At 35.5% G+C, this 72089-nt stretch overlaps 4 protein-coding genes and 1 long non-coding RNA gene across 8 annotated transcripts in view; 2 read left to right on the plus strand and 3 right to left on the minus strand.

The window, feature by feature from the left end:
- Window positions 1–336, plus strand: part of LOC147481409 (putative methyltransferase PMT11) — a 10107-nt gene extending 9771 nt beyond the window's left edge. The window contains exon 9 of the mRNA XM_086577369.1: window positions 1–336. This exon is cut by the window's left edge and continues 182 nt beyond it. Within this exon, the coding sequence (XP_086433495.1) occupies window positions 1–26 (26 nt within the window). The 3' untranslated portion in view covers window positions 27–336.
- Window positions 337–13328: 12992 nt separating this feature from the next.
- On the minus strand, window positions 13329–31667 carry HESO1 (Nucleotidyltransferase family protein). Of its 4 annotated transcripts, none has more exons than XM_086575429.1 (9): window positions 31488–31667; window positions 31280–31418; window positions 24078–24242; window positions 21257–21435; window positions 21078–21173; window positions 18304–18373; window positions 17961–18091; window positions 14262–14369; window positions 13329–14139 (listed from the first exon to the last, which is right to left on the minus strand). In XM_086575429.1, the coding sequence occupies exons 2-9, from the start codon at window positions 31407–31409 to the stop codon at window positions 13582–13584; spliced, it is 1437 nt and encodes a 478-aa protein (XP_086431555.1). In that variant the 5' UTR covers window positions 31410–31418; window positions 31488–31667; the 3' UTR covers window positions 13329–13581. The 4 variants fall into 4 exon arrangements, with proteins under 4 accessions (XP_086431555.1, XP_086431554.1, XP_086431557.1 ...); XM_086575428.1 differs by having other exon boundaries at window positions 14259–14369; window positions 31488–31666; XM_086575431.1 differs by lacking the exon at window positions 31488–31667 and adding an exon at window positions 24590–24655 and having other exon boundaries at window positions 14259–14369.
- A 769-nt stretch (window positions 31668–32436) lies between these two features.
- On the minus strand, window positions 32437–36730 carry LOC147481411 (tropinone reductase homolog At5g06060-like). The gene is made up of 5 exons (XM_086575432.1): window positions 36450–36730; window positions 36152–36359; window positions 35868–36084; window positions 35665–35771; window positions 32437–32817 (listed from the first exon to the last, which is right to left on the minus strand). Exons 1-5 carry the CDS (start codon window positions 36524–36526, stop codon window positions 32629–32631), a joined length of 798 nt encoding a protein of 265 aa, XP_086431558.1. The 5' UTR covers window positions 36527–36730; the 3' UTR covers window positions 32437–32628.
- Window positions 36731–46480: 9750 nt separating this feature from the next.
- Window positions 46481–49908, minus strand: LOC147481412 (tropinone reductase homolog At5g06060-like). Its single transcript, XM_086576963.1, has 5 exons — window positions 49667–49908; window positions 49373–49580; window positions 49073–49289; window positions 48892–48998; window positions 46481–46816 (listed from the first exon to the last, which is right to left on the minus strand). The coding sequence occupies exons 1-5, from the start codon at window positions 49762–49764 to the stop codon at window positions 46628–46630; spliced, it is 819 nt and encodes a 272-aa protein (XP_086433089.1). The 5' UTR covers window positions 49765–49908; the 3' UTR covers window positions 46481–46627.
- On the plus strand, window positions 49828–53048 carry LOC147481413 (uncharacterized). The gene is made up of 4 exons (XR_015204282.1): window positions 49828–50325; window positions 51093–51156; window positions 51978–52603; window positions 52694–53048. It is a non-coding gene; the product is annotated as an uncharacterized LOC147481413 (long non-coding RNA).
- The last annotated feature ends 19041 nt before the right edge of the window (window positions 53049–72089 follow it).

Consider the following 72089-nt stretch of genomic DNA (forward strand, 5'->3'; position numbering starts at 1 on the left):
GTGAGAAAAGATTATTACATACTTAAAAGTCACCAATAAAAAACCAGATTTAGATTTTACTACTCACGCGCCCAAAAGAGAACAGAGCTGAAGGAAAGTGATTTTCATTCACACAAACCACACGTAAAGCCTCTTGAAGAGAAATTGTTTGATTCAAAGTCTGTTACATCTGATGTTGTAGTGTTGAATCTAATTTGCTTCTTGTTCTTGTATAGTCCGCTTCATTCTTTGATGTAATTAATTTGTTGAAATATAGAGGGATTATCTATGGTTAGCTTTGTTGCATTTTTCACACGAAATGTTTGTTATGATGTAAATATGTATAAATCGTTAACACGACGGTGTATTTTTCTTTCTTTTGACGTACGAAAAATGTTAGGCCTGTGATATATGGGCTTCTGCTTGCTAGAAAACCGTTCTTTGCTTATGAATAGGCCGCTTTCGGAACTCCAGGAAAAACAGTGGAAGCCTCGACAAGATATATCCTTCCAGCTGGACAAAGGTAAGATGATGCAGGAACATGTCTTCTTCATTGTTGCAGGAAATTGCAGAGATCTCGATACCCTGGCAAGTTTGGTCTCTGAAATAGGTCTTCAAACCAGCCTAAATGAACGGAAACATTGGACCATTAAGAGCATTCCCAATGCAATGTAAGCAGTTTTGAGAGGAAATAGCAATTTGTCACTCTTATAAGCCAAAAACAATGGCCCAATACAAGAGTGACAATGAGGGTAGTTTTTCACTAAATTGTAATGAGGGTAGCACTTACTATTGACATAGTTGCCGACTTGTGATTTTCAGACCGAAACGTGTTTTTTCGATTTTTTTTTTTTTTTTCAAACGGGCATTTTTTTTTTTTTGATATTTTTTTATTTTAAAGTCACATTTACATTGGACAACCCCTAGTAGCTTCTCACCAATAAAATAACTATGAGAGGAAATAGTCTTATGTGAGTTTATGTGGGAGTAACAAGTTGTTGTTTGTATTGGGAATACTCTTAGGTTTCTCTGACAATGTGTTAATTGGACGGACCAATCGACCCCTTTGTTCGATTCTCTAACCTCCTACCCTTAATCTTCTAATTTTGTAATGTGTAAGTAAAAATTGTCCGCATTTCTTCTAACTGCCAAAAGAGATCTGTCACAACTCACGCCACCTTTACTTTGCCTGCCAATCTTTGATTCTTTTCAAGGACACTACTGTAGAAATTCAGCACTCAGTACATACATTTCCTTCCGCGGCATATAGTGGTCTATGCCATGTCCCCCAAGCCCTAGCAACATCCCCTGTGGTGATTCCGTGATTCATACTGAGGCCTACCTCCTTTAGTTGCGTAATGCGTATACGCAATCCATTTCAGTTCTTGTGCAATCAAACTTTATCCCAAATGAAATCCTTCTTCCCGTTGTGCAATCTGCAAACTCAAAGTCCCATTGGGCGCATTTCCATCAATTCACTCACTGTCAACATAAAATTTGTGAAGGTCACCTCACAGTCAACCCAACTTTGAGGGAGGCCATAAACAAAATAGGGTTTTTAAGACATACCCACCCCCACCGGTTGAGTGCCTTCATTGGTTTATGCTTGTTAAATTTACGAAATAGAACTTATTGAGGGCATATTTAACATTTCATACCGGAGTTTTATTTTTTTTATTGGAAGAAAATAGAAAACCTTGACTAACGGTCAATGAGAGTCAAATCTAGTTTACCGGCATAAGGGGAGACACATCTAAAGAAAATTAGAGTGTGGCTGGGCCAACGAATACGTCGTAATGTGTTGGGTCAAAAGCTAAATAACCCTAATTTTAACATAGGAAAGGAGATAAACTCGACATAGTGTGGCCTAAAAATTTAGCATAAACCCAAATAACGAAAGATTGGTTCAACTTTATTTACGCTAATACACAACACTAAATCTTTAGCTTCTTTAGGTCTTTAATGATTCGGGCTCCCACCTACAGTACTCAATAGTACTTTAATATTTTTTTATGTGTGACTATTAGTCTATTTTTTGTGACAATTTTACTATTGTTTTGCTCTGATCTTCTTTTATATTGACGATTTAGCCCCTGTTATTTATTGATTTTTTTGCCCCTACTCTTTTTAATATATAGATAATTTCACCCCTAACTTTTTTATGACTGTTTTGCTCTACAGTATTCAATAATACTTTAATATTTTTTTATGCGTGACTATTGGTCTATTTTTTGTGACGGTTTTGCCCATCACTTTTTTTTTTTATGATTGTTTTGCCCTAATCTTCTTTTATATTGACGATTTAGCCCATGCTCTTTGATGACTTTTTTGCCCCTATTCTTTTTATTATATAGACAATTTTACCTCTAATTTTTTTATGGCTGTTTTGCTCCTGTTATTTGATGACTTTTTTTGCCCCTCAATCATTAAATTTCATAGGAGAATGTTTAACCCAGATGTGTGTAGCACGTGTATGATACAAATTTTAGGGTTATATTGACATACCCCAGTTGCAATTAGGATTAACCCCACCCCCCTCCAAATAACTAAAATTAGGATTTTCCCTCCAAATTGACAATCAATTAACTTTTCTGTCCTTTGACCAAAAAAAAAAAAACACACACACACACACACATGAAATGACATTAATATCTTTTTACTCTCTAATATATTTTTTTTTTCTTTTTATTATTCTGTGAGCCCCACAAAAAAAAAAAAAACGAACAAAAAAAAATGTCCTCAATTTATTTTAATAAGTGAATAAAAAATAAAGTAGAGACCAGTCAAGGCACATGAAATGACATTAATACTTTTTTACTCTCTCATATTTTTTTTTTATTATTCTTTGAGCCCCACAAAACAAAAAAACACCTCATACTTAGAAAATACTTACATCTTACAAATAAAAAATAATAATTTTTCTAAAAAAATGTGGATCCCACAAACACTAATTCCCCACTTTATTTTTTATTCACTTATTAAAATAAATTGAGGACATTTTTTTTTTTTTTTTATTATTCTGTAGACCCCACAAAATAAAAAAAATATATAGAAAATTAGTATTTGTGGGACCCACATTTTTTTATATTTTTTTTTTTAATTTGTGAGATGTAAGTCTACTATCTACTATCTATATACTAAAGTAGAGACCTTTAAAAGAATATTTTCTCTCTCATATGTGGCACTCTAATATGAGAGTTAGCATTTTCTCTATCCTATGTGGCAATATGAAAGATAGTATCTTCTAATAGCCTACAATTCCACGTACATGGAATCTCTTTAGAGAGTTTGAGTATATTTCTAATTCTTATATTTGGAGAGTTTGAGTGTATTTCCAATTCTTATATATTTGATCAATAAAAAAAATTACTAAAAAATAAATGATTTGTAGAAAATAATTTTCTATTACGAATCAAACACTTTTAGTGTTCAAATTCTTATATATTTGATCAAATAAAAAAAATTGCTAAAAAATAGGTGATTTGTAAAAACTAATTCCCTATTACAAATCATACAATTTCAAATATATCCTTAACACAGCATCAAAACATAGTTAAAAACAATTATACAAAAAATAACATCACAAAATATATAATAGAAAATGAAAATAATAATAATAATAACGGCAAAACAATAATGACAAATATTTTAAAATATGTATAATACTGAATAAAACTAACATCAAAAAACAATTAATGGGGAACTGAAAACTGGATGCAAATGTATCGAACTAATCTCAAATAATATTTAACGGAAAATCGGAAACTAAATGTAAATACAATCATTAAACAAATCTTAAAAAGTAATTAATAGAAAATTGAAATATGGATACAACTGCATTAAACTAACCTCAAATAATAATTAATATAAAATCAAAACTTGGATGCAAATACATCAAACTAACATCAAAAAATAATTTTCGGAAAATCGAAAACTGGATGCAAATGCATTGAGCTAACCCTCAAAGATTAAATTAACGAGAAATCGGAAATTAGATGCAACTGCATTAAACTAATCTCAAAGAAAAATTAATTATAAATTGGAAACATAATGCAAATGCGTGGAACTAATCTTAAAAAATAATTAACGAGAAATCGGAAACCGGATACAATTGCATTGAACTAATCTCAAAAAATACACTGGATGCAAAACCTCAATAAATAATTAACGGGAAATCGGAAACTGGTTGCAAATTCATTGAACTAACCTCAAACAATAATTAACAGGAAATCAGAAACTATATGCAAATGCAACTTTATCAAATAATAAACGAAAAATTGGAAACTGGATGCAAATGCATTAAACTAATCTCCTGAGAATAATTAATCTGAAAAAATCGAAACTGGATGCAAATGCATTGAACTGACCTCAAAGAACAATTAACAGGAAATTGGATGCTAATGTATTGAACTAACCGAAAAGAATAATTAACGAGAAATCAAAAACTGGATGCAACTGCATTGAACTGATCTCAAAAAATAAATAACGGGAATAGAAAATTGGATGCAACTGCATTGAACTAACCTCAAAATATAAATAACGGAAAATCAGAAATTGTATGCAAATGCATTGAACTAACCTCAAAATATAGTTGGGTTATATATTATGGGAATGTCTCGATAAGTATAGTTTTGCATTTAAAATGATATTTATATTATATCTTTCCGTATGATTGAGAACTCCTTGCTATTCGAGTAGCTTCAATATATATGAACTTCTTCTTATTAGGCAATCTCATAAAACTTCAATCAAACTTCTATTATTAAACAACAAAATAAAGTTGAAGGGTTTTATCAAAGGCGAGTTATGTTTTTTTTAATGGAGAGTGAGATTTTCACGTTATAAAAAATTTGGTTCAGTGATCAATATAATATCAACATATAATAGTTTTACATATTTGCAAATATTTTTCAGAATAATTAATATAATAGCACCCGTTCGTAGATAATCTTTGAAGATTTCACATAATGAGTCATGCATAATTTAAAGAATAATTAATGAGAAATCGAACTGGATAATCTTCGATGATCCCACATAGTAAATTAAACATAATTTATTTTTTATGTCATATTTGCAAGGACACTACAGATAGATCAGTAGAAGTTTATATTACACACCACATTGGATAATTATAAGAAAATCGAAAACTGGATTCAAATACATAACTGAGTTCAATGAGTAATTAATGGGAAATCGGAAACTTTATGCAAATTGGATTAAACTAATGACAGAGAATAACTAACGGGAAATTATAAATTGGATGCAAATCTTTGAAAAATATTTAACGGAAAATCGGAAACGGTATGCAAATACATCAAACAAACCTCAAATAATAATTAATGGGAAACCGAAAACTGGATGCAAATGCATTGAACTTAACTCAAAAAATAATTAACATAAAATCAAAAACCGAATGCAACTGCATTGAACTAACCTCATAGAATAATTGGTGAGAAATCGGAAACTAAATGCAAATGCATTGAAATAACTTTAAAGAATAGTTAGCGGGAAATCAGAAACCGGATATAATTGTATCGAACTAACCTCAAAGCATAAATAATTAGAAACTAGATGTAGATGTATTGGACTAACCTTAAAGAGTTATTAACAGGAAATCGGAAACTAGATCTAAATGCAATGAAGTAATCTCAAAGACTAATTAATGAAACATTGAAAAATAGATGAAACTGCACTGAACTAACCTAAATGAATAATTAACGGTAAATTATAAATTTGATGTAACTGCATTGAACTAACCTCAAAAAATAATTAACGAGAAATCAAAAACTTGATACAAATGCATTGAACTAACCTCAAAGAACAATTAACATAAAATCAGAAATTGGATGCAACTGCATTGAACTAACCTCAAAGAATAATTAACGGAAAACCAAAAACTGGATGCAACTGCATTAAACTAAAATCATAAATTAACTAACGGGAAATCAGAAATTGGATGGAAATGCATTGAAATAATCTAAAAAAATAGTTAACTAGAAATCGGAATTCGGATGTAACTGCATCGCACTTACCTCAAAGCATAAATGTCCACTTTTTTAGCATTCTCACATTAGTAATTACGAGTAATTAGGAACCCAAAACGAAAGTGAGTTTATAAAAATAGACTCTTACATGTATGCAAACAAATTATAAACTATCGAACTAACCTAGAAAAGCAATTAACGGAAATCAGAAACTGGATGCATATGTATTGAACTAACCTCAAAGAGTAATTAACGGGAGATTGGAACCTGGATGCAAATGCAATGAACTAATCTCAAAGACTAATTAACGAAACATCGAAAACTTGATGCAACTGTATTGAATTAACCTTAATGGATAACTAACGGGAAATCATAAATAAGTGGATGCAATTGCACTAAACTAACCTCAAATAATAATTAACGGGAAATTGAAAACTTGATGCAATTGCATTAAACTAACCTCAAAGAATAATTAATGAGAAATTGAAAACTGGATGCAACGTACTACATTAAACTAACCTCAAAGAATAATTAATGGAAAATAAAAAGCTTGATGCAAATGCATTGAACTAATAATCCTAAAACATATTTGTATTATATGTAGGGGGAATAAATGTCTCAACAAATATAGTTTTGCATTTTAAATAGTGTTTATTATAATTCTTTTATTGTAATTGAGAATGTCTTGCTATTCAAGTAGCTTCAATATTATCTTCGTCATATTGGGCATTCTCACAAAGCTTCAATCAAACTTCTATTATTAAACCTAACAATAAAAAGAAGTCGATGAGTTTTATCAAGGCTTGGTGCTTCCTTTTTATAGAGAGTGGTCAATAAATTTAAATGAGTAATTAGTATAATTTTCATATCTCATAGCTATGCATAGTTGCTAATATTTTTTAGAATAATTTAATATAATGACACCCGTTCGTAGGACACGTTCATGTGAAAAATCTTTTCAAGTGGGAGTAGTGTATTCTTTGAGGATATGGAAACAATCAATCTGTTTTAGTGATTTGTACACATTACGTAAGCCGAATGGTGATGATTTACCGCTAAATCACCATAAATCTAATAAAACTATTATACAAGCTAGATCGAGTTTAAGATAATTTTATTTGAAAATTACGGATTAGTATTCTAAACCATAATGTGAAGAGGCTATCTCAATTTGATCCCTTAGTTTCCAAGTACTTATACACTATAATCGTTGCTCATTAACGTATTTCGGTTTATTTTCAATAAAAATATATTCTTATTCAAAAATTTGCCGCTAAATCACCATAAATCTAAGAAAACTATTATACAAGCTAGATAGAGTTTAAGATAATTCTATTTGAAAATTATGGATTAATATCCTAAACAACAAAGTGAAGAGGCTATCTCAATTTGATCCCTTAGTTTCCAAGTACTTATGCACCATAATCGCTGGTCATTAACGTATTTCTATTTATTTTTAATAAAAATATATTTTGATTCGAAAATTTGTGTGAGACATTTTGTAAAGTCTTTTCAGCACATAAAATATTTAATAGATCCCGAGCGTATGCCCGGGTCCAAAATCTAATCTATATACTAAAGCAGAGACCTCTAATAGAGGATTTTCTCTCTCCTATGTGGCACTCTAATATGAGAGTTAGTTTTTTTTCTATATACTAAAGCAGAGACCTCTAATAGAGGATTTTCTCTCTCCTATGTGGCACTCTAATATGAGAGTTAGTTTTTTTTTTCTCTCTTGTGAAACTCTAATATGAAAGATAATCTTTTCTAATAGCCTACACTCTTATGTACATAGAATCTCTTTGGAGAGTTTTAGTGTATTTCTAATTCTTATATTTGGAGAGTTGGAGTGTATTTCCACTTCTTATATATTTGATCAGATAAACAAAATTGCTAAAAAATATGCGATTTATAAAAGGTTATGAATCAAACATTTTTAGTGTTCCAATTCTTATATATTTGATCATATAAAAAAATTTGCTAAAAATATGTGATTTGTAGAAACTAATTCCCTATTACAAATCATACAATTTTAATAAAGCACCGACTTATTTCGAATATATTCTTAACACGGCCTCAGAACATACTTAAAAACAATTATACAAAAAATAACATCACAAAATATATAATAGAAAATTAAAAAAAAAATAACGGCAAAGCAATAATGACAAATATTTAAAAAAAAATATATAATAATGAATGAAACGAACAAAAAAACAATTAATGGGGAACCGAAAACTGGATGCAAATGCATCAAACTATAACCTCAAATAATATTTAATGTAAAAATCGAAACTGAATGCAAATGCAAGTATTAAACTAATCTTAAAAAGTAATATATAGAAAATTGGAATATGGATACAACTGCATTAAACTAACCTCAAAGAATAATTAACGGAAAATCAAAACTTTGATACAAATACATCAAACTAACATAAAAAAATAATTGTCAGAAAATCGGAAACTAGATGCAAATGCATTGAGCTAACCCTCAAAGATTAAATTAACGGGAAATCGAAAACTTGATGCAAATGCATTGAACTAACCTCGAAGAAAAATTAATTATAAATTAGAAACATGATGCAAATGCGTGAAACTAATATTAAAAATTAATTAACGGAAAATCGAAAACCGGATGCAACTGCACTGAACTAATCTCAAAAAAATAAACTGGATGCAAAAGCATTGAACTAACCTCAAGAAATAATTAACGGGAAATCGAAAATTGGATGCAAATTCATTGAACTAACCTCAAACAATAATTAACGGGAAATCGAAAACTAGATGCAAATGCAATTTTATCAAATAATAAGCGATAAATCAAAAACTTGATGAAATGCATTAAACTAATCTCACGAAATAATTAATGGGAAATCAGAAACTGGATGCAAATGCATTGAACTGACCTCAAAGAACAATTAACAAGAAATTGAAAAATTGATGCAAATGTATTGAACTAATCGAAAAGAATAATTAACAAGAAATCAGAAACTGGATGCAACTACATTGAACTGATCTCAAAAAATAAATAACAGGAATTGAAAATTGGATGCAACTGCATTGAACTAACCTCAAAATATAAATAACGAAAAATCAAAAACTATATGCAAATGTATTGAACTAACCTCAAAACATAGTTGGGTTATATTGTGGTAATATCTCGATAAGTATAGTTTTGCATTTAAAATGATGTTTATCTTATCTCTTTTCCGTATGATTGGAAACTCCTTTCTATTCAAGTAGTTTCAATATATATAAACTTCACCTTATTAGACAATCTCACAAAACTTCAATCAAACTTCTATTATTAAACAACAAAATAAAGTTGAAGGGTTTTATCAAATGTGAGTTTTTTTTTTTTAATGGAGAGTGAGGTTTTCATGTTATAAGAAATTTGGTTGAGTGATTAATATAATATTAATATATAATAGTTATGCATATTTGCAAATATTTTTCAGAATAATTAATATAACAACACCTGTTCATAGATAATCTTTGAATATTCCACATAGTGAGAACACCCGTTCATAAATAATCTTTGAATATTCCACATAGTGAGTCATGCATAATTTAAATAATAATTAATGGAAAATCGGGAACTAGATAATCTTTGATGATCCCACATAGTAAATCAAGCATAATTTACTTTTTATGTCATGTTTGCAAAGACACTACAGATGAATCAGTAGAAGTTGGTATTACACACCACATTGAATAATTAAAAGGAAATTGGAAACTGGATTCAAATACATAATAGAGCTCAAAGAGTGATTAACGGGAAATCGGAAACTTTATGCAAATGCAATAAACTAAACTCAAAAAGTAATTAACTAGAAATCGGAAACTGTGTGCAATTGCATTAAACTGACGTCAGATAATAGCTAACGGGAAATTAGAAATTGGATGCAAATCCCTGAAAAATAATTAACGGGAAATCAGAAACAGTATACAAATACATCAAACAAACCTCATATAATAATTAATGGGAAATCGAAAACTGGATGCAATTCAAATGCATTGAATTAAACTCAAAAAATAATTAACAGAAAATCAAAAACCGAATACAACTGTATTGAACTAACCTCATAGAATAATTTGTGAGAAATCGGAAACTAAATGCAAATACATTAAAATAATCTCAAAGAATAATTAATGGAAAATCAGAAACAAGATATAATTGCATCGAACTAACCTCAAAGCATAAATAATCAGAAACTAAATGCAAATGCATTGAACTAACCTTAAAGAGTTATTAACGGAAAATCGGAAACTGAATCCAAATGCAATGAACTAATCTCAAAGACTAATTAATGAAACATTGAAAAATGGATGAAACTGCACTGAACTAATCTAAATGAATAATTAATGGAAAATTATAAATTTGATGTAACTACATTGAACTAACCTTAAAAAATAATTAACGGGAAATTGGAAACTTGATGCAAATGCATTGAACTAACCTCAAAGAACAATTAACATAAAATCGAAAATTGGATGCAACTGCATTGAACTAACCTCAAAGAATAATTAATGGAAAACTAAAAATTGGATGCAACTGCATAAAACCAAAATCAAAGATTAATTAATAGGAAATCATAAATTGGATACAAATGCATTGAAATAGCCTAAAAAATAGTTAACTGGAAATCAGGAGTCGAATGTAACTGCATCGTGCTGACCTCAAAGCATAAATGTCTGCTTTTTTAGCCTTCTCACATGAGTAATTAGGAACCCAAAACGAAAGTGAGTTTATAAAAATAAAGTCTTACATGTATGCAAAATGTATAGAAATTGTAAACTATCGAACTAACCTAGAAAAACAATTAACGGGAAATCAGAAACTGGATGCAGATGCATTGAACTAACCTCAAAGAGTAATCAATGGGAGATTGGAACCTGGATGCAAATGTAATGAACTAATCTCAAATACTAATTAACGAAACATCGAAAACTAGATACAATTGTACTGAATTAACCTTAATGAATAACTAACGGGAAATCATAAAGTGGATGCAATTGTATTGAACTAACCTCAAATAATAATTAACGGGAAATCGAAAACTTGATGCAACTGCATTGAACTAACCTCAAAGAATAATTAATGGAAAATCAGAAACTTGATGCAAATGCATTGAACTAATAACCCTAAAACATATTTGTATTATATGTAGGAGGAATAAATATATCCACAAATATAGTTTTACAATTTAAGTAGTGTTTATCATAATTCTTTTATTGTGATTGGGAATGTCTTGCTATTCAAGTAGCTTCAATATTATCTTCGCCACATTAGGCATTCTTACAAAACTTCAATCAAACTTCTATTGTTAAACCTAACAATAAAAAAAATCGATGAGTTTTATCAAGGTTTGATGCTTCATTTTTATAGAGCTATGCATAGTGGTGCAAGAAATTTAAATGAGTAATTAATATAATTTTCATATCTTATAGCTATGCATAGTTGCTAATATTTTTTAGAATAATTTAATATAACGGTACCCGTTCGTATGACACGTTCATGTGACAAATCTTTTCAAGTGGGAGTAGTGTATTCTTTGAGGATATGGAAACAATCAATCTGTTTTAGTGATTTGTACACATTAGTACGTAAGCTGAGCGGTGATGATTTACTGCTAAATCACTATAAATCTAATAAAACTACTATACAAGCTAGATCGAGTTTAAGATAATTCCATTTAAAAATTACAAATTAATATCCTAAACCACAAAGTGAAGATGCTATCTCAATTTGATCTCTTAGTTTCCAAATACTTATGCACCATAATCACTGCTCATTAACGTATTTCGGTTTATTTTTAATAAAAATATATTGTGATTCAAAAATTTGCCGCTAAATCACCATAAATCTAATAAAACTATTATACAAACTAGATCGAGTTTAAGATAATTCTATTTAAAAATTACGGATTAATATCCTAAACCACAAAGTGAAGTGACTATCTTAATTTGATCCCTTAGTTTCCAAGTACTTATGCACCATTATCGCTGCTCATTAATGTATTTCGGTTTATTTTCAATAAAAATATATTCTGATTCGAAAATTTGCTGCTAAATCACCATAAATCTAAAAAAACTATTATACAAGCTAGACCGAATTTAAGATAATTATATTTGAAAATTATGGATTAATATCATAAACCACAAACTGAAGAGGCTATCTCAATTTGATCCCTTAGTTTTCAAGTATTTATGCACCATAATCGCTGCTCATTAACTTCTTTCGGTTTCTTTTCAATAAAAATATATTCTGATTCGAAAATTTGTGTAAAACATTTTGTAAAAACCTTTTCAGCACACAAAATATTTAATAGATCCCGGGCGTATGCTCGGGTCCAAAATCTAGTATTATCTAAGTATAAGTTTTTTTTTGTTTTGTAGGACCCATAGAATAATAAAAATAAATAAATAAATATGAGTGAATAAAAAAGTATTAATGTCATTTCATTTTTATTTTTATTTTTATTTTTTTCATGTGTTTTGACTGGTCAAAGGACAGAAAAGTTAGTTTACCGTCAATTTTGAGAGGAAGGGGGAATCCTAATTTCAGTTATTTTAGAGGGTAATCCTAATTGCAACTACTGGTAGGGAGTATGTCAGTATAACCCTAAATTTTATGTCAAGAGATTAGAAACAGTGACTTGTTAACTTAGAAGTTTAGCTCCTCAAAGTGAAGGAGGATTAAACTTAACAAAATCTAATTTAAGGAATTTAACTCTACGTCTCTATAAATACTAAAATACGGCTTTTGGAGCTTAAAGTCAAAACCTTATGGTGAAATTATTACGTCAAGAATCTATGTAGAGCTATTGAAATCACTATAAGTTTACAAGTATGGCAATACCGGTTTTTTTAAGTCTTCAAACACATCGCCTCGAACATCTCTTACCTATTAGAAATTCAGAATATAGAAGAACATTGTAGTCTAATTTTACATAGTTTTAAAATCGGGAGAACCCAACCCTGAAATCATTTCACTGGTACATATTACATAGACTAGAACCAGTGCACAAGTAATCACAAAGCAATGAAGAGCTTATATAGCACACTTTTTCTTTTCAAAGTTCTGTCAGTGCAAAACCTCGTGTTGGCTTCTTTAGTACATAGTCGAGAACTGTGCGAAAATCCTAAAAGCAATTAGTAGCATAGCACACTTTTTTCTTTCTGAATTTTTTTAAGTGCATGGCCTTGTGATATTAGGTCTAATATCGATCTTTGGGTCTAATTTTCAGAGGACAAGCTCCATCTCGAGGAAGCTTTCCTACAAAAAGCCAGTTAGGTTGACATTCATGACGGGCCAAAAATCTTTACCCTAAAGAAGCAGCTTAAGGGCAGTACACTGACAAGCACGGGAAACACATTCCACTCGTTTGATTTCAAGGAAAGGAAATTGAGATGACTAGATGAGTACATGGGATAACATCCACCTGGCTTTTGTAATACAAAGGATTAACATCAGCACCTGTTTGTGTTTCTAATGACACGAAACTTTAGCATATCAGAGTTCAGCAAAACTATTGGAACCCACCCAAACTGCCTGTGGCTAGCTTTTTCCTCTGAAAGTAAAATAAAGCAGATAAAGTATTTCAGCTCACATCTATCATCTCTCAGAGTGCCTTGGCCTCCAGACTTGTTGACCTTGACCATGAACTGCCTGTCCTTGTCTTGGGAGGTAGACATTCGGCAAGGATGGAGATTCCATTTGCCTATTCTCGTAATGATTTTGTATTGGGCGCACTGTACTGTAAGATAGATGCCTTTGTGATGAGACAACAGGTGAAGGATGCAGAGTTGATTGCCAGTTTTGAAATCGATTCTCAATTGGATGCACTGGGCTGCGAAATTGTTGCCGTTGTGAATATACAGGAGAAGAGTAACTATCCAATGGCATGCCCTGGTATTGGCCTCGAACTGGACGTGTTGTACTGGATACATCTGCACGATGTCCAAAACCTCCACTCCGGAAAGTAGAATTCCCTTTATTTGGAGAAAATTGTGATCTGATTTGGGGCCTTACGAGACTGGTAACCAAAAAGCTTTGTTCCTGATTACCTAAGAGCATACAAGAGGTTTCGTTGAATGCTTCAGATATCATAATAAGTTCTTTCTTGCCTACAGCTCTTGCAGCATTTTCAGCTTGTTCAAATGGATCTCCAATCTACACAGCAAAAAATCAGCACGCGGGTTCATGGTGAATAATATCAAGAAATTTAATTTTGTTTTCTATCTACATATATAGATCCAAAAAGAGAGAGAGAGAGAGAGAGAGTATATTACAACCAAAGGGTGTGATTTGGCCATCCAACTCTCTTTGCTCGTTATAGGTTCCCATTGCCCGGTATACGTGCAAATTGCATATTTTGATGCCATTGTGTTGATTCTAGAAAACTGCAAAGCATACAAAATACAAATTAACAAGATGTCATACTCCCTGTTATGGAGATACAAACACAAATTAAGAATAGGGAAATACAAATTAAGACCACCACTAACGCACTAAATTTGATGGAATTACGCATGGCAAGAAAGAATTCAAAGAAACAACATTTCAACCAATAAACCAATAATATTGAATAAGCTAAAAAGCTTGCTTGGAAGCAATCAAAAGACAAACTTGAACAAAAATAATTATTATTTGCTGGTGAACTTTTTTCCACTTACCCTTTTAACTTGTAGATATTACCAGATTTCAAGAAACCATCTTATACATTTTAAGAAGGAAAAGCTAAACAACTACTTCTGAAGAATTTCCTTATAGCGTTTTCTTAGTTAAAATCAAGTAAGAAAAGCACTTCTAAATGGGACAAGTAGAACCACCTACTACTAAAAATAAATATATGGTACATGTCACTATTCTAATTTAGGTATGCGCGAGAATGAGTTTATTTTGATCGTAATCTGGCGCTATCTCATAAACTTTTCAACAAAAATTCAAGCATTCACTTTCAAAGATTCGTACAGATTATAATTCTGTTTATATATCTACAATATCCGTGTAAAACCATGTTACATGGACACTCCATATTTCAAAATATTCTGTGTTGGATACATATCAACACACACGACAGATATTGTATGTGATATACCTCCATTTTTATATTTTGCCGTGTCAGACACTTCGTACGTATCCATGTCAATGTAACTTAGACATAAAATTAAGACCCCTAGACCACCCTATTTTTTTGCAACATTTATTAAAGAAGTAAACATTATAAAGTGTAGAAATTGTTTGAAATAATAAAGTTCCAAAAAAGATGAGGAAAGAACACATGGAAGACCCTACATTAGATCAACTAACACTTGATCCACATACTTAAAAAGTGCCTCGTAAAAGCATAACTAAAATACAACTATCAAACAGTACTCTAAGAATAACATTGGACTGGGCTAAAGACTCCTATTCTGGTCCAAATCCTTGTAAGGGAGCCATGTGAAGAAGTAACCATTTCCTAGTTCCTCCTTTTAAATAGCCAATCCGGTCCGGTCCCACCATGTGTCTAGTGTTTTTGGGGGTTGTTTGGCAAATAATAAGGGGATTCCGATCAATTTATGCATCACTATGCAACTTTAGAAATGTCGTGACATGAGGTGACATGCACCATCCACCATTTCTGGACGAAATTCATACGTTAGTTGTTTTTATGTTGTCAAATTGTCAAATTCTCCATAAGCTTGAACTTGTAGAGTGTGCAAATTCTATGAATACGGAGAGGAGGTACAGGGATAGCTATGTTACATGACACACCATGTTTCAAAAATAATCCGTGTCAGATAAGCATCCACGTGTCCGTGTCGGGAAAACATGGACACATTGTAATTTATCTCAAATTTTCATATTTCACCGTGTTAGACACTTTGTATCCGTGTGACACACGTGTCCGCGCCAATGTAACTTGGGGGGATAGACATAAATATAAGGGTTTTTTAGACTTTGGTCCTATGCATAGTTGGTTTATTAGACTTTGGTCCAGAAAAACTTGAATATTAGACTTTAGTCCTAGTTCTGTTTATTGACTGTCAGACGTATGTAAGAAAATTGACCACGTTGACAAGTTGACAAACAGAACTATGACTAAAGTCTAATATTCAAGTTTTTCTGGACCAAAGTCTAATAAACCAACTATGCGTATGACCAAAGTCTAAAAAACCCTATTATGGGGTGAAATAATCTCAACACTCCCCCTCAGCAGGACACATTGGAAATAAACACACAAGTAGTCACTAGTTTTAATTTTTGTGCAAATGCACGTGGAAAGACTTGCACCCGAGACATCTTATAATCCGAAAACTGAGTTTTTACAAGTCATTTAGATTTTCTTCTCCTTTCTAAGCCATCTTAGGTTTTAGTTGATAAACAATCCTAATTCAAAGCAATCTTTACTTATTCAACTAAGAACTAAGGCTTACTTTTGTGCAACTGTAGATGTAATTTGGAAAGAGAGGAATGCTCGTGGGTTCAGAAACAACCAGAACAATGCAGATTTGATTTTACAAAAGATCAAGAGAGATATGAAAAACTATTTACAGGTAAAGATATCTGAGATTCCTGATTCTCAATTAGCTAGATCTCTATGCCATAGAATTGGTCTGTAAGTTCTTTTCTCAGGTCAAAATACAAGGCCATGCAATTGGTGGCCACCTATTAGTTCAAATATCAAGTTGAATGCAGATGGTGCATTGTCTTCGGATGGTACAGGGTATGGGGGTCTGACAAGGGATTGCAATGGTGAGGTTCTCATGACATATACTGGAAATGAGGGTCTCAAATCTGTGCTGTTTCAGGAGCTCAAGGCTATTGAAACTGGACTGATCAATTGCTTACAAATGGATCATAAATAAGTGGAAGTAAATTCTGATTCACTCAGGGCGGTACAAGTTATAAATAAGATTGAAGCTCCATCGTGGTATTGTGTGGATTTGGTCACATCAATCCAAACTTTGAGTAGGTCTTTTACTTTTGTTTCATTTTCACATGTATATAGGCAGTCAAATAGAGCAACAGATTATTTGGCTAGCCTATGTTTGGTAGAATGTAATTGTCTAAGATTTGTTGGTCCTCTCTTAGAGAAGGGTTTATATGACATTGTAAAGGAGGACGCAGCAGGTATAATCTATGTAAGAACTTGATGGTAATATACAGGTGGGGGTCTGCCAAACCTCAGATTATTTCTAAAAAAAAACTAAGAACTAAGAACTGGCGTAGTGCTTTATGTATTATAAAGATTTGGGCACAATGGTTGAAAATGATGGAATTTTTTTACCATACATTAATAATATACTAATATTGTACATTATAAACTATATTTATGTATATTCGTGGATGAAACTTACATACACATGCAGAAACTCACATAAAACTATAGAATATTTATTTTAATCATATCATACAATTCGATATAATAAAAAAGAAAAATGATATATGACAGGATATATGATTTGATGACTATGGTTCTGATGGTGTGGTGGCATTTGCATTTGTATAGATGGTAGTGAGTACCTAGTATAGACACCCCATGGCATGGGTTTGTGGCGAATTTGTGGAACATAAAAGGAATAACCAATTTTGTTATAGCATTGACTGGAAAGGGGAGCCTTTCCACTCCCCAAAATAAAAATCTTAGTATATACGACATACCTAACAATAAAGTTAGTTTAGGATGACAGTATTCAGTAGCAACATGGCACTTTACATGGAGGTGCATCATGCAACTCTTCAAAACAGGTTGCTTATTGCATACATTAAATAAAAAGACTGTCATCCTTTGTTGTCAAAAGTCAAAACTATGTTTAGAAGATTTTCCTAAAACTATTCCGACTAAAGTTTAGATAGACCAGGCCGCTGCCACTTTGGGGATCCTTATAATGGTAAAATAGTAATTCCTGTGGGGGCATTATACCAATACAACAGACAAATTCAAAGCTTTAAAAAGTGTTACATTACTTAAAGAAAAAGTCCAAATCAACATTATAAGATGTTACCTTATTGAAAAAAGAAATAAAAAGCTCCGAAAGAGTGCTTCTATTTATGTTTCCCATTTTGTTTGTCCTGAACCTTGCTATATTTGTAAGACATATATCCTGGATCTGTCTTTCAGCAGTGACCCTAACACCTACAGAAAAGAGATACACTGTCAAAAAATGTATCACATATAGTGCATGATAAATAAAAGATCATTTCCATATGAAAAGATAATATATATATATATGGACATCTTTCCCAAGGTCGTAATTTGCACGAAAAATGGAGTTCTACAAAGCACCATGGAGGATAAAGAATCTAGAACCCATTCCATGAGCTAATGAAGCTTAAGATTGCATGCACCTGTAAGATCATGAGCGATATTCCCAGCATAGAGTTCCTGAAGTGGAGGTAAAATTGCAGGTTCACAAGTCTGAAGCAAGCAGAAACAGAAGTAGAATATCAATAACAGAATAATAAATGATTGAAGAAGAAACTAAATGGTTACATAAAATTAGACCACTTCTAGCTTAATCACCAAGATACATATACAACCACATAAACATATACAACCACATAAAAACTACGAAGAAAATAAAGAATAGTCAAAAAATAAATGGCTGGTATTCAGAGGCATGCATGAGGTAATTAGGGATGTGGGGGCATAAGAGTCATTTTATATTATATAAAATCCCTGTCTTTCAGTCTTCTACTTCATTTTACTTACCTACAAGAACAATAGGTAAGAAAACAGAAAACTAGCTATACACAAATGGGCAGTCTGCTGTAGTTCGATTGACGCCGCTTAGATCCCTATTACTACAGCCTCGTCAACTCCTCAAGGAGAATCTAGCACACAATCTACTAGAGAAACAATCACCAAAACCTTTTTAGGCATGCATTATTGCTCCTCAAATGCCTCCAACACCAGTGATCTGTAACTTGACTTACCAATTGCTCTTTGGAAAGGTACCCTTAACTGCATGAACTCCCTCTACTAGATCTTTTGCTTTATCCCTGTCTACTATTTCAGCTCTTTCAGAAAAAGGTCTTACTCTTCTGCTGGTGGTGGTATCATTCCGAGCTTCAGAAGTAAAAGTCATCACCATTCACCATCCAGGTTTGTAGGTCTTACTCTTCTGCTGGTGGTGGTATTATTCTGAGCTTTGGAAGTAACAGTTATCACCATCACCATCCAGTTTTATCTATCACAGCTGTCAAACCTGGATGGTGAATGGTGATAACTTTTACTTCCCAAGCTCGGGATGATACTAGTCATACCACCATCAACAGAAGAGTAAGACCTTTTTCTGAACGAGCTGAAATAGTAGACAGATGTGACTAGATACATGGAGTGGGCTCAGTCTACTTGTATGCACATCAATGGTCGAGGGAAGATTGACCATATTAATGGAATTATTAAAGAGGTGGGCGAATGAGTGAGTCCACATAATATATGAAAGGTGGAGAATGTTGATATTGAAATTTCTGTTAAATTTTTTCCCATTGATAGTAGTGTTGATAAAATAACCTAAAACATACTAAAAAATCCTAACAATAAGAATTCCGATTTCAGGCATACATTAACTGGAAACCCTAGATGGAATCACATACATACTGTCTCATTGTTACTTACATTTTAACTAATCAATCACGGAGAAAGTAAAAAGCTAAGCACCTCAGCTGTTACAGGAGACCAACTAAACTCCCCTTGCTGCTTACAACGGACATTGACACGTGACACGGATATGACCAACAAGGACATGCGGATATGGCACTTAACAAAACAGATACGGATACGTGAAGGGCACGTTACATAAAAAAAAAATTATATAATTGAACATTAACATCCTCCACCAAATAAGCATCTAATTTAAAGCATGTCCTTCTCACATTTAAGCAATAAGCAGCAACCTATGTTACATGGACAATCTGTGTCAGATACGTGTCCGACCCATATCGGACACATACTGTATGTGATATATACCTCAATTTTTTATATTTCTCCGTGTTAGAGAGTTCGTATCCGGACACACCTACCTGTGTCAATGTAACTTAGGCAGCAACATAAATTTTCCGACACGTATCTGACACATACTGTATGTGATATATACCTCAATTTTTTATATTTCTCCGTGTCAGAGAGTTCGTATCCGGACACACCTACCTGTGTCAATGTAACGTAGGCAGCAACATAAATTTTCCGAAAGTTCAAGCAACACCCCTAAATAAAAATAAAATAAATAAAATACACACAAATATAGTCAAAATACCAACATCAAAACAATTCGAATACTTCAATTGGAGTAATGGACACATGTAGGACGCATATCAGGGGGTATCGGTATCCGATACATATCGGGCACCAATACTTTGCGTTTGGAGAAGTATCAGTTCTTTAAAAACCACGGATATAGGTAGGCAATCAACAACCTTAGATTGCAATTTAATGTTTAACTTTCTGAAAATCGTAAACTCTATTTCGAAAAGAAGAACATAATTAAAATCTCAGGAAGAAAACCACATGAATCGAGGCTACACTTGACGATTTGGAAATGTACAAACTAGAGTCACTGTGAACCTGAAAACAACCACAAACTATTTAGTTCTAGTCTATTCCAGTCTTGCGGTAAATAGGCCCTATGAGGGATATACAAGTATACAACTACTCAAAACTCAGGATTCTGTCGAATTGCATAGAATCTTCATACAGTATGTGGGTCCACCTAAAAACAAGCATTGATGGATGCTAAGAAATGATTACATCAAATGGTCTCAGTAAAGATCAATATTTTTGTTTGGGATGGTCATGAACAGAGCATGCAAAAAATTGTGTTAGAGTATGTTATTCTATAATCAATCAAGAGTTAGCTGTTGCTAAAACACTATGTTACATCGAGACGCCATATTTCAAAAATAATGTGTCGGATACGTATCCACTTGTCTGTGTCAAACGCCACTAGGACACATATTGTATGTGATATACCTCAACTTTTTATATTTCACCGTGTCAGACACGAACACACGTATCCATGTCAATGTGACTTAGCTAAAACATAAGAATGAGTTATGCACAGAAATAGTCCTCGCATCCCAAGTATGTGCGAAATGTAAACGAGCAAATGATTATACGTCACCTGAAAATGAAAAATAACAAGCAGAGAAAGGGAATATGAATTCAAAGTTCCGGTCTTTGGACTGTTTATATCTTGTGATTTGGCCCATTCCTTGACCTGCATGCAAGAATCAAATATAAGAGAAACATAGTGATGATCAAAAGTCTAGCACCAAGTACCGATATCATACTAAAACGTACCAGTAAAACCATATCGCGGAACCGCTCATCTATCTGGGTGATCCACAAAAGGAACTTGGATTTAACTTGGCCCACAAGATTACTGATAGATATATCGCAAGAGATACTCTGGTAGTTGCTCTCAAAGATGAGAAGAGGAACTCTCGCATGCGGAATAAATTGTGTGCTACGAACTACACCTGAAACAAATATCCTTAGATTAAGCAAAGCAAAATGCAAATCAGAATGTTCACTAAAAATGAGAAAAGATACATTTTAGACTGTCTGATAGTATTAGTTCCAAACAAAATATAACTAAATGTTGTATTCAATCAATCAAAAAAAGGTAAATGCTGTTGTATTCAATATCATTATAACTTCTGCAGTTGGATGATGCACTCAACATAACCAAATGCAGTAGTAAAACTGTACTGTCCCACCTTTCTGTTGATCTTAATGTCGGTGGTTTAAATTATTCATGCACACACTGTTAAGTGTAAAAATTAGTCAATTTGACATGTGACAACTCATTGAACAAGGCTGTGGACATGTTATTCAGTTTGTTTAAAAATCATGTTTGCTGAACAAACATACTAGAAACTGAGTGAACTATTAGTGATACAGGAAAATCAGGAAGTAAGGCTTGGTGAAAGATATCTGATATCTTAGACTATAAATGAATGAAAAGTTGCAGGTTTAATTTTAGGGAGAAATGAAAGCAGAAAAGGAATTTAAAATACTTGAATAGCTCTGGCATGCAAGAAGTCAAAAGCAGTAGGACATGTCTTGTTTGCATATTAAATTGAGAGAGAACGAGAGGAAGAAAAATGGTTTAATTGTTAATTGTCACAGAGTGTAAATCACTAAAATGGTTACCCTTCATTTTGACGTGTTACAGATTTTCCCGTAATCGTGGTAAACAACGTAAAACTCGACACAGTGCAATAGTCCTTTCTCACTCATATCAAACATGGACAAACACGATGAGCGATTTTTATCCCATGAATTTTCCACAAATCAAACCCAGCCTTGGTATCAAAGCGACCTCATGCCCAAGGTTTGAACAACAGGAGAGACGATAAAGAGCTAGACTAAAAGCCTTTGTATTATGTATGAACACGGTGTTAAATCATTGAATACTACTAGGAGAGTGGAGCCGCCAAAGAGTGTTAAGTCATTGAAAGCTGTACCATCAAGTCAGCGTGGCCAAATGCTAGGATCCTGGTTTAAGTAATTAGCTCTCTACTCCTTGACAACTCAAGCTTTTTCAGGAGTATTAGCTTCGGCACATATGCCTAAATAGTTTCGAATGCAAAGCCAATAAGGCAATAATATCTTGTACTATGCCATCAACAACAAGAGCTCATAATCTAGAGGCAGCACAAATGAACGGAGCACATCAAATGGTGGTGAAGCTTGAACAACAATGAAAATAAGAGTGGGCTTTGTTGGAAACAGGTTATACCTTCACCATAGAAAATAGCAAGAAGAGAGAATAAAGATATTTTGAACAAAATTTCCTTTTAGAGTTTCGATCACCGACTGCCAGAGTTGTCAATGCCTTTAATCACCCAAATGCATTAACACCCAAGGTTGAACCCTAAGGCTCTGATACAGCCATACGATGTTAAACTCTAAGAATAATTATAATGAAGCAAGTTAAATTTACATTTTTCTCTATAAATAGGAGGGGTAACTCGTCCACCATCTTAGATGTTCAACATGAGACTAATTGCAGTACCCATAAAATATAAAAACTAACCTCTATTACTCTAAAATTACTTGTTTTCTAACAAAGCGATGTATTAGTTTGAACTATTTAATTTGGTTAGTACATATTTGGGCATCTAATATAAATCTGACATTGTGGTGTGTGTATTTGCGAATGTGTTTGCTCCTTGATAGACCTGTAGTCCTTCTGATGTGTTATTGTCCTTGTGCCGCTCTCCAGCATCTCGGGATTTTGGATTAAAGTGATTCTCAACATACCATCAGAACAGTTAATCCTAAGAGGACATGTGGATTCAAGTGTCCACTCCACCCCTGATGAGGGAATTCTGTTGTAATGGTTGATCACTAGGGTGTTGTAGTGTGTGTTTTTGACTATTTTCAGGCGAATGTTCCTCACACCAGTGTCCCTTTCATATGCATTGACGCTCCCTGTCAATGCTAGATTTTTCAGGGAATTATAAGTGGCCCAATCATAACTGCCACAAGAAGTGGTCTTGTACACTAAATATAGTTAATACTTGTGTCATGTATATTTTATCCATTTTGTAAATCTAAAGTTTTAATAAAGCAGCATGAGAAAGAGAAGAATAAAAGGATATAACTATACAACAGAGGTGAGAAAAACTCTCACCAACAAACAAAGAAAAGATCAAACCTATGTGCAGTATGCTAGTCTTAAGATTCTACTCAAGCTGAACACAAAGTCGTATTAGAAACTGACAACTGCCAAGTCGACCGATAGATCCCCATAATAGTGTAAATAAGAGAGATCTTAAAAGACGGTATGTTATTTATCCATCCTTTCATTTTTTTATCGGTGCAGTAACAGAGTAATAATGCATCTTTCGCATTATGTATGATAAAAGGGAAAGAGTTTTTGCATGAGTACAAATGTTTATGACTAAAGCAATACCTAATAGACAACTTGTACCTATATGTGAAATATGTATATGATGTTAAATGTAGACAAAGAATGATGGCACAGTCGATATCTTTTCTGACCAGATCAAACATTCAAATCAAACAAATATGCCCTAAAGGAAATACAGAACCAAGAAAGGAAAGTTAAAAAAATGGCACTGAAATACATTAATGATGTTACGCACTCTACCTCTCCTTTGCAAAGCCCTGAGTATATCCCTAAGCAACCTCTGTTTTCGTTTCTTCCCCGTGGGTGAAACTAAAGAACCACTTGGTAACTCAATGGATATATCCAGATCACCCCATCTTGAGTATAAATTAGAAACAAAAGAGCCAAATGGTTCAACAGTCGCACCTGTTTGCACAATTACAGTTAGAACACGCATAAAGTACCACAGAAGAAATAGAACCCACTGCCCCAAGTTTTTTTCATCTGTACTAGATAGAATTATAGAAAAAACCCAAGGGATTACGACATGATATAATAGACATTGAAGTATCATTTTGACTGAGCATTCTCTTTAAACAATAATAATACAACAATTTTGAGTATGACAATGAAAATAATAAGCTTTTCCATCATGTCTATGTTATCCGGTTGTCCTTCCCACTCCTAGAGTGGAAGGTCCTAATCATGAATGAGCACCTAAAGCCAACATCCCAAGAGAGAACTTCATTATCCTGCCCCATGTTCTCCTTTACCATTGACATCTTCCTTCATATGGCTGTACAATCTTCTTTTAATGATCGATCTCTATACCAAACATCCTACCAAAACAAAAACGTCATCATTGTATATTCTAACATGTTAGAATATATAAATATATTCTATAGGATACAGCTGCATTATATGGATATATTTTATAGGATACAGCTAGAATATATTATTATATTCTACAGGATATTCTATTATTCTACTTTCCAGTTTTTTGTAATTTCTGAATCTAAAAGCTTAATATAAAATGTGTTGCTCTCACATAGAGTGCAACACAACCTTCTTTGCAATTCTTCTTGGTATCGGAGCCAACCCTGATCTGGTTAACCACTACCACCATTGTGGCTGCTACCGCCATCTTCTTCCACCTACCAATCTCCATATTAATGAGATCTATTAATCTTTTTTTTTTTCCTTTCTCTACTTTTTCCTAAAATCTTTCCAATGTTTAAGTTTTGAGATGTGATAAATATAATCCATTGATTGTGTAAAGCCGTGTGATCTAGTTATTCTTTTGTTTGTGAGATGACTGAACCAAACAATAATGAAACTTCTAGAGGGGCTGGTTTGGGGAGCATTGATGGTTTGTCTTCCCAATCCAATGAAAATCCTATGATGCAGATTACCACGGCTAAGCTAAATGGATTAAATTATGTGGTGTGGTCACAGTCTGCCAAAATGTATATGGGTGGGCAAGGAAAAATTGGCTACCTAACCGGTGCTACAAAAGAACCGAAGGAGACTGATGCTAATTATCCCAAATGGTTTGATGATGATTCGATTGTTCATACCTGGTTGGTTAACTCTATGCAGCCACAAATCTCAGCAGGGTATTTATTTACACAGACAGCTAAGGGGATTTGGGAATCCTTAAAGCATACATATTCTCAGCGTCAGAATAATGCACATATCTTTCAGCTGGACTAGGAAATTATGCCTTTTAAGCAGGGAAATCTGACTTTGGGCGAGTACTTTGCGCAATTGCGATCAGTTTGGGAAGAACAGACTTATTATGATACATATATTGAGTGGCCTGCTGGGGTTACATCAAAGGGTCAATCTGCAGCAGAGATCTATGCAAAATTGGTGGAGAAACAATGGGTATTTAAGTTTCTGGGTGGCCTTAATCCTGATTTTGAATATGCTTGTGTTCAATTACTTGACAGGGAGCCATTCCTGACTCTTGAGGAGGCTTATGCATACTGTCTTTCTAATCTTAGTCGCCGAGCACCCGCACCTCCTGTAGTTATGACTGATACTATGGCCATGGTTGCCAAATATACAACAGCACCACCTTAGTCTTCTAGACCACCTTTGTTGCCTCTTCCTGCCTGACTGCCCATTTTCTGCTCATCCTAGGAAGCAGTGTAATCATTATCACAGGTGGGGCCACTTGAAGAGGGACTGTTGGGAACTTAATGGTCATTCTGGACAGACATCAATAGGTCGCCAACAACTTGGTCATACTACCCCTCCTTCTGCACATATGGCATCTGGTCAACCCATGTCTGGGGAAGCCACTCTTACTGAGGAGGAACTTCATAAGTTTCGACAATTTTTTGCACAGGTTCATGGGAGTTCCTCCACCCCGACATCCACTTTTGCACAATCAGGTAGCGTGCCAATAACGTTACTGCATCTCCATCTAAACCATGGATCACCGACTCTGGTGCATCTGAGAATATGACTGGTATGTCCTCATTTTTCCGGTCATACACTATAGATTTGGGTCAGAAGAAAGTACACCTAGTGAATGGGTTTTTTAACTCTATTGCTGGGAAAGGACATGTTCCAGTTACATCCTCTCTCACATTGACATATGTTCTACATATTCCTCAATTAGCCACTAATTTAGTCTCACATTGACATATGTTCTACATATTCCTCAATTAGCCACTAATTTAGTCTCTGTTAGTAGCGTAACTCATGCCTTAAACTGCAGTGTGACCTTTTACCCTTCTTACTGTGTTTTTTAGGATTTGGTGTTGCAGAGGGCAGTGGGCGTGAAGAGAATGGCCTCTACTTATTAGATTTAAATGCAGCTCCAACAATTCCGTGTGCCTTACATTCTCAGTCTCAATCCCATCTTTCTAATAAAATGCATGTGATGCAGTGCCATCTTCGTCTTGGTCATGTTTCTTTTTCTTATTTGCTCGTGCTATCTGTATTGGCATGAATGTCCCTTCCACTTATTGGCCAGATGCAGTCCAAACTGCTGTGTATCTAATCAATAGGACACCATCTCGGGTTCTTGGGTTTAAGACCTCTTTCTCTATCTTATATCATAATCAATCACCTTTCCTTTTACCTCCTCAAGTGTTTGGGAGCACCTGTTTTGTATAGGTCTTAGGTCAAGCTCGCTCTAAGCTTGATCCACGTGCACTGAAGTGTGTGTTTGTGGGTTATTCTCATACTCATAAAGGTTACTATTGTTATCATCCCCCTAGTCGTCGTCGGTACATTTCTCGTGATGTAACCTTCTTTGAGCATATTCCTTATTTTACAGGTCCTACTCAGCCTCAGGGGGAGTGGTTTCCTTATGCTCTTGGTTTGAGTATTCCAGAGTTGCCTAAGTCGTTGGTTGACCCCATCCCTCTTTCTACCGTCTCTAATGATTCTCCTTTACATGTAGATTCTTGCAGATCAGATATCCCACCTCCTCTTTTAAAGGTATATTCTCGCAAATTACGTGCTACACCTCCTTTGCCCAAATGCCAATCTTCCTTTGCTCCGCCAAAGCCATCCAAGCCTACATCATCCAGTTTGCCCGAGTCTTCATGTACAAATCCAGCAGTTATTAATGACCACCCTATTGCTCCACGTAAGGCGAAACGGTCATTCACTCATACTTCAGGTACCAATCCAGTGGTTATTGATGATCACCCCATTGCTGAACGCAAGGCGAAACGTACTTGTACCATCGGTTGTCACCTGCATATCAATCTTTTCTAGCTTCACTGAATTCTGTATCTTTACCTAAAACAGTTGCAGATGCACTTGGTCAACCACATTGGAAGGCTGTCATGATTGAAGAACTGAATGCTATTGAAAAGAATGACACTTGGGGGCTTGTTCCTCTTCCTCCTAGGCGTCGTGCAATAGACTCTATGTGGCTTTTTAATGCAAAAGAGAACCTTGATGGCACAATTAGTCGATATAAGGCTAGATTCGTCGCCAAGGGTTATGCACAGACTCGTGGCATTGATTATCTGGAAACCTTTGCCCCTGTTGCAAAGATGAACACTATACGTGTGCTTCTCTCCCTTGCTGCTACTAAGGGATGGCCCTTGTTCCAGCTTGATGTTAAAAATGCATTCCTCAATGGTAACTTGCGGGAAGAGGTATACATGACTCCACCACCTGGTTTTCGTTCCTCTGCACATCCTGAGCTTGTTTGTCGCCTTGAGAAAATCTTTATATGGGTTGAAACCGTCACCTCGTGCTTGGGCTGATTGGTTTCGTACAGTTATGGTTTCTTATGGGTTTAACCAAAGTGTAGCTGACCACACTTTGTTTGTTCGCCACTCTGTTAGTGGGACTGTTGCACTCATTGTCTATGTGGATGATATCGTCATAACTGGGGATGATGCAGCTGGAATTGCTTCTCTCAAGAAGTATCTTGCATCTAAATTTGAGATCAAGGACCTTGGGCAGTTACGTTACTTCCTGGGTATTGAAGTTGCCCGTTCCAATTCTGGTATATTCATTTCGCAGCGCAAGTATATTATGGATTTGCTATCTGCTTCCAGTCAGCTAGGGTGTTGCCCTGTAGACACACCTATTGAGCAAAATCATCGTTTGGCTGATTCTGAGGGAGAGTCTGTTGATGATGTTGGTCAATATCAAAGGCTTGTGGGAAGTTACTCTAGCTCTCTCATACCCAACCTGATATTGCTTATGCAGTTTGTGTCTTGAGCCAGTCGTGTCCCTCATCTCCATGCTGTTATTTGAGTACTTCGCTATCTCAAAGGATGTCCTGGCCATGGGTTATTGTTTTCAAATCACGGCCACTTGAGAGTTGAGTCATGGATTGATGCTGATTTTGCTGGTTCAGTTTCTGATTGACGCTCTACTTCAGGTTACTGCACTATGGTTGGCGGTAATCTAGTGACTTGGTGTAGCAAGAAACAATCAGTTGTTTCTAGATCTAGTGCAGAGGCCGAGTGTCGAGCTATGGCTCATGGAGTATGTGAGTTGATTTGGCTGCGTATTCTTCTTAGCGATCTACGGGTTCTGGTGTCTTTACCGATGTCATTGTACTGTGACAACAAATCAGCAATAAGCATTGCTGCTAATCCAGTCCAACATGATCGTACTACGCATATTGAGATTGATCGACATTTCATCCGTGAGAAACTTCTGAATAAAGAAATATGCACACCATATGTACCTACGTCTCAACAGACTGTTGATGTTCTTACGAAGGCGGTTTCTGGGCAAGATATTTTCTGGTGTACGATCCAAGCTGGGCATGTCTGATATACATGGCCCTGCTTGAGGGGGAGTGTTACAATATATGAATATATTTTATAGGATACAGCTGCATTATATGGATATATTTTATAGGATACAGCTAGAATATATCATTATATTATACAGGATGTTCTGTTATTCTACTTTCCAGTTTTTTGTAATTAATTAATCTAAAAGCTTAATATAAAATGTGTTGCTCTCACATAGAGTGCAACACAACCTTCTTTGCAATTCTTCTTGTTCATTATGTTCATGAAGAAGCCTTCCTTGTCTTTCATTATTCCCCTCCATATGGCACAAACATAAGGAGAAACAAACGGGTTCTTGAACCATCCCACCCTTCCAACCCATGTTTGGCTTTGACGAGATCTTTCTAAATCCCTCCTTCCTCATTAGCTATCTCCAGATCCACTTGCAAAACAAGGAAAAGTTATCTATGAGCTTCCAAACGCACAATCCCTCTCTCTTTTGGCATACACACCTCATGACAAGATATTAAGTGATATCTTCTCCTTTCACCGATGGAAACATGGAACCCATAGGACGGCCCTCATGATCATTTCAAGGGTGTTAGTAAAACTCATTGAATAGGGAAAAGATGACTAGATAGTGGGCTCCTAATGAGTATGATTCTTCATCTTCTCTTTTTGATTGGTAAACTGTGTCTACACATATACACTCGTAATATCAATATTATAATAAGAATCGAGAGGAACTATGAAAACAACAGAATTACAAGGAGAATACAGATAAATAAATAGAGAACTCGAAGCTTTGATCATGCTTGTCCGAGCAAGGATTCCATCTGAATATAAAGTCCTCAAACAGTGTGGCTCTCCACTCTCAAAATTGACATAAAAAAAAAAAAAAAAAAATCTTTGATCAATATAACCTCTTCCATAGACACCACTCAACAATCAAATGTCTCCTATTCCTCACCGGCCACAAACACTACACATGATAGCAAAGGGTAGAATGTTTGACATACAACACCCTTTAAGAGGATGGACCATTAAAACCCAAGATGCCAACAAATCTTTCACTGACCAAGGAACAACCCAATACACTCCAAATTGACTCTCGATCTCCCATGAGAAGGGACAATTGATGAGAGTGTGACTAACTGACTCGCAATCAGCCATACACAAAGGGCAGAAATTTACAATTATTTTTGTTCTCCTAATCAATTTATCTATAATCGAAATCTTATTCCAAGTTGCAAGGCATTTTTGTTGACCCAATATAAGAAAGTAATGCTACCTTGACGGTTAACGGGGATATTAGAGGTTAGGGAAGAAATAAAAGGATTTGGTTGAGAACTCTCATCCTTGCCTATAGCCCAAATCCAAAAGTCTCTTTCCATCCTTATAGCTGAAATCGCCTCCAACCTCTATATGAGGGCGGCAAACTCAATGTCGCAATTCGACAAGGAAACATAAATGTCCAAGTCCCAACCAAGATTACCAATATTTAACTGCGTGAAGTTGCAGAAAGGTCAACTTTTAATAATTGAGATGGCAGAGTCAAGAGCAACAAGTCTTTCTGCTAACCATTTATCCTCTCCCAAAATCTAATCTAGCCCTGTCTCCTAGACCATACCTGATCTCTCTCAAAAACCCCTAGATACCTCTCTGGATACCCTTCCACCCCAGAAGGGTATGAACTATGACCACTGTATCCTCCTAGGTTAGTCTCAGCAAATCTAGATTTGACACTCGCCACCACAACCTGTCACGCTCCTCTCCAAACCTTCAGAGCCATTTGACCATTAAGGCCATATTGAACTCTTGGATCCTCCCCAAATCCCCATCTCTCTTGGACAAGCACACTCATCCAACTAACTAGGGCATACAGAAAGTTCTCATCAGAATCGTCCCCCAAAAGTCCCTAATAGTCCTCGCTATCCTTGCAACCACGCTATGAGGGCACCATAAAAAGGGACATAAAGTAAACTAGCAGGCTAGAGAAAGAGCTCTTAATCAAAATAACTCTTGCCCCTCTCGATAAATAGCAACATTGCCACCTTTCCAACTTCCGACAAAGGTTCTTAATCTGTCCATGCAGTAAAAAAAATAAAAATATGATGTATGTTGGTGTTTATTGCTTAATCTGTTAGAGTTAGACATTCTTGATAATTAAATGATTAAAACGTTTGATATCATCCATTTACATGTAATCTTAAAGTAAAACATATAATATATTACCTCTCAAACTTTCGACAGATGCCACAGCAGCTCTAAAGTCATTAATGACATAATAGCGTGACTGTACATCTTCTTCAAATGGTTTAATCACAGACAAAATCTCCTTAAGAAGAAGCTCCAATGCACTCATCTCCCAAACCTGTGTAACCATAATAATAAGCTTAGTTCATATACCAATAATAATAAATAAATAAATTGACGAGTGTACCTCTAAATCGACGTTGATAAAAAAAAATCGACGGTTTTTAAAAATTTGGGTTACTTTGCTTAGTGATCAAGTATTTTATTTCTTTTTCTATTACTTTTTAAGAATTGGGACAATTATTATTAGTGTGGGGACGCGGGAAAAAGGAAAGAAAGAGAGAGAGTGAGACTGCAGTCAATGATTCCAATCTCACCTTTAGATATACTGTACAGCTTTGTATATAGTATAATATACTGTACATCTGTACTACTAGTGTGACGTTTTCGTTGACTTCACGGCATTGAAAGTTAAATGCCGGCACACTGTCGAAATATTGCCAATGTTTCACAAATTGGAATTTTGGCGTTTAGCACTATTTGTTTTCGCCTCTACGTAGTCACGATATAATGATATAAAGCCGTTAAAATTGGTTTTTGGAACTAATCGGTCAAATCCGTTATATGGATGTATATATTTGACACTTTCAAAATATATAATAATATAATCATATAAGATATTTCTAAATAGTTATCTGAGATCCAACAAAAAATAAATAAATTCTCATAATCACATCTAACCAACTCAATTTTAGAGTACTACAGAAATGTCAAACACAACAATTATGTTAAATGTTTAAAAGAATAAGAAGAGAGAAAGAGTCAGAAAAAAAAAAATACAATAATTTGTGTATTTAATATTCATTAAGAGGAGAAAATAAATAAACTCTTAATTTTGTGTGTTAATTAGGTTCCATTATTATTAATATGATTTGAGAATCCAATTTGTTAATTTTACGTATTTTTTTTGGGTGGAGAACCGATATTTTCAATAAAGTCAGCTAATTAATCGGTCAATTCGGTAATTAAATCGGTTCAGTGAGAAAATTTTAAAAATCGTTAAAAATTAATTGGGTAACAAGATTAATCGGCCGATATAGCATAGGTCATGATTCTGATTACTGTGATGGCTAGGGTCTAGGAACCATTTCACTTTATAAATCGTGGACAATTATACAATTTTGAATGTGTGAGCAGTAACTATATCATCATCAACCTGCTTTATCAAGCACTAGTACTTTTATGGGATTTCTTCAACACTAAATATAATAAGCAACTGAAGGTGATGCAGAAGCCACCTAAAGCCAAAATTTATTCCTTAGTTAAACCTAGTCTTGTGTAGGGTAGAATCCATTCACTGTCAACCCACCGTCAACAGAAATAATCTGCCCAGTTATGTACGAGGCAGCAGGTAAGCAAAGAAATGCAACCAAAGACGAGACTTCCTTTGGATCACCAACACGACGAAGAGGAGTTCGAGAGATTATTCTTTCCACCAATTCCTTGTCGTCAAGAAACTGCATAGAGAGAAGGAGAAGAGTGAAATCAAAAAGAGGAAAAAATGAATCTGCTAATTCAGTGTCCACTGCAAAATCTTGTCTCATAGTGTTGCTGAATTATGTGTCTAAGCTAGATATTCTGGATTCCCTAGGATATTTTGAATGACAATGTGTTATTGAATTGGCGTTGGTTTACAAACAAGTCTAGTTTATAAGATCTACAGAAGCATCGACAGCAATGGCCATGTTCATAGAGAACAGGTGAGATCATTAACCTCATAGCAAGTGAACTACAAACTTATAAAGAGTTGATACTGCTAAACCCATGCGGATATCTTGTTTTTCTCTAGAGGGAACTACATCATCCAGTATCTATTTTTCTTTTTCTTTTCGATCAATTTCATTTTGAATCCTGTTATATCTTTCCCGTCCTGATTTCAACACATATATCGCTTGGAAGTTTCACTAACATCTTTATAGGAATCAAAACCGCATAAACAGATACTCCGACATTTTTTTTTTATAAATAAAAGTTCCAAAAAGTAAAAGAGGCTACAACCCCCAAAATACCACCCTGACAGCCTAACCAATCGTTCAATCCATAGATCAGAAACCACCAGAGCAGTACACAGCACAACTACTCCTCCGTCCCCACCTCTTCCTAACAGCAGAAGTCATCTTCCCTAGTCTCTTCAGGTTCCACTACTCTGCGTTCCTCCATCCTCCTCTTATCATTCTCATTGATCAATTTGACAAGTTTTTTCTTACTCTTGTTCACCTGAGCAGCCCACTCCAACCTGAATAAGGATTTCTTTCTCGTCTTTGTTCATTGGTCCCAACATTAAATTAAGTCCAGTCCACTCCCCCCCACTTTAAGAGCAAGTCCAATGGAATGCTATATGGGCTGCTAAATGGCCATATAGTACCCCAACCACCAAAATGTCATTCCAACGGGGTTGCTAAAAGGGTCTCAAATTTGGAAGTTGTTATAAACCCAGCCAAAGTTAAGACCTTCGCTAGCAGCTGCCATAATAAGTTGTCAGGAGACGAACAACATAGTTTCTGCCGTCTGTTGGTAATTTGTAGAGTTTCTGCCGTCCGTATCCCGAACTTAACAGCTGCTAAAAAGTGTGATTGGATTGGTTTTTTTGTTTTGGGATGCCAAATATGGCTGGGCATGCTAAAAAGCCTATGTGGCACCTTTTAGCAGCCCATTATAGCAGCCCTCCATTGGACTTGCTCTAAGATAGAGGAGTTTAATTTGTTATACAACTCCAAAAATGATTCAAGTGCCACACTCCCACCTTATATAAGAGTTGATGTCTCTTAAATGGAGTTTATTTTGTTGAGCAACACCCAAAGTGCTTCAAGCCACCTATAAGAGGTAACTCTAGTCACTTGACTCTGAAGTGTACAACTAAGTTTTCTACTCTTCTGATCTTGATGTCGTTAGCAGTTTACCTTTTCGTTCCCTCATCCCTTACATTAATGTTTTGCTTTAATTTCAATCTACTTTATTAATTGCTCAGAATTTACCAAAGATCAGCTTTTGTCCAGTTCAATCATTTCTGTTATGTAACATTGTCAGCGATACGTAGTGTCTGACACGGCAACCTAGATGAAATCGGATAGGGGACACAACAAAGACGGGGAAAAAGCTATTACTGTTCTTTAGTTTCTTTAGTTATACATCTACTTCTTGGGCTCAAGACCTTATAAACTATTTACTATGCAAGTGGCATATCATGGAGTTGTGACTACGTTGATAGATTGTTTTCTTAGTGAAATCCTGGTTTGAAACCGTATGCATAATGTGTACATGTATCCGATACGGATACATATAGGAATAGGATTGAGAATACATAATTCTAGAAAGAAAAAAATGTAATCCGAACGAGCAATAGCAAGCGACTCTTAGAGACAAAAAAAAAACATTGTCTTGTCCAGTCAGTCTGCAAAAAAAAATAAAAAAAAAAATAAAAATGCCTCCCATCACCTTCTTCCTCCCTCCCTCCCTCCCTCTTTCATTCCCTTCCCAGATTCTTATTCCTCTACTTATTCTTCCTCAAGTCTCACCCTTTGTGTTCTTTCTTTCCCTGTTCATCTCTTCCCCTTCTCTACTAGTCTCCCATCTTTCTTCCTCAAGTATTTGATCTACTATTTCTTTTTCATGTGATCTCCTCTTTCCTACTTCTTCTTCTTCTTCAAATTCTGATTGCCACATTCCGGCATCAATTGCGAGTTCACCCACATCTTACAGTATAATTCAAGACACAAGACTATGCATATGTGCCAAGGCAAGGTACTCACTCCAAGACACGCCTTGATATGCACCCTCAAATGCCTCTCTGAACTGTTTTCACAGTCACAATATTGACAAATGCTATTTCACGGACAAGGTCAGGACACAACCAGACACAGCATGATCACGATGCCTTAAGTTTAAAAAAGATAATATAGATATAGTTGTCCATATGAAGGGGATTGATGCTATTGTTACTTGTAACAAGAAAATAAACTAGAACGTCCATCCCAATCAGACTGGACAAGGTTGGCACACAACCATACACAGCATGATCACGACATTTTTAGTTCCAAAATGACAACACAGATATGTAGATTCCAATTTGAAGTGTATATACTGCACGGGATTGATCCCATTGTTACTAGTGACAAGAAAATTAAATAAATTATCCTAATCATGATAACTTTCACAAAATATGAGAAAAGAGGATTGAACACAAAACTGAAAAAAATTCCTGTGAATGCATTTCCCGACAATATAAACTTTGTAGACTGACTCTTGATATATATGGGTTCTCAAAACTGGAATATAGTATCTGAAAGAGGAAGAGAAACTTATACCTTTTCAACAAATGAGGTTCTAGTATACCACGGCGAAACAGAATTAGTCCGAATGTTGTCTTTCGCCCACTCGCATGCCAAATTCTTCGTAATCTGATTGATAGCCGCTGGAAAAAACAAGAAATATCATTACACAAACTCTTAAATTACACTTTCTTACAAACTTATACAAAAAAAGGTATAAAATGATGTAGACAAGTTACCTTTACTAGCAGCATAAACAGTACCAGAATCCATTGCCATCACACCAGAAACAGAAGAAATAAACAAAATACTTCCCTTTCCAGACGATTTCAAAAGCGGGTGTGCAAGTTGACACAGATGGTAAGTCGACTCAAAATTAGTGTTCATAATAGTGGAAAATTCCTCAGCAGAATATTCTACCGTCGGTTTCCGTGTATTTGTTCCCACATTATTTACCTACAGGCAACCAAATAATCAAAACATGCCAACATAAATGTAATAAAAAAGGGTGTGGAAACATTACAAGGATATTAAGCTTGGCATTGAAAAGAGAGGACACTGTTTGCATGAGCTTTTCCCGTTCGGCTCGAGACAACACGTCACAAACTGAACCAGTGACTTGGAAACCTTTTTGTTTCCAATCATTTAAGCAGTTATTGAGATCGGACTCGTGACGAGAACACGTGTGTACTATTGCACCTAGTCCAGCTAGTTCTTCTACCACAGCATACCTTATTATAACACAGATAATACAAAATTTTAATTTTATGATACATACATACTAGAATTTGAGAGAGAGATAGAGAGAGAAAAGGACTAACCCGATCCCTTTGGTTCCACCAGTGACGAGAGCGGTCATACCACATAGAGACCATCTTCCACTGTCTTTCGTTGCCATAATAATAATGTCAAATTCAGTATGGCTTGTGTTGGAATCTCTATTGTATTTCTAAATAATAGTGTCTACAAAGTGGAGGGAGATAAACAAAGAGTGTTCTCTCCACTTTAGTGATAAGAATTGATGTAAAACAAGTGGGTTTAGTGTTTGCAAGTTAGTAGTCTAAATGTTAGTGTATACAAGTTAGTAGTCCAAGTGGTCTATGTAATTGGCCATAGTGTTTGAGTGGTTTAGAAGTCTGTTAGCTATACTTCACGAGTTGTGCTAGTCTTAAGGAGTCTTAGGTTGTTGTACAAGTATAGCCCACGTAGGCTATGCTTCTCTTATAAATAAGTCAGAGAGTCAGTACAATGCAGGTATGGAGTCTTTTAGTTTTCAGAATTCAAGTAACACTTGCAGTCTATTCTCTCTGTTTTTGTACTTGTTCTTTAGCTTTCTACTACATTATTCCAACATTTAGTGCATAGAAAATAGTTTCATATTGATTATCCACCACTAGCAACTGAAGTATAAGAAATATTCCTCTACCATAAATGTGTGCCGTTAGGGTACAAATTATAGTATTCACCTCTTTTTGGTGCAAAACCACCGAGATAGTGGTTGACTTGTGAACTTCAGACGGGATGTTGGATTCCTCTCATGTGTTTTTTTTTTTTTTAAATGGGTTTTTTTTCGGACAAAATGTTTCATTCCGTTTCGCATGATTTTTTTATTTTTTTTCGGTTTTTTTTTTAATTTCAGACAGAATGTTTCATTCCGTCCGAAACATTCCGTCCGGAGTGTTTTTTCGATTTTTACGTCCAAACTGAATCTAACATCCCATCCGAGATTAATATTAACTTTTGCATTGGGCTGCTTCACCTTGTTTTTCACCAAAACGGTGATAAGAGGGGAAAAAACTACCTACGTAGAGGTGATAAGAGGGGGAAAATATTGACTTGCATTAAGAATGCTCTTAGGAGGGAGGACTCACCCAAAGCCACATGCCCGCCCACACCGAGCTGGGCTCGGGCTCGGGCTTACTGTCTAGTGGGGGTAGTGGCTTGACCAATTGCCGAAACTTTCAGTGTTCTACTTCAAGTTGGTTTATCTCTTTTGGAAACCGACTTAGAGTAACAGTATGAGTCCTTTTCATATCTGGAAAACCGACAACCTTACCTCTATAAATTCAGGACCATGCGTCCATATAGAGATCATCCCAGAGACAACAACTCACACATCCAGAGAAACAGAACTCACAAACCCCAGCCTATTCTTCTTCTCTTCTTACTGTAGCCGCCAGAGAGAGTTATATTGTTGTTCTAGAGAGTAATTTGTTCTAGTGCAAGTCAAACTGTTGTACACCATTGTATCCTGTGAGGAAGACGCCACTGCTGCCTTTCTGTACCACTGGAAGGGGCGAAATCTTTCCTTAAGGACAGTTTAATCTGCGCCTTGGTTGTTCCATGTTACTGCTGTTTTTGTCTCTTAATTGTTTTCTTTATTCGATTACAACAATCTTAAAGAAATAATCGAGATGTCTACACCAGCAGACACACCGAACAAATAAACCAATTATGGAGTCATGGAGGTTACTTCGACTATGAGAGATGTTGCACCTCTACTGAATGCTCGCAACTTACCCAATGTGTCAAAGATTGAATCCTTCAACGATTCACACTTCAAGCGATGGAGAGAAAGGGTGTTCTCAGCCCTAGATGTACTCAACTATGCAAAGTATCTCACTGATACAACACTCGTGGAGGGTTCTAATGATTTCGAAATAAATCAAGCTGCTTGGCTCAATGGGAATAAGGTCTGTCGTCATGCTATTTTGAGTACCTTGTCCAATGAAATTTTTGATATTTATTGTTCAAATAAGAATACACATGATATATGGGAGAGTTTGAACAAAAAATACATAATAGAGGATGTTGATACTCAGAAATATGTTGTTGGGCCTTTTCTAAAGTTCCAGATGAGAGAGGATAGAGATGTAACGTCTCAAATCCATGATTTTCATGTGCTAATTAATGATTTGAAAACTGAGGGTATTGATTTACCTGAAACTTTTGTTGCTGGATGTTTGATTGAGAAACTCCCCGAGTCTTGGAAACACTATAAGAATAGTATGAAACATAAGCGCAAACAGATGACTCTTGAGGATGTGATCATTCACATTCACATAGAGGAAAAGAACAATACTCGGGATGATGTGTTATCTAAGGAATTTCATTCCAAAGCCAATATCGTTGAAGGTAATCCCAGCAAATCCAACAAAACCTCTAAAAAATAAAAGTACAACAAAAATAAGAATTTCAAGGTCAAAGGCACTTTTTTTAAAAAGAGTGGTACTGGCAATGGTAATTGTTATGTTTGTGGTAAACCAGGACATATGGCTTTTCAGTGCATGCACAAGAAAGACACTGATGATCCTCCCAATGCTAATTTAGTTGAGGGAGATGATATAATTGCTGCTATAATGTCACAAGTGTTCATTGCCCTGGGAAGAAGACATGGGTACTAGATTCTGGTGCAACCTGCCACGTCTGTGGTGATGTTGAAGCCTTCTCAAACTACATACTAGTGAAAGATAAAAAAAGTCATCTATATGGGTGACTCAAGGTCTGTTCCTATTGAGGGAATAGGCAAGATTCTTCTGAAGTTAACTTCAGGGAAAACTCTTTCTCTTAGTAATATTTTCCATATTCCTGAGATTTGTCAGAATTTGATTTCTGTGTCATTACTGGGAAAAGCTGGCGTCAAGGTGACTTTTGAAAGTGACAAGTTCGTTGTAAGTAAGAATGAGAGTTTTGTTGGGAAATGTTATTGTAATAACAGTGGTATTTTCATGTTGAATGTATTTGACAACATTATTATTAATAAGAATGAATCTGCTTCTACTTACTTGCTTGACTATTTTAATATATGACATGGTAGACTAGGACATGTGAATGTTCAGTATATGAAAAGGATGAAAGCATGTGGTTTATTGTCTGATATTTCTGATTTTTCTAATGATAAATGTGAGATATGTGCTGAGACTAAAGTCACAAAGAAACCTTGCAGAACTGTTTCTAGAGATAAAAATTGGATTACTAACTCTTATTCATACGGATTTGAGTGAATTCAGAAGTACCATGTCTAGAGGGGGGAAAGTTTTATTATCTTACATTCATAGATGACTTCTCTAGGTACACCATGGTATATTTACTTAGAAATAAGCATGAGGTAGGTGAGATGTTTCTCAAGTACAAAGCTGAAATTGAAATTAAACTAGCTTAACTGTAAGATTAAAAGACTTCGGTCTGACAGGGGTGGAGAATATGAGTCTAACCCCTTCCAGGACTTTTGTGACAATAATAACATTATTCATAAGACTACTCCACCATACTCTCCTGAGTCTAATGGAGTAGCTGAGCAAAAAAACATAACACTAAAAGAGATAATGAATGTTATGCTTGTAAGTTCTGGAGCTTCCTTTAACTTGTAGGGGGTAACAATCCTATATGCTTGCTATATACAAAATATGATACCCAACAAGAAAACAGGGAATAAGACACCATATGAATTATGGAAAGGTCATATACCTAACCTGAAATACTTCAAAATGTGGGGGTGTTTTGCAAAGGTTCTAGTGAACGAACCTAAAAAGAGAAAATTGGGACCTAGAACTGTTGATTGTATGTTCATTGGTTATGCTCATAATAGTACTTCATATAGATTTTTTGTAGTAAAACCTGATAATAACCTTGTCGATGCTAACACTATTATAGAAAGTAAAAATGCTAATTTCTTTGAGAATATGTTTCCTTTGAAAATTGGCATTGAGAGGTTGGTTGCTCCTAGTGAACAACAATCAACAGATCCTGAAATTTCTGAACAAGAAATTCGGAAAAGTAAAAGAAATAGAAAATCCACCAATTTTAGTGATGACTTTTACACGTTTCTCGTTGATGATGATCTTGTGACGTATAATGAGGCAATCAATTCTAGAGATACACCTTTCTGGAAAGATGCTATAAACTCATAACTAGATTCGATTATATCTAATCACACATGAGAGATAGTTGATCTACCTCCTGGGGCGAAACATATACGTTACAAGTGGATCTTCAAAAAGAAACTGAAGCTAGATGGTTCCATTGATAAATATAAGGCTAGACTAGTAATCAAGGGATTCTCCCAAAAAAAAGGCATTGACTATTTTGATACTTATGCTCCTGTAACTAGGATTTCTTCTATAAGAGTTCTAATGGCTCTCGATGCTATTCATAATTTATTTATTCATCAAATGGATATAAAAACTACATTTTTGAATGGTGATCTTGATGAAGAAATATATATGATGCAGCTTAAGGGTACTATAGTACCAGGGAATGAGCATAAGGTATGCAAATTAGTTAAGTCTTTATATGGGTTGAAACAAGCGCCAAAACAATGGTATGAAAAGTTTGGCAGTGTCATGATGTCCAATGGATATCAAATAAATGATGCTGATAAATGTATTTACTTTAAATCTTTTGATGTGAATACATATGTGATTATTTGTTTATATGTGGATGACATGTTAATCATGAGTTCTAGTCTTGATGTTGCGAGAAACACCAAGATGTTCTTATCCTCCCAATTTGAAATGAAGGATTTGGGAGAAGCTGATGTGATTCTTGGAATCAAAATCATCAGAAACTATGATAGTTATACGCTTTTACAAGAGCATTATGTTGAGAAGTTTAACTATTATGATAGTAAGCCTGTGTCGACACCTTATGAGGTAAGTAGTGAACTTCAGAAAAATAATCAACATAGTGTCCTTCAGTCTAAATATGCCCAAATTATTGGTAGTCTCATGTACTCAATGAATTGCACTATACCTAACATTGCTTATGCAGTTAGCAAGTTAAGCAGATACACTCATTGTCCTAGCAAGGAACATTGGAGTGCGTTAGAGAGACTAGCAAAGTACTTGAGAGGAACAATGAATTATGACATACGTTTTAGACAAACTCCACCTGTGATAGAGGGTTATTGTGATGCAAACTGGATATCTGATTCTCATGATATCAAGTCCACTAGTGGTTATATATTCACCCTTGGTGGAGGTGCAGTCGCTTGGAAATCTTCTAAGCAGACCTTGATAGCTCGTTCAACCATGGAGTCCGAGCTTATTGCTTTAGATAAAGCAAGTGATGAGGCTGAGTGGCTTAGAAACCTCTTGGTAGATCTTCCTATTGGTACAAAACTGCCTCCAGCTGTACCTATGCATTGTGACTGTCAGGCTGCAATAGCAAAGGCAAAGAGCAAATTGTATAATGGGAAAATCAGACATATCTGTCTGAGACTACAGTCTATAAAGCAGCTGCTAGAATCTGGAGTTGTGGCTCTAGATTATGTGAGGTCAGAGTTAAATTTGGCCGATCCTCTGACCAAACCGCTTAGCAGGGAGGCAGGTGGTTGAAACATCGAGGGGGATGAAACTTTTGCCTAAGATAGAAGGCGACACTGACGGCAACCCCACCTATGTGATTGGAGATCCCATGAAGTAGGTTCAAAAGGAAAAACAAGTCACCTAGTCGCTCTGATATGTTATCATCTTTGTTGAGACGTCCCACCCTATGACGAGATAGTATTGTTGTATACTTTGTATACTTGAAGTGCAATGAGGAAGGATGAATTATTTTACTCTTATTGGAATCCATAGTTCATTTTATAATGAGATACATGCCTTGGTTGTTCCCTGTTACTGCTGTCCTTGTCTCTTAATTGTTTTCTTTATTCAATTACAACAGCATGTATATCTTATCTATATCCCAATTGAAGCTTTTATATCAAAGGTTAATAGAAAATAGTCTTTATCTTAGGGGGGTGTTTTACATCAAGAATTTTCAACATCGAAAAATAAAAACTCGGTAGACAATATTTAGTGTGGGGGACGCGGGAAAAGAAAAGGTCTATGAATGATTCGAAGAATCTCATATTTAGATACGGTATACTGTACGAGTGTGTACGTACTACCTATCGGATACAAGTATGCAAATCGTGCTACACATCGGTTTTCTTAAGTCTCACCCGCCCCTCTAGATCGATAGTTAGTATGGTTTCTTTGGATTATAATTGTAAATCGTAATTGTAATTATATAGGAGAGACTCATCTATTTATTTTTTTAAAACAAAATGAGAGATAATTATGTTATTTAAGTGATATTAGGGAGGTTATTTTAAATTATCAATAATAAAATAGGACTTGTTTTAATTTCAATGTGGGAAATGGGAGTAATTATTTAATTTAAGTGACATTAGATAGGTGTTTCTAAATTATTAATACAAAAAGAACTTTGTTCAAATTATATTAATTAGCAGTTATTTGTTTCCGTTGATTTAAGGAGCGAATGAAAGAGTTTTTTTTCGCGGTTGTAATTTAAGGGGTTTATTGGGTGAAGCATGTTTACTAATTTACCCTTTCAGCGAAGAGCAAAAATAAAATGGCTGTCTAACTTTCCGGTACCCTTCCCATTAAATACTTTGGTCTAAAACTGGGAATACAGAAACTAATGGGAAGATCTGGTATCCGCTTTATATATAAGATAAAAGTGGGGCTTATTCTAAATTTAGTAAGGGATAAATTTAATGAGGGAGGTGTTTCTAAATTAAGTAAATAAGGAGATCTAAATTAGCCTACTCGGGAGGGTTCCTCAAAACCCGGCTATCATATAGTCTAGAGATACATCGATATTTCATAGATTATATTCACCTTCACGGTGTTGAAAGTCAAATGCCGGCACACTGTCTAAAATATGTCAATGTTTCACAAATTGAAACATAGGAGGCAAAACTATATGCCGCTAACACCACTTGAACCTGACTTCCTAATGATAGAGGCAGCGTCTTCACTTGATTTATAACTCTCCTCAGTAACCAATGACATTTAATATTGGGGACAAAACTAAAAAGGACAAAATTCCGAAATAATGAACCAAAAAACCCACCCGCATTTCAAAAACACTCTCAAGGACAATAGTTGACTTTTGTCCGAAAAAGACAATAGTACCCTGGTATGCACAGGTGTCGGTGCATACCACCTTAGTATGCACAAACATCAATGCATACCAAACATCACAAAGAAAATGTTATGCACAAGTGTCATTGCATACTACCTCTTGGAATGCGAGGTATGCACAAACGTCAGTGCATATCAAACATCACAAAGAAAATAGTATGCACAAGTGTCAGTGCATACTGCTTCTTGGTATGCGAGATATGCACAGACATCAGTGCATACCAAACATCACAAAGAAAATGGTATGCACAAGTGTCAGTGCATACTACTTCTTGGTATGCGAGGTATGCACAGACATCAGTGGATACCAAACATCGCACAGGAATTTGATTGTGGAAATGTATGTTGGTCAAATGGATGAAATTGTTAGTTGCAACTTTCAAGTGCCACTGATGTATGTTTTTGTTGGATAATGAATTTAAGTTGAAAACAAGTACTTTTTTAATGAATGTTACAATCTTTGGTTTACATTATATATTTTTCTTTTAATGAATTTAATTCATGCAATTGAATATAGTATAAGTATTAATTGTGCATTAACCAAGTTTACATGTTGTGGTTTTGTACAAAACAAAAAAAAAAATCTCTGGTGCATACCATGTCAGTGTAGGATACATTGTTTCTGAATTAACTGGTAATGTTTCAACCACACTACTTGTCTCTCCTCATGGATTTGCTTCAATGCAGCTTGAGATGGTTGTGTGTATGTATTGTGGTAGCTGACAATTAGTTTTTGTTGATGAACTACCACCACCAAAAGGCAAAAACTGTCAGTGCACACCCAAAAGAGGGTATGCACCAAAGTCCCGCATACCCTTCAAGTGTAATCGAAAACTACGCGATACCCTCTCACATACAAAAATAATGTGGACTGACAGGAGATGAAATTCGGGATAGATCGTAAAACAAAAAAAAAATGGAACCAACAAACTAAAATAAACTTTTATTGAATTCGACGAGAATATCCAATAGAGAATCATGTATGTTTACTTGAATGTATGTGCAACTTCCTCTCTGTTTCATCGACATTGAAAAAATAATTGCAACATCGTAATGCCTCACTCCTTTCCCCTCATTCCATCGCCATTCATTCTTTTTGTCTGCATTCTTTTTCCCAGTGCAAGTCTTGCGATTGTGGTGGTCGGTCGAATGACATTTTCGGCACTTATGACGCTTGTTGCGCATTGCACCTGTATTCTCAATTCTCTTAAAACATGGTCTACCAGGACCCCTCTTGACATTTGGTGGTAGCACACTAAAATCCATAGCACTGCAAAATCAACCAACCACATCATTAAAAAAATGTGGTATGCACAGTTGTTAGTGCATACTCAAAAAGTTAGATCCATAATGAATCAAACAAAAAAAAAATCGAATCAAATCAAAATAAACATATATTAATAAAATAGTTAACAAAAACAAACAGTAAAAAAACCTTCTAATTCAACAAACAAATAAAATGAATCAAAACAAACATCGAATCGAATCAATTTCGATTTGAATAATAAAGTTGAGACAAACCTTCAAATCGAATCAAATGAAATATAGAATCTCTAGATTCAGCTTTAATATTCAATCGAAAACGATTGATCTTGTGTTTCCTTTTTGCTTCGCTCGATGGTTTTTCCAATTTTTTTGTTTTTAGTTCAAATGAATGATGACTTATATACTACGAAACATAGAAGGGTATAATTGGATATTAAAAAAAAAAAAAAAGTCAAGTCAACATGGACTTGTCCTTTTGAATGATTAAAAACCAAAAACCAGTTTTATTAGTGATTATGACGTCTAACTTGTCCTAACCAATGATTTGTAAATCCGGTTGGTTTTATCAGTGATAAAAACTGGAATTAGGGCCTTTTGGCTTATTTCTTGTTTAATATTTTCTCCCATCATTGCTCCAAACAATAGTTGGTTAACTTACAGGGTTACAGCAGCATATTTCACCCCTATTGTACACGTCTTAGTACTTGATTAACGCATAAGCTAACCATGAAACACCTTATTACCATAAAAATGCACTCAGACAACACATATCGGAAGCTCAAATGATGATTACTATGCTTGGAACCATTTCCCCTTTAAAGTGGTATCTTGCAAACCATGCATTTAGGTACACTCATGCCACATATATATATAATGACCAAGCAGCCACCAATAAGTAGGTAGGGCTGACAATGGGTTGGATCGGTCCGGATACAGGCAAATCCAAAACCGATCTGCTTTTCAACAATACAGACCCAGAACCGGACTCGATCCGAATAGATATTTGAGTTAGAAAACCAGAACCGAACCGAAAACTTTTTTTTTTTATTCGGATCCGATCCGTTCCGAACCAATAAGCTCAATTTCAACCCGGTGAACCAAGTTTTTAATAATTGGATCCTAATTTTCGTTATATAAATATTAAATAATTTTTTTTTGCTAAACACAAAAACAAGATATACAAATAAAAAAGGCATAATGAATGATTTGAAATCCAAATTTGTAATAGAAACCATCTTTTTATTATATAAAAAAATATCGTAATATTACATATATATTTTGCATATCTTATTTTGGAACTTTAAATATTGCAATGTTGTATAAGGTAATAGAAATATATAGTGGAGGAAAATTAGAAAGAATAAGACTAAAAATTTTAATTGGATTAGTCCCATAACGGTTCGGTACATACTTAATCCAGAACCAATCCAATAAGAGTTCGGTTCTGATTTTCAAGACCCAAAACCGGTCCAATATGCTAACTACCTGTCCCAGACCCGTTTTTATTGGTTCGGACCGGATCGGGTATCGGTTCTTACCCGACCCATTGCCAGCCCTACCAATAAGGTTGCAGGTCAGACTTAAAGTCATGGACAAATATACAACTTGAAGTTGTAATATGTGGGGATATTATGGGGCAAGCAATAACAATATCGTCAACAGCCTGCTCTATTGAAGGCAAGGATGTTTGAAGCACGTTTAACAAGCACTAGAATATGCGGGATTTTGCTAACAATAAACACAATAAACTGAAGGTGATGCAGAGGCCACCTAAAACCAAAACTTTTCATTAGTGAAACCTAATCTTGTGTAGGGTAGAATCCATTCACTGTCATCCCACCATCAACAGAAATAATCTGCCCAGTTATGTACGAGGAAGCCGGTAAGCAAAGAAATGCAACCAAAGACGAGACTTCCTTTGGATCACCAACACGTCGAAGAGGAGTTCGAGAGATTATTCTTTCCACAAATTCCTTGTCGTCAAGTAACTGAAAAGAGAGAATGAGAAGAGTGAGATAAAAAAAAAAAAAACAAATCTGCAGATTCAATGTCCACTTAAAAATCACATACAAGCAAAAACTTGTCTCATAGTCTAGCTGAATTATACGTGTCTAAGCCATATTCTCTGGATTCTCTAGGATATTTTGAACGACAATGTGCTATTGGTGTCAGTATACAAAAAACAAGCCCAGGCTATAAGATCTACAGAAGCATCGACAGCAATGGGCATGTTCATAGATTATATTTCGTCGTTTTGGATAAGCATGTCTACCAAATTCTCTAGAGAGACATACATTAATTGATATCTCTTTTTCTTTTTTCGATCTCCTATTGTTCCTCAGTTCCAATTTTGAATCCTGCTATTTTTTTCCCGTCCCGACATCGACACATTAGGCCGCTTGGAAGTTTCATAGACATCTTTATAGGAACCAAAACTGCATAAACAGTTTCTCAGACAATTTTTTTTTTTTCTTTTGATACATAAAAGTTACCTGTGGTTTGGCCTATTTCCCAACAAAACAAAATACAAAAAAGAACCAAAAAGAACAAAAGTAAAGGAGCCTAAAAGCCCAAAACAACACCCTAACCATTCCATAGAACGGAGACCACCAGAGCAGTCCACCGCACAACTCCTCCGCCCCCACCTCCTCCGAACAGCTGAAGTCAACATAACCGTCTTCGTACTCCTATCTCGTTGCTGATGTCATCAAAGTTGTCACTATTTTCCCTAGTCTCTTGAGGCTCCACCATATTGCCATCGTCCACCCTAATTTCCCATCTAGTGGGGGGTTAATACTAGTTAACCCTAAATAGTTTGATACCCAAAAGTCCAAATGTCCAAATTCAATGAAGCTAGTTACCACCTCAATCTGTAACTAGGTTGACAGTTGACACAAAAATCCAAAAGTCCGAAACAGTAAGAAAGATAATAACTCTCTGATTTTTATTCTACTCATTCATTTTCCTCACTCTCTTCTCTTACTTTTCTATTTGTTCCCAACATACATAACCAGTAGCACATCCAAAATCTAAAGTCAATAAATCCCCCAAATCTTTATATATCTCATCCCAAACAGAACTAGATGCCTCAATATTAAAACATGTGAAGATAAAACTTGGGTTATAAATGGTTTGTGCACTTTTTTCATAGTGAAAGATACGGTTTTCCTAAAGAATTAGGGAAGCGCGGTCTCGAATAACGAGAGTGCAGTTTATGGTGTCTGCTCTCAAACTGCGAGAGCGAGGTTTGAGAGCGGGGGCCATGGGTGATGCACATTGTTTGTGTGACTAATGTCCCACCCTATCTCTTCTTTCTTTCTATGTTCATCTCTTCCCCTTCTCAACTCATCTCTCCTCTATCTTCCTCAAGATTTTGATCTACTACTTCTTTTCCAAGTGATCCCATCTTTCCTTCTTCTTCTTCAAATTCTGATTGCCACTTTCAGGCGTCAATTCACGAGTTCACTCACATCCTATTGTATACTATTATAATTCAGAACACAGACTATACATATGTGCCAAGCCAAGGTGCTCTCCCCAAGACACTCACTCCTTGATGTGCATCCTCAAATGCCTCTTTGAACTTATTTTACAGTCATAATGGTGATAAATGCTATTTCACAGACAAGGTCGGGACGCAATCAGACACAGCATGATCACGGCACTTTAAGTTTAAAAAGACAACACAGATATAAATTCCAACTTGATGTCCATATGATGGGGATTAAATCCTATTGTTATTCGTGACAAGAAATAAACTTGAATGTCCATCCCAATCAGACTTGACAAGGTTGGTGCACAACCATACACAGCATGATCTCAACATTTTGAATTCCAAAACGACAACAAGGATATACAGATTTCATTTTGAAGTGTGCATACAAAAGGGGATTGATCCCATTGTTACTTGTGACAAGAAATAAAATAAAATATCCTAATCATGGTAAATTTCTACGTATGCATTTTCCGATAACACAAACTTTTTAGACAACTCTACAGTCTACACATATATGGGCTCTCAAAACTGGAATATAGTATCTGAAAGAGGGAGAGAAATTTATACCTTCTCAACAAGTGAGGTTCTAATATACCACGGCGAAACAGAATTAGTCCTAATGTTGTCTTTCGCCCACTCACATGCCAAATTCTTCGTAATCTGATTGATAGCCGCTGGAGAAAAAACAAGAAATATCAATACACAAATTCTTGAACTACAAAGAAACAAGACGACATAGACTAGTTACCTTTGCTAGCAGCATAAACAGTGCCAGTACCCATTGCCACCACACCAGCAACAGAAGAAATGAACACAATGCTTCCCTTTCCAGACGATTTCAAAAGGGGGTGTGCAAGTTGACACAGATGGTAAGTCGACTCAAAATTAATGTTCATAATAGTGGAAAATTCCTCAGCAGAATATTCCACTGTCGGTTTCCTTACATTCGATCCCACATTATTTATCTACAGCCAACCAAATAATAATCAAAACATGCTAAATTATAGAATAATATTGAACATAATAAAAAAGGGTGTGGAAACATTACAAGGATATTAAGCTTGGAATTGAAAAGAGAGGACACTGTTTGCACGAGCTTTTCCCGTTCGGCTCGAGACAACACGTCACAAACTGAACCAGTGACTTGGAAACCTTTTTGTTTCCAATCATTTAAGCAGTTATTGAGATCGGACTCGTGACGAGAACACGTGTGTACTATTGCACCTAGTCCAGCTAGTTCTTCTACCACAGCATACCTTAATATTATCATAACATAGATAATATTATTATCAAATTACAATACTAAATTTCGAGAGAGAGATAGAGAGAGATGGGAACTAACCCGATTCCTCTAGTGCCACCGGTGACGAGAGCGGTCATACCATTTAGAGACCATCTTCCAGTGTCTCGACTACTAGCGCTGATTTCTTTTGTTGTCATATTAATGTCCACTGATGAGTACGGGAAATGTCAAATTCAGTATGCCTTTCTTCTTCTTTTTTCGAGTTTACAAAATGAGAGAGCACGCTGCCACTTCAATTCAATGCCAGTATGCAACACTCGTGTAAAAGGTCGCACTAATGCAACGTCGAGGGCATGCATGAAGCAACGAAAAATACACCAAAAAAGGGACCGGTTCCTAAGAGGGCACGCTCCGACCTAGGAGCCGGTTTGGGTTAACAGAAAACCGCCCGGTCCACAAGAAAATTTCAGGGCACGCTCCGCTGGGTGACCTAGTGTATTGGTTTTTTCAATATTCTCACTTGGTTACCAACTTCACTATTCTCCAACAGAAAAAACCCACTCCACTTTCCTCCTACCACACCCCTCATCATATTCTCAAGGAAACAAAAAACCCTAATAGTATATAGTTTTTTTTTTGTGCACTGAGTACTAATGTGAAATGGGCGATTGAAATTTTGCAGTGTATCAAATTCAGTGACTAAAGATTGTAATAATTACGTTGTTTTACTTGGGTCGCATGGCTGTTGGCACATTGAGGTAAATTGTTTCCTTCAACTGTTATGCCGGTGATTTTGTACAGTTTTAACTAATACCCAATTTAGTTAAAGTCATAATATTTGTAAAGTTTGATTTTCAGTCAAATGTGTGAGGGGAAGTTATGAATGATTGATTAGACAATTTTATATGAGAAGTCTATCAAATTAAATTAAAAAGTTAGTTTTTCTCAAAAAAACAAAAAAATAATATGAGAAGTCTGTCAATTTGCTCACATTGCAGTGTGAGGAGTTGGATGAGGATACATTAATACAATATAATACCATACAACTTTGTTTTGTCAAATGCTCACAACAGGCAATACTAGTATAATTTAGCGAAAAGAAAAAGAAAATTAATGATGTGCAATGGCTGTTCTAATTTTTTTATGATTGAGTTCAAGTTTTTCAGTGCAATGAGTTTTTTCATGGGAAAATGACATCTCTTTAGAATATTGGCCTAGCATTCATCACTACTAGCTATGGGGTGTGAGGTTTTGTTGTTTCATATTGTATCTGTATAATCCCGTTTTGCACTGTTTTAATACCCTGCTAGACTTAATTCTTGATTTGTTAATATTTTATTTCCAACTTATTGTTTTGTTTTAATCTAAGATCTATTTACACAATAGAACAACTTGAATTCTATTTGTAGTGGTGTGGATGTGGTTTGAGCAAAAACGTAGGGAAGGATGTGGTTTTCATTTTACTTTTCACTGGCTAGTTTGCATCAAATCTCGATTATTGATTGATTTAATTTTCCATTAGCAGTGAAAAAGGTGGTCATCAAATACGTGATTGATAGTAGACTCTCTTTATACAATCATTAGCGGCGGTAAAAATTCACCCATTCTCTTTTATTTTTCTTCTTCATTGCTTAAATAAATGTTTATCAAGTAATCTGTAGTTTTGATCGATCAACTTAAAATGTTCACGTTTGATGTATTGTCGACATGGTTGATGTCTTCTCTTTTATTGAGGTAAAAATAAAAACAAAATATTATTTTCACTTTTCAAACATTTACAATTCTTCTTTGGTTGCTACTGAACATTTTTAACAAAGGTGTCACAGAAAAATCAGACACATTTACAGTGCTTACATGTATTTTTAAATTGCTTGTACATGGCAATAGATTGGCATCTACACTGTTGTGGGAGCATTTTCTATTTTCATATGACAAATTTGGTAAGTACATCATCGATTCTATCTGAATGGTGTTTGAATGAAAGTCAGTGCCTGATATAGTCACACCATTAGCTTATAATTATAGCCATCTGAATGGTGTTAGTTTGAAAGTCAACTCTTGAGAAATAAGCCTAGACTTGCACCTCATCTAGATAATAGTTCATATTGGGAGTTGCAAACTTTGGACGAAACACTAGCGTACGTAGTTCTCTCCAATTATTGAATTGGGCATTTTAGATTCACCTTTTTTTTGGTGTTCATTTGAATCTTAATGATGTTAGAGCTTATCCATGGATTAACAAGTGGCATATATAGATATAACACTAGCATATATGTGCATTATGTAGGTGGATGATAGAATGAATTAATAGTGCAGATAAATTAAACTGTAGTTCTCAAGTTGTCCTTTTGTTAAGTATATGCTTGCTTTTTGCTTATGGCTTTGCCTTTATTAATCTGTTTAATTGTAGGTTTGGTGTGGATACGTACTTGAATATTGGTACATTGCATTTGTGCAGCTGTTATGCTTCATGCCTCCAGTACCTTGAAAATATGAAAGCAAATTTGCTGCTTGACATCCATTTGTATGATCATGTTGAGACGTTGTACACTCATATCCGGCACAAAACCCTCATCCAGTATACAGCCCCCCTCTGCAACTGCCATCTCTATTGCTAGTACTATAGTATAGCTTTCGGCCTCATAATTGGTCCAACACCCCCTCTTCCAGGATTGAGTTGTTTTATTTCTTTGACAAGTTTTGGCTTACATTTGATTTGAAGAGTCTGAAGAATTTCTAGCTCTTTCGAATTGTTAAACATGAAACTCTTACTAAGTCTGCCAATTACTTGAATTCCTTGCAGTACTTTTTGTGCTTTGGAGTGATGGGTGTTCTTTTTAACAAAGATATGTCAGAGTCAAAGGAGTAGAATTGTAGAAGTGGTGGAATGAATTAGAGAATTAAATTCATTAGTGGTGGCAGTACACTAATTGCTAGTTAGTCTTAAACTTGACACTTTTACTGAGTAGTCCAAGCACATGGAGTGTCCCTTTTCGGAGCATTACCAATCACTTTAAATGTGGAGCATTGGCAGTGGTAAGCTTACTATCTCCTGAAAATGCTACCTATACTTCACCAGCAATATATCTCCTAAAAATGCTACCTATGCTACCTTTGATGTTGTAGGCAAGAAGACAATCACGTGTTCTTGATGAAGTGTCACATGTTCCACCATCCACACACTGTTTTTTAAAGAACTTCAAGAAAAGAACCGTTGCACTTGGAAGCGTGTCTAGTGATCTACATTTCAATGGGAGATACAATCACATGGCCCATGTCTTTTGTAGAGCCAATTTGATGTGTGTTGGTTAACTTTTTTTGTCCATTTTAGTTGGTTCACGTTTTTTGTGTAGCCTAGGTAGTTTCACATACACATGATGATGGTTGTACATGGAGTATACGGAAACTCATTTAATGTAATTTGCTACAATATATATTTTGGAGTTTTGGAGAATGAAGTGTGTGTGTTTTGATGGAAGAATCTACTTACGTGTCAATTGTTTTGTGTCAGATAGTTTAGTTTTTGCAGGATAAATGGATATGAAATGTAGATTTTGGCCTTATTTCTAAGAAAAATGTCTCAAGTTGTTTTTTTTAGGAATGGTATCCAGCTGTTGAAAATTGCTCAAATTTTTGGTGTTCAGTTGCTTAAAATTGTTAGTTAGTCAGATTGTTTTCTGTGAAGTGTTAACCAATCACCGAAATTAAAACTCAATTTCGCTATCCAGTTGCTATTTTGACAAATGGTATCCAGTTACTGAAAATTGCTCAAAAATTTGGTGTTCAGTTGCTGAAAATTATTAGTTAGTCAAGTTGTTTTTAGTAAAGTGGTAACCAGTCACCGAAATTGAGTTTTAATTTCGGTATCCAGTTGCTATTTTGACAAATGGTATCGAGTTGCTGAACATTGCTAAAATTTTTGGTGTTCCGTTGCTGAAAATTGTTAGTTAGTTAGGTTGTGTTTTTGTAAAGTGGTAACCAATCACTGAAATTGAAACTTAAAATTTGGTATCCAGTTGCTGAAAATTGCTCAAAAATTTGGTGTTCAGTTGTTAAAAATTGTTAGTTAGTCAAGTTGTTTTTGTTTTTTGTGATGAAGTGGTAACCAGACACCGAAATGAAAACTAAAATTTGGTATCCAGTTGTTAGTTTTTATGAATGGTACCTCGTTGTTGAAAATTGCTCAAACATTTGAAGGTAAGTTGCTGAAAAAAATTGCTAAAAAATGTGGTACCCAGTTAATGAACTATATCATGTTAGGTGAATTATTGCATAATCATAATATGTGAAAACCAATGGCATATGTTAAAACGATTGAGAAGATTACATCAACATTGCTAAATCACATAAACTAACTTAAGATTAAACTAACATAAGATTGAGAAGATTACAACATTCTACGATTCCTCTAGTTTTTTACTTCCTTTTCCCAATAACTTTTGTCGCAAACCCATGACATATGTTGTCAACTTCCACTTCCAATTCTAATGTAAACGTGACCTTCTCATTCGCCTTGCCTGAACTAGAGTACTCACCGTCTTCTTGAGCAATGTTGAGCAATTCACTTTTGAATCAATCAAAGTGTCCACAACTTGGACACTTCAAATAATTTTCGATTTTGCTATGTGGTTAGAGGGACATACGAACAAGTCTTTTAGTACAACACCTCTTACAAGCTCTCAATAAGGATTTGTAAACCCAATGATCCATGCGACCACAACAGAAACACATACATTTATTTGTTATTGGTGGTGTGCTTAAATTAGACTAAAATTCAATAGCAACATGATAGTTAGACATACCTAAGCCAAAGAAAACAAAGCCAGTGGAGAAAATAAGTGTTTCAAACAAATTACCTTGTAAGGAGAAGTTTTCAATGGGCAATTGTCAACCCAATGATCCATATGACCACAACAAAAACACCCACCTTTATTTGTTGTGCTTAAATTAGACATACCCAAGTTAAAGAAAACAATTGAAATGGAGAAAATAAGTCAAACAAATTACCTTGCAAATGTGTGGATTGGGTAAGTTTACATGCTCACCACCTCCCATAGTTTTGAGTTTTGGTATGTTTCTATATTAGGAATGGAGAAAAAGTGTTTGAAGAGAAGTAGATTTGAGGGTGGGGAAATAAAGAGAGTAGAAAATGGTTAAAATTTAGGTTTGAATTTGAGGGGGAAGCCAAAAAGTTGAAAACTGATAACTGAAAATGAGTTGAGTTTGATTTTGGGAGGGAAATTCAAATCGACCCAAAAAGAGAATAAATTGATTTTGAAATTTCAGAAAAACAATTGGGCAAAATATTGAAATAGTATTGAATTATTGAAATAATTGGTCGAAATACCAAAATTGTTTTGAAATATTGAAATATCGATATGTCTAACCCCAAACCCCAAAATAGAGACTATTAACCGAAATAAAAACCGAAATGAATGGTATCACGTTGCCATTTTGACGAATAGTATCTAGTCATCGAAATGAAAACTCAAATTCGGTATCCCGTTGCTATTTTGACGAATGGTATCCAATCACCAAAATAAAAACTCAAATTCGGTATCCCGTTGCTATTTTGAAGAATGATATCTAATTGCTGAAAATTGCTCAAACGTTTGGTGCTCAATTACCTTGGGATTTGAAGGTCTTGTTGGTTGAGAACGTTGAACATTCATCGGAATTTCAATTACTCCACTCATTATGTCATATTCATTATCCATGTCTATTACATCTTTAATATCCTTTTCCACATGTTCAATTGGTTTTTCTAACACTATATATATATATTCATCAATTTCTTCAACATTGAGATATGGGTTGTTATATTGTGATGAATCACCCACATGAGAGTTGGATAATGATGGATCTTCCATTTGAGATGAGATAATAGATGAATGTATTGAGAGTTGAGAAGTAGATGAAAGTTGAGTTGAGTTAAGAGTGTGGATGTATATGATTTGAGAAGAAGGAGAGTGTAGTTGTATTTAGGGTGTGTATTTTGATGTATTTTAAAATTGTGTATTTTGATAGTGTATATTAGTTAAGGACAATAGGGTGAAATATTGAATTTTTATTGAAATAATTGGGTAAAATATTAAATTTATATTGAAATAATTGGGCGAAATATTGAAATATCGAGATGTCTAACTCTAAACCCTAAATTGGGAATATCGAGAAATCTCAAATTTTGATACCATTATGATAAAACATAAAATGAATAGTTTTACCTACGAAATAAAGCGATGAAACTCTAAACGTAAGTAAAACTAAACGCTAAATATGATGCCTATATTTTATCAAAGATTTTTACTCTCAATCCTATGAGATATAGTGGAGTAGAGTGATTCGTTCCACTCCTAGTCCTTCCGCATGCTGTGTTATCACGTGTAATTACTCTACTTAAGGTCTAATGAGAGATTTACGAAAAGGCAACTAGACTACGATGCAACTACCCACAAGATGCAACTAGTGGGTTATCAAAATAACTAAGGGAATGCTACGTTGATTCGATGATAAGGAGTTAGAGGGGATTGATTCCACCTTACTTCGACTTAATCCTACTAACGGCGAATAATCGTCGTAATCGAATTGAATCGCCCAGGCAGAACAATTGGTTCTTCCTAATCCCTAATTACACATGACATTCCTACCAATTCATAACTAGCATATGAACGATTAAACCAATTCTCATGGTGAACTAATCGTCGTTTCTAGAGTGGAAAGGAAATTACTTACGACGATTCTACGATAGTGAATCAAGCTTTCATCAAGGCTTCTTAACCCCTTCTAATGGAGGTTTAGTCGAGAATCATTACGCAATCATTTCCGATTAAAGTTAAACTAAACATGATATAAAGAATTGAAATTTACTAATCTAAATTAACCAATAATTAAAATCTAATTAATAACTAAGAATTGAATAACAAGTAGTAAATGAATCAGATCTAACATAAATGTAAATGACAAGAATCGAAATTTAACAACTAGCTATTTTATTAAACTCTAAACCCTAATTAAGAGTAATGATTTTAATAGTTTAATCTAAAACAAGAATTGGATTTGAAATTAAACTTAATTAAAACAATTAAATCTAGATCTAGAAGCTATTCTAATGGCTACTTTCTATTCTAAGCTCCTTTATTTTCTAACCTAAAAATCTACTATTCTCTACTAAAAAATCTACCATTAACAAAAGCTAAGCTTTTGTTTTATACTTTCGGATCAAAAATCGTGCATGGGCTTGGAGCCATGTTTTGGGCCGCCAGAGAATCAGGCCCAAAACCCAATTCTTTCAGTCCAAAAAGGCCTCTTCAGCTACAGTTGGCTTCAACAGACTTTTCGTCCACTTCTGCTCCTCTGATTGGATCACGGCTTATACCATTGGAAAGCTCTTTCCGAGCCGGTCGTTTTGACATAAGGTAGGCCCCATTCTCGAGGTCCGAGTCCAAAGATATGGCCTCGAAGTTCTCAGCGACTTTGTGTCTTTGTTTTACGCCCGCGTTGACTTTTTCACTTTGGACCGGGATTTAGAAAGGCTTTGTCTTCTTGAATCTTGGCCTTTAATCACGGAACTCCTTAGTAACTGACCTTTGCTCCTTTATCTCGCTAAAGTGGCACATTTATGCACATAATGGACTTTGAAGCCCGAAATGCATAAAACACGAATCGGTGTTAACTCTTAATTATTACTCACATAATTGGTCTAAAAGTATATTCATTCTGGTGGTTAAAACTACAGTTTTGGGCTCTTATCAAACCACACCTAAACAGCATTTTGCTTGTCCTCAAGCAAAGATGAGAAATTAGAATAAGTGACCAAAAATGGAGTTCTAACTACTCGCGTTTCAATCGAGTCGATTGATTGCATTGACCATATACGACAAGGCCTTTAAACCACTAGGAATTCCCTAGTGGACGAAGTTATAACCCTCGTGAGAGTTTTCCGATGAAGGTACTCACAAACTTCATCTATACTACAACGACTAAGAAATAAAACTATTGTTTCCTTATTCATGCTCCAAATTATCTATACCTCTCATTAGCAATGTATATAGAGTAATCAAGTCGAAACCTAAGCTAATATATGCATAATAATCAATCATCTACAATAAACATATATACAATGAGTAATACTATGAAATGTAATATCAGTCCGTTTCTGAAACTTCGGAATAAGCGTCCTTAAGTAGGTTCTCACAATAATAGTCAAGATACAACACTGAATTTTCCACTCAAGTTTTTATTTACTCTAAGAAATGGGCACACTTTACCTTACAATCTCAATGACAACAAAGGAAGCCTGAGTCGATCAAACACATCCGCCACTTACTATCACACTAACCTATTCCTAATTGAGCTAGAGGTCTTTATTAGGTGTTCATGGGATTAGGAGATGGTTTAAAGAAGGAAAATGGATATTCAAAAGGACAAGTCCGAGATAATAGAGTCTTCATATTATGTAACTTAGAGAAAACCTTATTATTTTTTCTTTGCTTCTATACTTTGTTTCCATCCCATCCTAGCCATATTTTTCCTTTTTTCTTTACTTTGGCTTTTGACTCCCTTTTATTCTTTTTTTGGAGTTTTTATTTTATTTTTTATTTTTATTTTTTCTTTTCTTTGGATGGAAACTTATTTTCTTTATTTTCTGAAGCAATTAACTAACTTTTGTTTACACAGGTTTTTCTCTTCTTCTTTCTTCCCCATTCTATTCTCAGACTTATCTTAATTGGGTAGGTTGAATATTATTATTATTATTATTTTTTATTTTGTAACAGGGTAAAGGATTTGTGGTTTATGAAAGGCTAAAGAAAGGCTCAGAGGGGCGACTAGCGGAAAATAATTCATAGGTTTGAATTTTTGGCTATATCGATCCAAAGAGGGCCTAAATTCTCGCTTAGGATATGATTTAATGATCAAGCAAGTGGACGTGTGATATCTCTATCCGGATTTTACTTTTCCCTTGTGTTATTTCTCAAATGTTTCATTTCATATAAGGCTTTAGGCTATATTCTCCACAGATTTGTAGAATAAGTACTCTAGCCTAGATTTGAAACTCATTGCTAACAATCATCGATACTCATGTAATATATTTATAAATAGATGCAAAGATTATTACCTACATATTAACCTATGTTTCTAAAAAAATTATTCGATGCAAAAGCTACGTGAGATTTCTAGATTGTTAAGAGCATAGAGAAGGAAAACAATACCACTATTCCTAAGTGTATAGCATGAACTTATTTATTTATATTTTTGAATTTTTAAAATTTTAACTAGAAAACAAATGCATATTAACTCTATCTATATCCTAACAGATGCCTTAATTACACGTGTTTCTATGCCCCCCCCAAACAAGAAGCATGCGTTGTCCTCAAAGCATTTAAATAAAGAGGGTAGGAAAAATACCATTGAAACGCGTGAAATTCAGGGATATCTGCAAAACAAAGTTAGAACGTACTAATATAGGAAATAAACCGACGACGAACTCTATACGAAGTTCTACCCATTATGGGGTTAACAAGAATGAAATTGCTTGGGACATAGCGAGACACTAACTAGAATGAAAACTTACCTTATCTCCCCGCGATTACTCATCATCTTACTCATCCTCTTCTTCCATAAAGAAGTGAGGTTCCTTTGGATCTGCCATGCCATGATAATTTGCCAGGCTTCCCGCCATTTATCATCTATTATTGCTAACCTATTAAGAGCCATTTGGTTTGATGGGGTGTAGGGTGCAACCTGATGAGGTTGTATCCTCCACCCTTGCCAAGTCATTGCACGGAAGGATCGAATAATACTATTGGTGGGTCGTACCGTGTCGACCGTAATCCAATCCGTGAAATGTGTACAAAAAACAGGAAAGAAACATAGCATAATACGGGAAACTAGAACGGGCATAAGAAGGAACTTATGCCTCATGCTATGAGATCGAGCTAAACTAGACATCAAGGTTCGGGGAAGGTCATGACACATACGTCCCGTGGCTAAAGCAAGGAAAACGCTGCAAGTGGCATCATTCACAGAAGAAAAATGTCATTCCCCTAAAATGTTTAGCATGATCCAAAACATAACAGTTCCTATGTTCATGGACAGGCTACCAAAAGTGACGTTATAGTCCCCTTGGTCCTCGATACGGAAAATGCCTGCGCCGTACGACTCATGCAAGAACTCGTAAGTGTAGACATACATATTATCTACCCAATAACACCATGGGTCTTGTATTTCAGCGGGCATAGCAAGTCCAAGAACAAATGCTAGCAAGAACCTAGTAATTTCCATTGGTTCATTATCAATGTTGATGGAGAACACTTGTTCTCCATCTGGTCTTTCAAAGAAAATGCAGTTATCGTAAAAAAATAAGATGCTAGTGTTGGAGAATAAAGTGCATCAGTCTTACCATAAGCGGCTCCCACTAACGTATGTGATCGCCTCACAAAACCAAGCACCATAAGTAGTGCTTTGGAACAAATCTTCGAAAGACTGTTCGGTATCAATGTTGGAGATGTCATCTCAAACTTACGCCTGGAATAGCTGCGAATGATCCGGATACTTCCCCAGAGAAAACTGGAATTTTTTCGTCCCGCGAAGTCGGTATGAAAGCTTCTGAATAGTTGGAATTTTGTTTGGTTTGGTCGTGGTCGCTCGGCAAAAGCGCGAAAAGGCCTCGACAAAAATTCAGAAAAAAATGCATGCGAGGGTGCGCCTCTGTAGGGCACGAAGTCGCTTCGGAGTTGCTAAAACTCGGAAAATGAGCCGAAACGTGGGAATTGTGGGAGTGAAAGGTGAGTGATGGAGTTTAGGTGTAGTGTGAGTTGCGAGTGTAGAATGTATGAAGTTTATATAGGTTTTAAGTTACTAAAACGGATCGGGAAGTTGCCAAAACTAATTACGGCAGTTTCCGGAAATCCTAAAATTTCCAAACCCGAAAACGGAAACAACTCATTATCTTGATTCTAATTCAAACCTAGTATCTTTTAGGTTGAATTTATGATAGAATCTACCTATTTAATCAAGATTTCATCCTACCCTTATACTTATTCCTGGATATGCCTAATCGGCCATATTTTCACCTTGACTCCGCAATAAATTCTAACACGAGGGTTATATAAAAATCATCTTTGGAATAGATAAAACCACCCCTAAACAATTTGGGAAGGTGGGATCAATATGAGACAACCCACGATAATAAAAATAACCGCATTATATTAAAATTTTCATTCGGAGTACATTTCACTACAAAATTCAAATTACGGAAATAAAACTTACATTAAAATAAATAACAATAATGAAACTACAAATAAACATAAAAACATCAAACGATGCTATCCTTAACTACTCCGGTACTGGTAGCGGAGGGCACACGTCCAGGAGAATACTCTGGGCTCACGATGGGCGATTACCACCATTCGCCCGGCTACGACGACGCTCGTGCCTCGATGGTGTGTCCTCAGAAGGAGAGTCCCCGTGAGGTGGGAATCGTGTAAGCATCTCTTCCGGGGGCGGCCGAGCTTCTAGCTCGCCCTCATCTATTCCCACCTCTCATCCTCTCTGCGGTATGCGGATCTCGGTTATGATGCATCGTTGCTGTCGAGTCCGGAGGTCTTCGCAGATGGTGTTGGCGAATGCATGCCACGATGAATCACAACCATGCGCGCTCGGCCCGACCAACACCTCTCCAAGGCATCCGTGATCAAAACAAGTCAAATCCTCCTCATCCTCCGAGGCATTCGATTTCCCCGGCCTCACCGGCATTCCGATCTCCACCATCCTCTTCTTTTTCTTCTCTATCCTCAGCCAACCTCCAAACTCGTTGGACACACTCCTTATAGATCACGAGGGTTACGGTGTAGGGTGATGTAAGTCCTATCGCCGCGCTGGCTGCTCTCAACTTCAACATGATCTTGGTTATCAACACGGGGAGAGGGCAACGGACTTCCCTACTCCCCTAATAATCATACTAAGTAAAACTCCAAGATCAGAACTCATACTTCGCTCCGGAGTATCCATAAGATGTGGAGGCAGATTCGGGCCGATGTGCCGACCTTCTCCTTCCCGGGGCGTTAGACCAATCCATCGAGCTGCGCGGCCGGTACCGGTTGGTCCTAAAGGAAGCTCGACAAACATAATCGCGACCTCGCATTGTAGTTCCTTCCGAATGGCTTGTCTCGTTCATCAATGGCTCTACCCTATTATGTTGGGACTCCTGCAAGCGTGACATCAAATGGATTCTAGGCGGGATGCCTAGAATCTTAATAACAACAATCGTCACTTCCTTCCTCCTCTTCGCCACCACAACAAAAATCCTCGTCCCTTCCTACTCCCTCGTATTGTAGAACCGTTGGACTAAGTCCTCGTGGTAATAGGCTTAAGTCAAAGTACCACAAGCTATTCCATCTCGATCGATCATTTTAAATCACCGTAAAACGGGAAGTGAGTGGTCGCTGTAAAAGCTTGCTCGACAAAATTGGCGTTGTTGAGCCATTGGTGTTTGGAATGTAGTGGGGGTTTAAATGGGATGTGGTGGTGGGTTGTTAATCGACCAACTGAAGCAAACAGTGGTGGTGGTGGAGTGGTGGTGCGGCAGCAACAAAATTTGGAATTTTCGGTGGTTTTTGCTTATTTAATTTGGTGGAGGTGGTGGTAGGGCGCGTTTGCAGTCAATTTGGGTTGGGTATTGATTGTGGGCATGGGTTAATTTAGGTTTTCTTTTATTATTATTGTTTTTTAGGTTTTGTTTTAAGCTTTGGGCGTTAATGGCGGATTGTGGAAGCTGATCGCATTTGTTGGTGAAGGTAAGGCGGGCGCTTAATGTCGGTGAAGCGGGTTGGGCCCAAGCCCAAATCGAAATTTGTGATTTTTTTCGATTTTTCGCGAAATTTCAAATCAAAATTGCCGCTTCGTTACCTGTCCGATTTTTGCGAACGAGTTATGGAAATGATCAGGAGAGAATTTCCAATCCAATGATCCATAAAACACTCTATTCCGACTGTGGATGACATATAAGATAGTGGAAAATGCCTCGAAGTGCGTGCATGACATACGTTATGCGAACAATTGGACTCTAAAATCATGGATTATGTCAACCCAAATCGTAATACAATTAAACGGCCTAAGCAACTGTAATGGGACATAAACATTCTAGGACGGAAACACGAACACCCCACCCCCAAACATTTTTTTTACAACGGAGCTTAGAAAATTTGTTTTTAGCAGTGGGTCTTTTAAAGTCAGATTCCCGAGACTTCCTATATTACTATGTTTATTCTTTTATATATATATATATATATATATATATATATATATATATATATATATATATATATATATATATATATATTTATTTATTTTAATTTTAAAAAGAAAACAATAAACAAGAAGGACATAATTCACCCCATAGAGAAACATGACTCAAAAATCCGAGAAAACATACAAGAGTGGAAAATGTGAATTATGTTTAAACGTGGACTTAGGATCCAGTACTTACAACCACACACTCCGTAGGGAGGGCCCGGTTACCTTAATGGTGCACTCACCAATATATGGAAATGAAAGGAAATGCACCAAACACAAAAGTTGAGTCGTTTATAGTCAGATACTCGAGACTTATCTAAACATATGTATGAACATGCAGTTTATCATATATCAACAATCGAAATAGTTGTGGATCATTCCATAAATAAACATCACAGAAAACATATCCAAACACAATCAAGCACCAAGATTTCCTATGACGCAACCTAGTAAAATGAAAGCGAAGTCGGATAACCCTATTACTTAACCTAGCATGCACCTTTTTTTTCATTTTTGAACGAGAGGGTGTCCTAGTGAATAAGTGTGGAAGAGTGAATGGTTGTGGAGAATATGGTGGATATGGGTAAGTTGTAGAAGGAAAGCATGGAAAAAATGAGGATGTGGGTTTAGCACAAAACTCATTCATAGTGTAGGTAGGGACTGTCTCAAGTCTGAAAATGAAGGTGTCACACGCTTTTTGTCTTAAGTATTTGTTTACTAGGTGAATTTAAAAATTATGAAGCTGGAAGAAACAACAGGATTGAGTGCAAAACTCGAGATTCCTTTGAAAGGGTGGAAGGAGGGAGATGAGGTGGATGTTGTGGAAAGTAGTTCTTGATAGGGTGAATTATCACTGCTCTAAGAAACTCATCGTAATTGCTCATCTAGATTGGTCATATCCTCGTTACTATGATAGTCCTCTACATCTTTGAGAAAGTCATCTATCTCATCCTCATCCGTAATATGTGTATCGACTAGTGTAGGGATGGAAATGTTGGAGTCTGAACTTCCAAAGGAAAGAAATTTGGGCATATGATTATCAGGGAACGTGTTGTTGAAATAATCTCGAGCAAAGCTCTCGATCATGCTAACCTCTCCATCCATAGATCTAATCGGGTGCTGGTGTCTTTGTTTTAAAACATTGACTTCAACAACAAGATGGCCAAAAGACATGGACATTGAACCATCGCGCAATTAAATGAGCATTGGCGGTTGTCGGGGAAAGGGCGCCCTAAGATGATCGGGGTCGAGTAATTAACGACGGTCGGTCGAGGATGACAAAATCAATGGGATAGTAAAAATCCTGAATTTTTACGAGAACATTTTCGGCGACACCCTTAGGATACTTAATAGACCGATCGGCTAATTGCAACGCGTCATTTTAGTGGGTTGCATCTCGTCCTAGACCTATTTGTCTATACAAATAAAATGGGAGTAAGTTAACGCTTAGCCCCAAGTCTAATAACGCCGTCGTCAGATAAGAATCTCCTAAGGTGCATCAGACATGGGGATCGACCCGGGGTCCTTGTACTTAACAATTCCATTATGTTCAGGATAAAGTTGGGAATTGTTCTATTAAAAAGGCGTCTTTTGGTATATTGGTCTTACGCCTAGTAGTACACAATTCCTTAAAAACTTAGCATGGTGTGGTAGCTTTTTATAGTTTCGAGGAAGGGAAGGTTTATAGTTAGATTCTTTAAAACATCCCTAATCTCCTCATAATTTGTATCGCTAGTTAACACGGCTAATTTTTGTAGAAACGGCGGTTTCTGTTTATATTTAGCAATGGTATCACCGAATGTTTAACCGTGGCTTTTACGTTTCTTAGGTTGTGTTGTAACCGGGTACCTCTACACGATTGGTAGGCTCTTCAGTTTCTATTTCGTATCTAGTAAAATAGCGGTGTAGGGCGATTGGTAGGGTAACTATAGACATAGTTACTTTGTTATCAACCACTCTGCGAGCGGAGAGTGGTGATGGCCTTTAGCTCACCTACATTTTCATATTCATTACTAGTATTATCGGTTACCTCAAAGGCTGTATTTGTTGTTTTAGTATTAGGTATTGTGTGACACTGAAACACACCTTTGGGTTGGGCTTTATCTTGAGCCAATTTGTTGGGTTAAATTATTAACGGATCAGAAGCCGTTGGTTAGATTGAGCCATGGTTTGGAAAAGTTTTGGCTCACTTGTATGAAGGTGTCAAGACGATCCGGTTGTGTGGGTGTAGTAGTCACGGGTGTGTGGATTTGGAACTATTTCACGTGAATTATTTATGGGTGGATTTTGATAGTTATTATTTATGAACGATACCTCTATTAGCATTATAATTATTATAACTATCTTGACTTTGTGCTTGACCTTGTCGAGGTTGCACTTGGTTGTTATAATTATTGAAATTCCCACGACCCTCGCCCTTGTCGTAGTGAGGCTTGGTTAAAAGCCGTCGCGTGGGCCTAACATATTGATTATTGTACCCTTGAGGTGTGGCGTGTTGGTTATTTCTCCAACCGAAGTTGGGATTTTGTCTCCAAGGGGTTAGGTTCACTATTAATAGAACAAGCTTTGTTCATAGGCTATAGGACGATGGGAGTCGGGATGCTTTCTCGGGGCTCCAACCAGAAACTACATGGATTTGAATTTACATTCATGACGGGATATGCTTTTGTTGTACGTAGAAATGGCCTCTACCTTTTTGTGAGGGATTCAATTAGAGTTTTAAGCTCGGGATCTGATTTAACCTCAAACATACGGGGTAGCCTTAATCGCTGAAGAAGAACTAGCGGAGCGGAGTAATCGCCACTACCCCCAATTATTATTACGCTTTTAGTCGATCTTCCAAAAATTTATATGCCTCCTCGAGGCTCCTTTACTTAGGAAACTACCCCCATTCATTATGTCTAGGACTTCTTTATGGTGGTGTAGAAGTCCTTTGAAAAGGCACGAACTAACGTGTCTTTTGCTAGGTGATGGTGTTGACACTCTATAAGGAGATCGGTGAAAACGATTCCAAGCCTCCGAAAATGATTCATGAGGATTCTCGCCGAAAGAAGTGAATCTTGGAAAGCATTTCATCCGTCTTTAGGGTTGGATAAAATGTTCCATAAACAATTTGAACAAGTTTGGCCCACGAGTCCACGTAAATTAGGCTTTGGGCAGTTAATCAAGACGCTTTATCGGCTAAGGTGAAAGGGAATACCCGAGTTTAATTTGTTCGCACCAACCGTAGGATGGTGGAATGTTGTTAGGACTTGTTCAATCCTACGCATGTGCCGATAAGATGAAAACGGGTAACAAATTAAAATATTTAGGGGATTCGAAATCCCCAATCGGTCCGCTAGAACGATGCAAGATTTGGGGCTATCGCCAAGGCTTTGTAGAAGTCGAGAGAGGAGTCTCTTCTTCTTCGGGCATCAGGTCGTGATGTGTGTGAAATAGTAGCTAGAGGTGTAGTGGGTGGTATACTAGATAGACTTGTTTGTTGACATTGTTGTGTAATTACGTTACGTGTTTTGTTCGCCGGACCTTAATCTCATACAAGGCTAAAACCAAACTTAGCTAAACACATCAACACCGCAAAACAATTCGATATACTAGTATAAAACTTCGAGCGGGAGATGTGAGGTGTGGAAGAAAGGAATACCTGATTCGCCCTTCCTTCGCTTATGAATAAGCGTCTTGTTTTTGGCGTGTTCAATGTATATAACAGGTTAGAACACTGAAAAATTTGAAAAATCAAAGTTCGAGTCAAAACCGGTAGAATTCGGAAAAATTAACAAAAGCGGCGATGCGCTCGCATAGAAGCTTGATGGTCGCCCTAGTAATTTTCAAATTACGGTGTTTTTTATGGCTGGTCGCTTCGGCTATAGCTATAGGGTAAGCGCTTACCTGAAGCTGGCCAAGGTAATTTTCGAAATTTTTCAACGATGAAACGGAAAGCCCACGGTATGAATCAAAACGGGTGGGTGGGTGAAATGGGACTTTTAAGAAAAGTACTTACACTACGAAAACAATGCGAAAGTGCAACTAAGATGGCAACGGCGCCATTTGATAAAACATAAAATGAATAGTTTTACCTACGAAATAAAGCGATGAAACTCTAAACGTAAGTAAAACTAAACGCTAAATATGATGCCTATATTTTATCAAAGATTTCTACTCTCAATCCTATGAGATATAGTGGAGTAGAGTGATTCGTTCCACTCCTAGTCCTTCCGCATGCTGTGTTATCACGTGTAATTACTCTACTTAAGGTCTAATGAGAGATTTACGAAAAGGCAACTAGACTACGATGCAACTACCCACAAGATGCAACTAGTCGGTTATCAAAATAACTAAGAGAATGCTACGTTGATTCGATGATAAGGAGTTAGAGGGGGATTGATTCCACCTTAACTCGACTTAATCCTACTAACGACGAATTAATCGAATCCGAATTGAACTACTTGCAGAACAATTGGTTCTTCCTAATCCCCCTAATTACACATGGCATTCCTACCAATTCATAACTAGCATGTGAACGATTAAACCTATTCTCATGGTGAACTAATCGTTTCTAGAGTGGAAAGGAAATTACGACGATTCTACGATAGTCGGAATCAAGCTTTCATCAAGGCTTCTCGACCCCTTCTAATGGAGGTTTAGCCGAGAATCATTACCTTAATCATTTTCGATTAAAGTTAAACTAAACATGATATAAAGAATTGAAATTTACTAATCTAAATTAAACAATAATTAAAATCTAATTAATAACTAAGAATTGAATAACAAGTAGTAAATGAATCGGATCTAACACAAATGTAAATGACAAGAATCGAGAAATTTAACAACTAGCTATTTTATTAAACTCTAAACCCTAATTAAGAGTAATGATTCTAATAGTTTAATCTAAAACAAGAATTGGATTTGAAATTAAACTTAATTAAAACAATTAAATCTAGATCTAGAAGCTATTATAATGGCTACTTTCTATTCTAAGCTCCTTTATTTTATAACCTAAAAAATCTACTATTCTCTACTAAAAATCTACCATTAACAAAGAGCTAAGCTTTTGTTTTATACTTTCAGATCCAAAAATCGTGCATGGGCTTGGAGCCATGTTTTGGGCCAGAGAATCAGGCCCAAAACCCAATTCTTTCAGTCCAAAAAGGCCTCTTCAGCTGCAGTTGGCTTCAACAGACTTTTCGTCCACTTCTGCTCCACTGATTGGATCACGGCTTAGACCATTGGAAAGCTCTTTCCGAGCCAGTCGTTTTGACATAAGGTAGGCCCCATTCCGAGGTCTGAGTCCAAAGATATGGCCTTCGGAAATTCTCGACTTTGTGTCTTTGTTTTACGTCGACTTTCGACTTTTTGGACGGGCTTTAGAAAGGCTTTGTCTTCTTGAATCTTGGCCTTTAATCACGGAACTCCTTAGTAACCGACCTTTGCTCCTTTATCTCGCTAAAGTGGCACATTTCTGCACATAATGGACTTTGAAGCCTGAAATGCATAAAAACACGTAATCAGTGTTAACTCTTAATTATTTCTCACATAATTAGTCTAAAAGTATGTCTGTTACAGGGTTAAAACTACAGTTTTGGGCTCTTATCACATTACAAATTAAATATATATATATATATATATAATAAAATAGGTGTTAGATTAGATAATGAATATTAACTTCTAAATATACTAGATGTTAGATGTTAGATTCAAAATATAGTTATAATTATATTGGTCTAAACCCTAAATATATGCACAGTTGCTACATACCAATTCTGAAATCATAAATAATAACCAAAATGTTTTATTATGGAATGAAAAATGGGTTTAAATTATATTATCTAATCAAACTTTAATTTATTGGTAAAAATTTAGATGTTAAATTCAAATAAAATTTAGTTAGAACTGTACTGTTTCAAACCCTAAACCTTAGACATAATAAGTAAAGTAGCGCTACTAATTCTGAAATAACAAATTACAACCCAAACGTTTTATTATAGATTGGAGAACGGGTTAATTTAAATAATTATATTGTCTAATCCAATTTTAATATGTTGGTAAGACTTTAGATATTAGATTCAAAGTGTAGTTATAATTGTACTAATTCAAACCTTAAACCCTAGACATAAGTATAGTTGTTACCAATTCCGAAATAAAAAATTATAACCTAAACGTTTTATTATAAATTGGAGAATGGGCTTAAATTATATCATATAATCCAATTTAATTTGTTGGCAAAAATTTAGATGTTAGATTCAAAGTCTAGTTAGAACTGTATTTATTCAAACCCTAAACCCTAGAGACATTTACAATTGCTACCAATTCTAAAATAAAAAATTATAACCTAAATGTTTTCTACTTGTTGGAACTAAGTTATCACCTAGCTAAAACAACTACAAATAAGTTAAAATATGCTAATTATTAATCAAATTATTATCAAATAGATGATGAAACATTTAAATATTAGAATTTGACAACACAACAACAAGATACCGAATAGTTTAAGATTTTTCGGTGTCTATTTGTTGCATCTTGACTTGGTAAATGGTAACCCGACGATGTTATTTACAATTATGTTTCAGCAACCTGTTACCGTGGTTTATGATATTTTATGGCAATGTGCTACCGTTCCTCAAAATAGTAGCACACACATCAAGATTACACAAAATTTATTTTGAAATCTAGGATTCAAACTATCGTAATCCATTTAGTTTCAATTACATTAATCTCTAATTTATTCCTTTTCATGTTCAATTGGTTCTTCTAACATCATATAATCTTCAATTTATTCGACATTGAGATATGGGTCGTTGTATTGTGATAAATCGCTCATTTGAGAGTTGGGTAATGATACATACTCCATTTGAGAGTTAAAATGTAGAGATATTGAGAGTTGAGAAGTGGAGAAAAATTGAGCTGAGCTGAGTTGAGTCAAGAAAAATTTAGTTGGATATAGATAATTTGAGAAGTAGCTAGAATGTATTTTGATATTGTATAGAGTTGCATAATGCATTTTTTTTTTTTTTTTTTTTTTGAAATAGCTAGGGGTTAAGGGTGCCCAACCTTTTATTAATGGAAAATTCTCAGATGCAGTTTTCCTTTCTTATCCCCCTTGACAAGTTCATATAGTTTTTAGTCCATATGTGGGATATAGTACAAAATATCATTACTTCTCTCTCTACTTACTTTAGCTAGGTAGTCTGCCACTTGGTTTCCTTCCCCAAAAACATGTTTGAAACTTACTTCCTCAAACTTTCTTACCACTTCTCGAATATGAGAAACCAAGTTTCTGCAGTACCAAGGTGGCTCCTCTTTTATACTCATTATCTGAATGACCCTCGTTGAGCTTGATTGCACTTGCAGACGCTTGATATTCATGGCTTCCATCCCTTCTAGTCCTTTTAGCACTCCAAGTAACTCCTGGTACAACACTGATTTTTGATGGGGCAATATGAGGTTACCACTATTTTTGATGGGGAGTGCCCTCTTAGAAAACATGGGCTTTAAGTTGGGACACAAATGTAATAACAAATTTCCGGTCGGAGAGTGCTCTCTTAGAAATGGAGAGTGTATTTAAGATTACCCCCAAAAAATTGTCCAATATTAATGTTCAAGTTTTTGTTTTTCTCTGTAATTATTCGATAAAATTATTGACATGGGTACTAAACTATAGTGGATTTTACATTATGAGTACTATATTATATTTTTTGCAAAATAGGGTACAATATATTTCAAATATTGCTAATATGGGTACTCGTTATGTATGTTGTTAATTATTTATACGTATTTGATGATTTGACAAACGGAGTTAACTAATTTCAAATTTGGACTGTTATCAATTTTGACCGTTGATAAGCACCCAAAACTGTAATATGAAACCCCATTGAGACATATAAATTTGGTTAATTATATGTTTAATAATCATGAAATAAATATATTTTCGTACTTTTGCAGGTATTTACAGTAAACATGAAAATATTGGTTAAACCTGCGTTAAAGCACGGGGAACGACGTATATATGAATTCTTCCAAATTAGCCATGTAAAGCCCAACAAATCCGCACAGAAGCATCAAACTTCCGAAGCTCCTACCTCTTGAACCAGGACTCCGAATGCGACAAATGAGCTGCTCAGACAATTAGGGCGATGAACTCTATGCATAGGTGGGAAATTGTAAAATTGCCAAAAGACCGGACCGCCACTGGACTGCACGTCACTATGCGGGCACGCAAGATTTGATGAGTCATCAATCATGGAGCATGTCAAGACAAAAATGCCAAATTATTGGTGCAAAGTTGACACCTTGCACGTAATTAATTAGATTAGGTGTTAATAGTGAAAAAAAAGGCAAGGTGTCACTTTGTTTTAATGTGGTGGGTAAAAATGAAGTAAATGTGGTTTGGTGTTTCACGTGGGAGGAAATGAGATTTTTCTCAAATGGAGAAGAAAACAAAACAAGGGGGGGGACAATCCATTTACTCCCTTAACTTCTTTTCCTTTACCTTGTATTATTTTAGTTCATTAGTTTTAGATAGTTTTGAGTTTTTGTTTTGGAAAAAAAAGCTTGTAATAGTTTTAATGGAGGAAACTTTGTTTTCTTCTTGCGGAAATAAAATCTAAATGCAAGTGAGTTTTTATAGTTAGTTTATTCTTTTTGTTCTCTCTCCCTCTTTTTACATTCTACATTAGTCATCTTTTAGCCCAAGGACCATGAGCTAAACCTCCCCTTTGTGGGGAGTTAATAATACTCATGTGAGGGAAAATCTTTGTTATTTGGTTTAGTAAGTTGTTTAGAAAGAACAACTAGACCTACATCCTATCCCAAAATGATAGTTAGTGTAGTGTCTAGTTAGGAATCAAAGTGATGAGCTTAGAGATAAGTTATTGCTTTGGTTCTACATGCTAGCATGTATGAGCTTAGAGATGAGTCATATAGGTTAGGGATCAAGTTTTCTTTTATTAGGACTTGTCTAAGAGTTCTAGGAAGATTAGATGCACTTATTAAAATCAAATAACAAAAGTTATCTTCACATGAGGAGAATTAACTCTCCACTTTTGTTTTATTAAAATTTTATCTTGTCTTAGTTGCATGTTTACGTAACTTAATGTTTTAAATTTTTGTGTAGTAAAGAAACTAAGTATTTAGTATTTATAAAATCATAGCTAAACTTACTCATTAGTTTCCTAAAAGAGTAAAACCAAGTTGTAAGTGGTCCTAGAATTTAGGTTGGTTCGAATCCTTACTC

This window comes from Coptis chinensis, chromosome 8, assembly GCF_015680905.1.
Source record: "Coptis chinensis isolate HL-2020 chromosome 8, ASM1568090v1, whole genome shotgun sequence".
NCBI lineage: Eukaryota > Viridiplantae > Streptophyta > Magnoliopsida > Ranunculales > Ranunculaceae > Coptis > Coptis chinensis.

Bases quoted from the DNA above. Each gene is read 5' to 3' on its own strand.
- HESO1 (XM_086575428.1), bottom strand. From the start codon at position 31,409: ATGAGTGCATTGGAGCTTCTTCTTAAGGAGATTTTGTCTGTGATTAAA. The intron at 18,374-21,077 runs GTGACGTATAAT...TGCTTGCTTCAG, and splicing joins TTGTTATTTTTCATTTTCAG to ACTTGTGAACCTGCAATTTT. The intron at 18,092-18,303 runs GTGCATGCAATC...TCTTTTCTGTAG, and splicing joins TATCGCTCATGATCTTACAG to GTGTTAGGGTCACTGCTGAA.
- LOC147481411 (XM_086575432.1), bottom strand. From the start codon at position 36,526: ATGGCAACGAAAGACAGTGGAAGATGGTCTCTATGTGGTATGACCGCT. The intron at 36,360-36,449 runs GTTAGTCCTTTT...TGTTATAATAAG, and splicing joins GGTGGAACCAAAGGGATCGG to GTATGCTGTGGTAGAAGAAC. The intron at 35,772-35,867 runs GTAACTTGTCTA...TGTTTTTTCCAG, and splicing joins TGTTTATGCTGCTAGTAAAG to CGGCTATCAATCAGATTACG.
- LOC147481412 (XM_086576963.1), bottom strand. From the start codon at position 49,764: ATGACAACAAAAGAAATCAGCGCTAGTAGTCGAGACACTGGAAGATGG. The intron at 49,581-49,666 runs GTTAGTTCCCAT...GATAATATTAAG, and splicing joins GGTGGCACTAGAGGAATCGG to GTATGCTGTGGTAGAAGAAC. The intron at 49,290-49,372 runs GTAATGTTTCCA...GGTTGGCTGTAG, and splicing joins ATTCCAAGCTTAATATCCTT to ATAAATAATGTGGGATCGAA.